The 72,089-nt window shown below is 39.2% G+C and overlaps 2 protein-coding genes across 2 annotated transcripts; one reads left to right on the forward strand and one right to left on the reverse strand.

The window, feature by feature from the left end:
* Positions 1-8,492: 8,492 nt before the first annotated feature.
* PAS2 (Protein-tyrosine phosphatase-like, PTPLA) lies at positions 8,493-39,534 on the reverse strand. The gene is made up of 9 exons (XM_089446667.1): positions 39,098-39,534; positions 38,842-38,953; positions 38,069-38,087; positions 37,865-37,953; positions 37,702-37,755; positions 9,587-9,657; positions 9,288-9,369; positions 9,073-9,169; positions 8,493-8,969 (listed from the first exon to the last, which is right to left on the reverse strand). The coding sequence occupies exons 1-9, from the start codon at positions 39,166-39,168 to the stop codon at positions 8,896-8,898; spliced, it is 669 nt and encodes a 222-aa protein (XP_089302793.1). The 5' UTR covers positions 39,169-39,534; the 3' UTR covers positions 8,493-8,895.
* Positions 39,535-56,181: 16,647 nt separating this feature from the next.
* LOC149138768 (uncharacterized) lies at positions 56,182-56,895 on the forward strand. The gene has a single exon (XM_089450486.1). It carries the CDS (start codon positions 56,182-56,184, stop codon positions 56,893-56,895), a length of 714 nt encoding a protein of 237 aa, XP_089306612.1.
* Positions 56,896-72,089: the final 15,194 nt, after the last annotated feature.

Genomic DNA, 72,089 nt, shown 5'->3' on the forward strand with positions numbered 1-72,089 from the left:
AGAGGAGAAGTCCGTTGCAGTAGTGGTGCAGTACTCCTAGGGAGTTGAACTAGAAGAAGGTTGAAAGTCTGAAGGGAAGAAAGCCAAGGTTGAAGAAGAAGTCGAGAAGGAGAAAGGAGAAGAAGGTTGACTATCGTTGACTATGGATCTTGTGTCTTGGTCTTGGAGTGGAAAATAGGTCAAGGGTCTTGGTCTTGGTATTCGTCAATTGGAATCTCTATAAGAAGAAGAATTTGTTCGGGTTTTCCTCTCAACGAGTGAGAGGTTTTGGCCTTGGCTGATAGCCTATATTTTGTGTCTATTGCCTCTTTATGGTTTATGCATTGGTATTTGTTTGATGAATAACACTAATAACCTAAGTAAAAGAAGATCCCAATCTAAAGAAGTAAAAAACACTCACAAGCAGTTACTAATAGAAGAGAAATCACATAATTATTATGCCCTAGATTTTTCAACACATTTCCATCTCGTCCTTTACTCCATTTTCCCTTGAATGCCTCTGTTATTACTGGTTGGTTTCCTAGCTTCTTGTTCTAATCTGCTTCTTTTTCTTGAACAATCTTTTTTGGCAGCCGACCATATTTCTTCCTGGTGCTCTCTGATTCATGACAGGTGCTCTCATCATCCCACACCATATTATGTGCCATATGACAAGTGATGACCTCCGCAATATCCTCTGCAACGCTAACACTTGGAGATTTCAAAGGAGTGTGAGGTTGAGCAGCTCTCGCCACCTCTTTTGTCGCATCCGTCCTTGGAGGTTCAGGAGCATGAGGGGGATCACCCTCATTGATTTTACCTTCTTCCATGTCTTTGAATTCCTCCTCGTCCTCCTGGGATGCATTGTTCACTATTTCATTGGATTCATTCATCATTTCTTCTTTGTGATTCCTCAAAGAGTTGAAGGGATTGTTTGAGGTAGATGCATCATTGTTTCTGCGAACAACTTGGGGTTTTTGGGCAGTAGCTCTTCCTTTCGGTCCTTTCCATTATGTCTGTCATTTCCCTTTAGACGTCTTGTTCTAATCCGATTTAGGAATTTTAGGGATTTTGGTGCAGTCTCAAGTAAAATGGTCGTATTCATGACAAATTCGAAACTTGAATGGGCTCTGCTTGTAATCAAGGAATTGTTGGTGCTTCCACACGCCTAGGGTTAGATTTACTTCCATTGGAAACCCTTTTTCTAGATCCACTTCCACGCAGATCTTTGCGCAAGAAAATTGGGATCCCTTAGGCTCAAATTTATCTATGTTTTTTCCAACTCCATTCCTTATTACACGGAGGCAATCATCACTCCAGCAAGACAGGGGGAGTCGAGGCAATTTGACCCACACCAGTTTGGGATATCTTCATCGGGGTTGAAATCGAGCATCCACTTATTCAAATACATACCGCAAGACCCAAAAAAGTATGGCTCTTTCGAAAGACTATTGCTTTTCTTCTTTATGTTCAAATAAAAAAACGAAGAATACATTCCCTACTACATATAGTGCAATATTACCCTTCATCATATGTCGCCATTGCTTATCAATCAACGCTTCCATGGACTTAGGCGAAGGCCACATACCTGTGAACTTGTCGATTAGTGCTCTTTCAGAATAAGAAAGGGAAGTCCTTCGATCTCCCAACGGTAACATAATGCCCTTGACCACGTCATTTCGCTTCACAAACTTCGATTGATGCGCAAAGGAGCGCGGTCGCTTCAGCAGGGAAGAGACCAATGCATGGAAGGTTGCGACCTCATCTGCTTGAAAGGGAGAGGAATGATGGGATTGGGGGAGAAGAGGGGGTGGAACCCACTCTGAGGATGCCATTGGGGAGAAGCTAAGGTTTCCGCAACCGTGTCAAAAGTCGCAAAGCAGCAAACTCAATGGCAAATTCCTTAATAATGCATATCCTTTCTAAACATGTTAGTAATGATTCAAACCTCTGTTTCTGAGAGTACGTTGCTTTCTCTCCACTACATTGGCCTAACTATTGATGTATAAATATTGTTTTAAGTTCACAATGCCCACCTTGTTTGGTATATTTTTTATTGATTGCTTAAGTGTGAACTTTAAAGAAAGAAAAAAGGCGGGGGGGGGGGTGTGTTTTAGTTCTCTTGGAAAAATGTAGGGGTGAAACATAGGGAAAAGAAAGTTACCATGTCTCTTTCTCATAGGATTTGGTTCTTTTTGGAACAAAACTTATAAAGTTCTATTAACGTATGAATGATAAATACTTGTTTTTTTATTTACAATTCTAAGACTATTACATTAATTATCTATGTGAAATGAGTTCGATTTAAAATTGGGCTTCATGGTAAATATATTTATTTTAACTTATTTTATATTTTTCAATTATTTTTCATTTTTCTTTATGCTTTTAATCAATTTAACCAAATAATAGATCCTCTAATTTTTCACTATAATCATTTGTGTTTTCATTTTTTTTGTTTGATATAGCGTGTTATATATATATATATATATATATATATATATATATATATATATATAATAGCCCCATGGGTTAGCTAAAGTGGTCTAGAGCCAGAAATGAATTTCTTTGATATTGTTGCTAGATATTGTTGATCACGAGTTCGACTCTCTTTGATTCCCTTGGAGTGAGGCTCCGTAATTAGGGCCAACAGTTTACCTGATTTACCATCCATGAAATGTGGGGAAATAGTCCAAGGTTTCACGTTAGCTCAATAAGTTTATTGGTTATGATGTAGATGCTATAAAGTTTGATAAGCATATGTAATGATACCTTAGATGATTATGATGTGGAGAGGATAAAATTTGATAAACATATATGTTGATTTGTATATACAACTATGAGTCTTTTTTTGGAAATATAATGTATATTACGTTAGAAAATTAAACAAAGTAATAAAAGGAAATGCTTTTGACTCATTATAATAATAAAAGTCGTGTTTGGAATGATGTTTGAAAAAAGTTCAGGAGTTTAAAACAATATTTTTGGAAAAGCTTTGGATTTATAATAGTGCTTCAAATTACATGAGTTGCGTCTCTCTAAAAAAAGCATTAGCTAATGTTGAAGTATGAATCATATATCCTAAAATAACAAATCCATGGAACTGTGTTTACAAGATTGGGATCCCTGAAATACACTATTACGTCTCATTTTTACAAACCAAATAAGAAATAGCATCCTCAAATAATGTTAAATCCTTAACAAATGTTTTTGAGCTAGAGCTCCATGATCGCTAAGGGTTGTAACTTTCTAATACAAAGGCTTGATAACACAAAATATGATGAACGCAATGGACCGAAGGGTGGATGAACTAAGTTCCATGACAATGGTTGGGTAGAAGACGGATAGCATCGAAGAAAGGATAGAAAATCAATTCTAAGGCCACCTCTTGCAACAAATCATTCTTTCACCAAAAGTTAGGGAGCTTTACCCACTAATTGATCACAAGACTCAATAAGCACTCGTTATCATTCTCGATGTCCTAATTCAAAGTGGAAAGGTGAAGTACAAAAAAATAGGGGACAAATATTAATATGAGAACTAGTGTTTGAGATTGTCAAGGACTTGTGACCAAGAGACCAATGCCCTACAAAGTAGATACTATAGGAGAGTTGCAATGCAAACTATTTCCACTTGCAATGTTAAGTCAACAACATTTGTTGACTTTGACATCTCATGCTAATGAATTTGAACATTTAGCAATGGGCATTAGTAGGTTCACATTCCCTAACAATAATCCAATGGTTAATAAAATTTGTATCTAACATTATCAAGGTTTTCCTTCAAAGACTAAGCTAGACAAGTTTCAAAGAGTGTAAGGAACACAATGGGTTTTAGAAGACACGTTTATTTTTAAAGAATTATGTTGATATTCAAAGAGCGTAAGGAACACAATGGGTTTTAGAAGACATGTTTATTTTATAAAGATTGGAGTTGATATGTAAGTGATCTTGGACTCATTTTAATTTTAGATTCACTTTGTGTTTAGTAATTGTCTCATATTTTGATTTGTTTTCCATCATATTTTTCACTAATTTGCAAAGTTAGGACAAGTAAAACACTATAAACCAACTCTTTTATGAGATAGTAAATCATGACTTCAATGAAAATTGTATGAAATAAATAAATGGAGGCACACTAATAATGCATTTTACTCTTTTCATTATAATTGCTTTAGAAGGGTTTTCACTACCAGTGGGAATGTCCCCCCTAATTGAAACTTATGTCTTATGGGAAGCCCTCATTAAGATCAAGTTCCATTGCCAAGCTTTCCAAAGATTATCATACTTTCTCCAATGGAAGAGGCAAGCATAAGAGTGGTGATGAGCACCTTTGAAGACTAATTAGTATCCTATTTACAAATATTAGAACATGTTTGCATAAATTTAAAATTATCAATATATCCATGAGTGGGAAGCTTTTGACAAAGCTCAATGTGTGAGGTAATCTCCTAGACACTTCCCCACAATTTGAAGATGATAACTAGTGTGAACTCATCAACACTGATTTAGTGCATACCTTGATAGAAGCACACAACAAAGGCAAGACATCAAGTGAAGTATGCAACAAAGGCAACTAATGCAAGGGGTTTACCCTAAGACCCCTTGCACGAAGCTCAAAGCACTCAACCAATCAAGCTAACTTGTTAGGCAAAGAGAGATAAAGAAAGAGAAAGAAACACGTAACAAAGGAAAATGACCTAAATAATCAACCTTGAGACCTAAATGAAGTTCACAACACTCATGACTCAAGCTAGTCCATTATATATATGTTAACCTACTATTTATTTATATAGATGACTCATTGACTAATTTTGACCTACTCATTGACTTATATTGACCTAATATATATATATATATATATATATATGTCCTTGACTTAGCTTTAATGGAATTAACATAATTTACTAAAATAGGGTACGCAAGGTATTTTAAGGGAACTTTATGCTTAAAAACAAGAGGAAACATTTTTGAACTACTGACAAACTCCAAGATTGTAGAGGTACTTGCTTGCAAGTATTGATTTATTTGTTTTTGCACTGCTTTTAAAATTCCATGGAACTATAAGATGTGGAGGTGGTACTTGCTTACAAGAATCTATTTCCCTAATATACCCTTGAACTAGAATAAGAAAAACCTCAACAAACTCAAAGTAAAATCTCACTTCAAAAATGCATCAATACCTTTGTTTGTTGAAAGACTTAAAACATATGCAAAAAATAATTACGACATAAATTGGTAGTGGTAGTTAGAAAGAGTAAGAAATGTCACCATTCTTTTCAATGAGAATATTAAATCAAATCTAAATAAATATGAAAATATGCTACTTTCCCTACGAAATTCTATTGATTGAAAACAGTGTTTTCAATGAGAATAGTAAATCAAATCTAAATAAATTTGAAGATATGCTACTTTCCCTACGAAACTTTATTGATTAAAAAATGGAAATAGAAAAATTCACAAAAAATAACAATCAAAAAACAAAGAGAACCAAATTTTCAACCTTGATTAAGAGGTCAGAGACCACCATAAATTAATCTCTATTGACTTTTGCAAGAGGAAATCTTAAAAGGAGGGAGCAAGGGGCTTCACTTTAGATTCCAAAGGATCACATTATTTATATTTACAATTGGTATCGCAAACATGCATTAAACATTGCAAAGACCATAGAGACCAAGCATGTACAAGGGTTGGTATGAGTAGCAAGATTTGGCATTAGAGAACGAGCATAAGATAAGATATTCATGTTTGTCATTAGACACATGAAAATAGACATGACATAATGAAATATCTATTAATGCATCTATGGCCTTGTATAAAAAAAATTTAAGAGCATGTGGAATATTTTCACATCTAATGGAAATTCAATGTATAAAATGACAAGTTATATTAAAGGCTCCTACACATTAATATCAACTGTGTATATTAACAATATGATGTCAAGGTGCCCACGAGGCGTAGAATAGACAGTGATGGAGTGTATTGTTAAGTCACTCGATGTGAAGGTCACTGGTTCAAAACGTCATGGACAAAAATCTAGCCATGTTAAGTGTTGGTGTGGCCCAAGCTGGGTGTAATCCCTAAGTGATTTTGACATCTTATATGCCCCTGGGTCGCGGTTTCTCAAACCATAAGTCAAGCATAATATAATCTCTGATAAACTCAAACCACATGTCAAACAAACAAAAACAACAATATGATGTCAAGGTGGTGTTTATAACACCCATAAATTAAGGCTTTAGCGTACAATTTTTGAATGATGAAAATAATAATATGCCTTTTTGTATGCCTAACATATATAGTCGAAAGTGGTAACAATGAGCATCCAACGATGACTTTCTAAATATTCAACCAAGTGGTAGCAATGAGCATTCAACAATGACTTTCTAAATATTCAAACCTATGAGTTTAGAAATTCAGCGAGGCTAATCAACGATGCTTCGCTTGGGATCCAAGAGTATCACATCATTTCATATTTACAGTATCACATCATTTCATATTTACACTTGGTACTGGCACCACGGGAAATAAAGCAAAGCCCAACAACTTTGTACAAAAGGTTGGTACAAGCATTTAGATTTGGCATCATAGAACGAGTATAAGAGATTGATGTTAAATGATAGAAATGATGAGACATGACATGAAGAAATATATTTTAGAGCATCTACTACCAAGACCAAGATAAGGATGGTTATATAATTTTTAAAGCATGAGGAATCTTTTCACATCCAGTAGACCCTACACGAGCTAAATCAAAGACCCTACACTCTGTTAAATCAAAGCCCCTACACTGTTAGTGATACCATCAAGGTATTTCAACGGCCATAAATTCAGGTCTCTGTATAATTTTTAGATCATGAAGATACTTGTGTAGCTCATTGTGTGTAAGCATAAATAGTGGAAGATGGTAGCACAGAGCATTCAAATGACTCCTTGAATATTCAAGACCTCCAAGTCCATTTTGGAGGAAGAAATTCAGTGGGCCAGTCAACCACAGAATGAGATCTAGCATCCCCATAATTACTTGGCTATTCCAACCTGCAAGAAATCTCATAAGCAACCCTGCTTTGTATTTCTGGAAGCTTGAAAAGGTAAAAAAAAAAATCATTTACATTTCTCCTACCACCATGGATTATGTTAAACTTTTCTTTCTTTAATGAGAAGCAATGGCCCTTTATTGTGAAGTAAGCTCCACTCCAAAGTGACACAAGGATTGCACCTAACATGGTTAGTTGAAATACACCACTTTCAAATTTCAAGGTCGCTGGGACTTGCACCTATCATTAATCACAATTTTGACCATTTGTCAATCTCTATGAACGTCAAGGGTATGTGTATCAGGGTTGGCTAGGCTCTAGAGCATCACCATACTAGGTACCTAAATTGAAACTATAACCTTTTCAGAAGTTGCTTTGTGAAACATGCCTCAAAGTTAGGGTTTGCACTACATATCACAGACTTCCTTCAACGTAGGTGTCAGGTCTGTGGGGTGTCTATTTTTGCCAAATTCACCCAAAACTTGCACCCAGCTTTGTTGTTTTTTTCATGCCATTCCAGCAGAGCAGATCACAGTGAGAATAGAACCCTAGTGGAAAGTGTAACACTTGGTTGTCCTCGCCAATGAACAAAGGCTCATTGGCTAAGGTATAAGTCTTTTAAAATTCTATGCCTTAATTCTCTTTTATTTTTCACATGTGAAAACACACGCCAGATAAACATAAGAATGACAAATGCAAAATCTCAATTCCACAATAAAATCACAAGTCTTAATTAGTGTAAATATTCAGTCGTCCTCACCAATGAACCCTCTTTACTCACTTACCAACCCCGCATAGAAAATGCAAACAATATAAATATGGAATCACTCCATACCTTGGCTTGCATTAAGTGTCCATGAAAAACCTCAATCATGGCTCACAAGGACCCAAATTATGATTTCCAGATTTAATGTTTTACAACAGACAACAGCAGATAATATTCTTTACTAAATTACCAAATCCTGCATAGCAAATGCAAATAACATAAACTAGGAATCACTCCATACTTCTAATGCTTGCATAAGTGTTCTTGAAAAGTCTCAATTATAGCTCAGAAAGACCCCAGTTATTATTTCTTAGAAAGCAAGATTAGAATAGAGACTTACACTAAATATGCAGTGATTTTGAGTTGTTGTCTACAAGCCAATCCCAAAAAGCAGTTCACGGGATTAACTAACAATACAAACTCTTTGATGAGTCTTTTGTTTCATTCTGCAATATTCACACATATACATGATACAGGATACTTGATGTGGTCATCAAATTTGTAACTACTTGACCTGGGTTATCTAGCGAGTCTTTTAACAATTTACTCAAATTAAAAACTAATGATAACGCAACCTCTCTAAAAACCACAGTTTGGTCTTTTGCTTAAGGATCCATATCCATGTGTTACGAGCCCAAACCATTCATTTAGTTGTTGAATTGGCATACTTAAGTGGGAGGATATAGGGCTCAAAAAAGATAAGCCAAAGATACATACTGAAATTCAAGCATTTTTATTACAACCAAAACAAACAAACAAAAAACCATCAGCGACTGGAGATTTATTTTGCTCCAATTGGCAAATTTATAAGCTGGTCATTTAATCTCCAAATTGTATCAATCAATTACTTGTCTATGTATAGTATAGACATATGCATCCACTAGAATCTGAAAACCAAAAATGAATGCCTTCTTAAGGTATGTCATTTTGGCAACCAACTTTAAGGTATGCTAAAAACAAATAAATGTCACTGAAATGAAAAAATTGAGATTTCAATAATGAATCCAATCTCATCGAAATCCCTTGGCATATCTATCACTGCATGATACACCTTCACTCTCTACGTAGCTATGATGCTGTTGATTTTCCAGCTAGCGAAACAAAAGTGTCAATCAGATCAATCAGATTTCCTAGATTTTGACAAAGCCTTCTTTCTCTGTCCCATCATATACGTATACATGTGTGGACTCCCTGATCAGAAAGAGAAAAGATATTGTTTTAATACAACAACAATCTAACATAATTCCTATTTCAAATATATTCATTAACAATTAAAACACAACAATTTACAAACCTGGAACATAGACAGCAAGAACAAGCAGTGATGCATAGAAGTAGTCAAATGCAAAGTTTAATTTGTTTGGCATCCTTATGCAATACAAGTCAGAATTCTGCAAACAAAATAAGACAAGACCATAAGAAACATTCATGGAACACTGGTTCAAAAATGAAATAATGGGAACTAGAAAAGTCTAAAAAGAAAAGACAATTTCTGAGAATTTAAGTCACCTTTATATAAGGTAAGGCAGCATATATTAGTCCAACTTCACTGGAAATGCCAGTTGGATACATTACAAAGAATGAGCTGTACCTGTACAGCATATGTATATGTCCATGTTAAGTATACAATGGAAATGATAGCTTTGTGCTCAATGAAAAATCCCCTCCACAAACATCAGTTAAGATAGCTATGGAACTTAAAAGTGAAAAATATTTGCTGAATCATATGCCATTAACATGCCAATTGAAAAAGTAGCATTATCAACAACAGCAACATCATATAAAATATCACAGAAATAAAAGCTGACCTTATCCATTGGAGCCATGATGGAGTGTAACCAAATGCCTCTTTCATACCAAAGAAGGAGTATCGGATAATCTGTGTAAAACAAATGAGTTCATTTTCAAATGCCAAGGAAAAATAAATGAACACAACACTCAAAAATGTTATAGAGAACTAGAGTTGGCCATATTTCACCTAGTCAAATTGTCAGCAATCATAAAAAAACTTCATTAGCAGCAATGGTTATCCCGTCCTTAATGTTTATGATTCCACAACCAGTGACCTTAAAATCTAACCCAATGGAACCATTTCGACAAAGATTCAATGTACCCCAAACCAAGCACAAAACATAAGGCATCCCATGACAAGATTGCAATCTTGATCAACTAAGTGACCTTGCTTGATCCCTGCTTTAGCCAGCAAAACAATTCTTTAGATGTGTCCAGAATTTATTTCTGATGACAGCAGGGCATTAACCCATCCATCCATGCATCAAGCAATGTACACAATAAAACCACAATCAATGATCACTTCTTTAAGAAAATAATCAAATTATGTATCAGTAGCCTTGCAAGTCACAATCCATTCGCATTGATATGCAACACTTTTCAACAGTAGAGCTGATGAAAAAGTAAAGTTTGCCCTCTTCATTTTTGTGCAAGGAGGAAAACACTATACCAGGAGACTTGATGACACTACAATGTAGAATTAGAGCAAACATGCAATACTTTTCAACAGTAGAGCTGATGAAAAAGTAAAGTTTGCCCTCTTCATTTTTGTGCAAGGGGGAAAACACTATACCAGGAGACTTGACGACACTACAATGTATAATTAGAGCAAACGCTATGGAAAGAAACTAGTAAGAAGCACTGCATGACTTTGATGCTATGCACCATTCATTCTAACTTGTAAACTTTTTTCACATTTTTAACTACAAAAGAATTACTGAATTGTTCATACTTTCCTTTACTTTAATTCCAAACCAATGGATCTCTGTCATTCTTCACTGCCTGAAAAAAAAGATTCCATGAAGGTATAACAGTCAATTGTCTAGCATTAACATGTTATGCATGTAACATAACAGTTAAGAGAATCCTGGCATTGGTGCTCGGCTCCCGCCCTGCAGCGAGATCCGCACTTCGCGGGTTCTGAAGACTACGGTCGTGTCTGCTCTCTGCGACACCTGTTCCCTGCGCGCTTGCCCGCAGAAGGCCTGTCTCCGATCTGCGGCCGTCCACTGAGGCATTGGGATTTTAGGCTAGGGTTGGGCTTCTGCTACGTGGCTGCCCCTGTGGCGGCCGGCCTCAGGCCTGATCCTATGGAGATGCAGGGCCAATCTATGGATCCGCCCTATGCTACTGCCTTTGACGCTTTCAACCAGCTTCTGGCTGGTTTGCCTCAGAAGAAAAGAAGCGAAGCATCAAAATTCGTTAAGAAGCTCGATGAAATTCCTGAGATCTCTTTGCCTCCAGAGACCCCCATCCAAGTAGCTTTATCTCTGGCTGATCGCGGTCTCATTGGCCAATTCACGGGACTTTGGCCCTCTCCGAAAACTACAGAGCAATGGGTCAATAGGAACTGGGCTCCTCTGATCAAGCAAAGCGTTACCTCTTACTTTCTTGGGCGAGGGTACTTCCTCTTCGAATTCACATCCAAAGAAGACAAAGATCTGATCTTCCAAAATGGGTCGTATTTCATGGGCCCTCAGGGCCTCTATCTGAACAAATGGACTCCGGATTTTGATCCGGCTGTCGATGTTCCCAAGGTTGTCCCGGTGTGGGTTCGTCTCCCAAATCTGCCAGTTCACTGCTGGAACTGGGATTCCTTGAAGCACATAGGCAACTCTCTCGGGAAATTCATAGATCGGGCAAATAACAAGGATCAGTACGACTGTGCTAGGATCTGCGTAGAGGTAGATCTAGAGGTGGGTCTCCCAGAGGCAATCAAAATCAAAGTCGACAGTTGGTCTCATGTGCAAATCTTGGATTATGAGCAACTGCCATTCAAATGCAGGAAATGTCATGTTCATGGACACTTTGCTAGAAACTGTCTGTCCAACGCAGAGCCAGAGAAAGGGAACGAAGAGGGTTGGAACCAAGTCAAGCGAGCAAAAATTAATCACAAAGGACAGAAACCGGGAGGACCCTCTGGAAAAGGTTATCTTCAGGCTAATGTCCAACGTCCCCCTCCCAAAAAGGTGCAAGAAAACAAATTTGATCCACTAAGCCAGCAGACAGAAGACACTCTGGAGATCGAGACCCAAAAACCAGTTTCTCCAAGCAAATGTACTCCCTCAGCCTCCCTCAAAGGAGCTGAAGATCCAAAAGGTATGACTATAGAAGCTGAGGAAGAAGAGTAGGAAACAGACGAGTCAGAGGAGGAAGGAGAAATAGGAGAGTCCCAAACTTCGGTAAGAAGATCTACAAGAGGCCGTAAAACAGACAAGGAAAAAAGAGAGCAGGAGACTTACAAAGACAAGCTACAGGGCAGCCAACCAACTCTGGAAAAACTGCTAGCCTCAAAGCCCAGGATGTTGAAAAATCAACCCCAAGGCTCCAAGGGAGCCCACCAGAAACATAAATAATGAAGGTAATCTCCTGGAATTGTAGAGGTATGGGGAGTAAAGTTAAGGAAGAAGCCATGAGAAGCTTAATAAGAACAGAAACTCCAGACATACTTCTCGTCCAGGAGACTAAGCTGGAAGACATAGTCTTCCTACAAGCAAGCAAGAAAATTTGGTTTAAAAGTGAAGCAAGAGCAATCTCAGCCCGGGGTGCCTCGGGAGGGATTGGTACTCTATGGAACGCCAGCAAATTTGCAGTCATATTTGAGGAAAGCAACACTCATTGGTTGCTGCTGAAAATGCAGAACCTGGATACTAAGGAAATATTTTGCCTTTTCAATGTATACTCTCCAGTCAATATCGGGGAAAAAAAGGATTGTTGGGATTCTATAAGGCACCAAGCAGACTTGATAAATCTGGAAAATATAATTATTGTTGGAGACCTCAACCTCACTCTTCATTCGTCTTAAAAAAGGGGAGGCAGCGCAGTCCGAGATCCGGCAAGAGAATGGGCGGAGGATCTTATGCAGGACTGGGACTTGCTGGATATCAAGCCTTCTTCCGGTAAGTTCACTTGGTCTAACAAAAGAATAGGTCCTGGTCATATTGCTACCAGATTAGATAGATTTTTCATTCAAAGCTCATATCTGTTACTAGGTTTAGAACCCAGAATGCACATTCTTGCCAGCAGTGTCTCGGACCATAAGCCCTTAAAGCTAGAGCTCCTAGCCCATCGAGATCTGGGTCCTATCCCCTTTCGATTTAGTCCCCTCTGGGTCAAGGAGCCAAACTTCATGCAAACAATCAAGGATTGTTGGAGTCAGCCTGTCAAAGGATCACCTTTCTTCATCTAGGAGGAAAAGCTGAGAAGGGTAAAAGGAGTTTTAAAATGTTGGGCCAAATCCCTGTCCAACCCTGTTACAGAAAGGAAAGTCATTAAAGCCTCTCTTGCCTCTCATCAAACTCACATGGAGAGCGCTACAGTCACAGAGGAGCTGTTAGAACAAGAAACTCAGCTGCAACAGAGCTTTCATAAGGCCTGCTTAGCTGAAGAAGAATACTGGAGATTGAAATCTCGAAATCTCTGGCTCAAAGCAGGGGACAGGAACACTGCTTTTTTTCACAAACAAGCCCAGGCCAGGAAGTGCTTCAACACTATTTCTGAGATCAAGGAGGATAACGACACGCACAAGGACTTTGCAGACATCAAGAAAGCAGCCTTTTCTCACTTCCAAAACTTGTACAGTGATGATAAGGATCCGTTCCAATACCCAGAGCTGTTAGACGTCATCCCTTCAGCAATCTCTCCTCGTATGAACGGGATACTTGAGGCCAAAATCACTAAAGAAGAAGTTAAAAAGGCCCTCTTTGATATGGATCCGGACAAGGCCCCGGGGCCAGATGGCTTCTCCGCCAGGTTTCTCCAAGTTTGTTGGCCGATTGTTGAAAAGGACCTTCTCAAAATGGTTCAAAAGTCTCAAAACATTCAGAAAATAGGAGGCAGCACAAACTCGGCTTTCTTAGCCCTCATACCCAAGGAAAAGGGCGCCAACAACTTCAGCACATTCCGCCTGATATCCTTATGCAACACTGGGTACAAGTTAATCACCAAAGTAATTGCAAATAGACTGAAGCCCATTCTTCCCAAAATAATTCTGGAAAACCAAGGAGGCTTCATCCAAGGAAGGCAGATCGTGGACAACTTCATACTTGTACAAGAGGCAATCCATTCAAGTCTTCTTCGAAAAGAACAAGGTATGGTGATTAAACTCGATTTAGCAAATGCCTTTGATCAAGTAAATCATAGCTTTCTTTTAAAAGTCATGAGCAAGTTTGGTTTTGGAGCAAATTTCATTAAATGGGTCCGGCATGCATCTCAGAGCCATGGATTGCTCCTCTTGTAAATGGAAGAGCCACTGATTATTTCAAAGCTTCGAGAGGGCTTAGGCAGGGGTGTCCTCTATCCCCTCTGCTATTTGTCATCCAAGCCTCTGTTCTCAGCTTCCTGTTAGACAAAAAGATGCAAGATCAAGAAATTAATGGACTGTGTATTGCAAGAGGGGTCAAAAACATAAACCACGCCTTATTTGCGGATGATACTCTGCTTTTAGGAAATGCCTCTCTTTCCTCCGCCTCTAAATTTAAAGCAGTTTTGGATGAATTCAGTGAGGCCTCAGGCAGCGCTGTAAATAAGAACAAATGCCACATCTTCAACTGGAACACTTCGCCCAGATTGCTCTCCGCTATTTCTAGATGTTTGGGTTTTGCAGCCTCCTCTTCTTGGACCTCTTTCAAATATTTGGGCCTCCCTGTTTTTCATAAGAGACTTACAAGCAAAGACTGGCTCCCTCAGCTTGAAAAATTCAAATCTAGGATCCAAGCCTGGGGCTTCTCCTGGCTCAACTCTGCTGGCAAATATGTGCTCACCAGCCTCCCTCTATTTCAATTTGCTGGACTTCTAGCTCCGGCAATCATATTAAAAAAAATGGAAGAGTTCATGTGCAGGTTCTTTTGGAAGGGCGGAAAACAGAATGAAAAAAAGATTCCCCTTATCAGCTGGGAAACCATCTCCAAGCCACTGTGGGAGGGTGGATTGAATTTCAAAAATCTCTGTCAGCAGAATGTGGCTATGGCAGCTAAGATTATCTGGAGGATCATTGCGCCCAAGCCTGGCTGGGCCCAATTGGCTCTCTGGAAAAAGTATTTCAGAGGTCCTCGTTCAAGTTGTTTAGACAATGTGATCCATTTGCCTAACTCGCCTTTCCTCAAACTGTATGTTAAAGCTGCTCCTTTAATCAAAGCGCACTCCTACTGGATCCCAGGAAACGGCAAAAAGATCAATATCTGGACTGATAAAATCATGAATATGGATCCAATCGAAGACAGAGCCTCCATTAGAGCATTGCGATGCTGGATGGATAGAGAGGGGTTGTGTTCGTTGTGGGATATCTCTCTTTGGAGCGACTCGGTTTGGGCAGGCTAGAAACGTATTGAGGTGTCGGCTCAGCTGCTCAACGAATGGACCACGTTGCTAGATCTCCTTCACGGCTTGGCGCCCACGCACATGAGAAAAAGAGACTCGAAAGGCTGGGGGCCGAATGACAGAGGCTACGCTGTCTCCATGGGATATACCAAGCTGAATGAGAGGCCTCACGTCCCCCCTGACCCAGCACCTTGGCAGGGAGTCTGGCGTTTTCCTTCATGGCCCAAGGTCGACTTTTTTGCATGGCTTCTTTGCCATGGCAGAATTCTAACGTATGACGTTTTGCAGAGGAAAGGGTTCCACGGTCCCTCCATCTGCTCGCTGTGCAAAGAAAATGCAGAAACAGCAGTCCATTTAATTCTTGATTGCAATTTCTCTAAGCAGATCTGGTTCTCTTTTATCCACAATTTGGATCCCAACTTTCTGCTGCCCTGTTCCACTGCTGATCTTTTTTCTAATTGGGCTATCAGATATCCTGGCCCACCTCCTAAAAATCAGGTAATCAAAACTGCATGGGCTATCCTTCCAAAGGTTATTTGTTGGCAGATATGGCTAGAAAGAAATAGAAGAATTTTCAGAAATACTAATCAGAATCACAAGGCCTTAGAAATCAAGATTAAATGCCATATAAAGGAGTGCTTGACTGATATAAAAGATGACTCTAATCTCAGCCAACAGGACATTGCTTGGGGATCATTCCTTGACTTGCAATTTCATCCAGCAGTCAGAAACGCCCCTCCTCTTAAAGACTGGCAAATAAGAAAATATGAAACTGACTTTCAAGACCCTCCTCTTAAAGACTGGCAAATAAGAAAATATGAAACTGACTTTCAAGACTGGCTCAAATCGCACTCAAGGCACTCTCTCTTCTTTGATGGGGCAGCAAAGGGCAATCCGGGCAAAGCTAGTGCAGGAGGTGTTGTAAATCCATTTGGGGAAAAAATTCATTCATTTGCTTGGGGGCTTGGACATTCATCCAGCATTCAAGCTGAGGCTTTGGCCCTCTTTCAAGGCCTCAAGATCCTCAAAGATTTAGATATAAGTGAAGCTAATGTTATAGGTGACTCCCAGATCATTATAAATGCAATGATTTCCAACTCCCCAGCGTTGGATCTTAAACTAGCAAGGCTGATATCCAGAATCAAGGGCTTGGAAAACGCTTTTCAGAAGCTGAATTACTACCATGTGTTGAGAACTCATAATAAAGAAGCGGACATTGAAGCCAATAAAGCTGCCCTCCTCTCTGCAGGGGTCAAGATGAAAGACGAAGAAGAATCATGGGAACCCATCCCTTAAGTTGATTACTGCCATGTATTACTGCCTGCTCTTAAATAAATTTGTTTGTATCTTCAAGTGGGGAAAAATATCTGAAATCGAAAATATAGATTCCTTATCAAGGAAGAAGTCTTCAAGTTTCAGCTGCATTCTCTTTCTTAGCAGTGAGATGCAACAGGACACAGACGTCCTCAATGTAATCAGATTTTCGGGATTCAGGCCAAGATGAATATAAATACTCCATAACCATTTCTGTCAAAAAAAAAAAACAGTCAATTGTCTCGCATGAAAATGCCAGGAAATATTTTGAATGAACCTAATAATAGCAGACTCTGTCAACGAAATTTGGCTAACAGTAAATGAGGTACAATCAATTTTCTTGTTGCCACCAGCTGATGAGAGATTTCAGCTAGAATATGTAGAGTTACCAACTGCAGGATATAGTATCAAACAGTGTTGATAATATCGGTATCGGCAAAATATCGGCGAGGGTCCAAAAAACATCTTAACAGCAATATCGGCGAAAATATCAGCAAATATCGGCAAGCATAAAAAATCGATCTTTTCAGATTTTTAAACATAGCCGATATTATCAAAACGGAAAATATCGCGATGTTTACTCGGCGATATATCGTTTTGCCGAAAATATCGCAATATCGCCGATATTATCAACACTGGTATTCACAACCTAAACAAACTGCAACATTAAAGGAATCCTAATGCAGGATATTGTATTCACAGCCTAAACAAACTGCAACATTCAAGGAACCCAACAAGAAGTAAATTGAATTCACTAATGATCAGTAATTTCTTCAAGTTTTCTTATTGCTGCAAACTTATTTTAGCCAAGTTCCAACAATATTTGATAGCAGACAAGACATTACAGTTATCTTCTCATCTAACAAAAGCATTTGCCCAGCTGAATGAAGAATGTTCATTTCATTTCAAATGGTAAGAATCCTATTAAAATACAAAATGAATTCCTGAGGGTCACAATGGTTGAACCTGGCTGGCAGATTGGTCCTTTTGAAAGCTGACTTACCAGCCATCCCCATTTTTCAATTTTCTTTCCTTCTGGCCCCTTCGAGTGTAAAGCTCCAGATCTCAAAGAACTTAGAGGATTTCTATGGGAAGGGAGCAAAACTTCCACCAAAAAATTTCATCTCATTAACTGGGCAACCGTCAGGGCTCCCTATTCTTCTGGTGGTCAGGGAATCAAAGACCCACACTTAGTCAGTCTACCAAAGGGGGCAAAAATCTTATCGCAATTAGTCACTGAGAAATCAGAACAGTGGCAAAACGTACTGCCAAGGAAGTATTTCAGGGGACCCAGGAAGAATGTTAATTTTCCAGTGTTCTCTGTTGTAACAATCACTTAATCAACTTCTTCTTTCAATAGCAATCACTTTATCCAATAATTTCAATATTCCAATGACAGTAAGCAATTGTAGATAGGACAGTAAACCAAATGCAAAATGGAAAGCAGCCAAGAACAATAGAGACATAGGAGTTTGGTCAAAAACCAGAGAAAAAACCCCACAAGGGGGAAAATCCTTTCCAAATTCTTCTTCTATTAGATTGTCATCAAATGTTCAGCAGAGAGATACATAATCCAAGTACAACAATTATGTCGAAGGGTCAAACCCTTGACCAACCAAGTCAACTATGCAATATCCAAACCAATGTGAGCAATATAGTCAAATCTGGTCAAAAGTCAAATCTGCAAATTCTGGTCAAAGTCAAAGCAGCCCTAACCAGACCTGGTCAATGGTCAAATCAGCTCCCAAATAGTTCAGTGAACTAGTCAATATGCAGCCTCCTTCCTTCAGTCAAACCTGGTCAAATCAGCCCTTAAATTGTCTTCAAATATGGTCAAAGTCAAACTTTGACCCATGTAAACCCTAGCTCAGAATTTCAGTCAATGCTGGTCAAAATGGTCTGAAAAATTTCAGTCACTATCCCAGTCGACTCGGCCTTCAAAACAGATCCAAAATCAAGTCAAAAGCTCCAAAGTCAACACTAGTCAAAAGTTAAAACAGTCCCAAACAGAAAATCGACTCTGGTCAAAATGAAAGTGCCTCTCTCTCCTTCGCACATGTGAACTCTGACCTGCAATTTCAGAGCTAATCAAACCAATCAAGAGAAGATATGGATGTGTGATGATACCTCCAAGTGCTGTGACGTGTATTTATATGTGGTTGATGAGGTCGAATTTCCTTGCCCAAGCCGACTTGCACTTTTGTGTGGATGTGGGTTTCACATTAAAAATAACAATTTTCCTTGTGCAAATTAAATTCTTCCAAGGGCTAGTAAGGTCTCCAGAGGGTGAGGAAGACTTCCCAAAGGAGGGAATTTCTCCCAGAGCTGCCAAATTTCAACACTCCCTCTTAGCTAGGGAGGAATTACCGACTCCATCATAAGTCTCATCTCAATTGTCTTGTCATCATCATCATCATTGTATCATATCATATCTCATCTTTGCTCATCTCTACTCATTTGTTGAACACTCAAATATAAACAAAAACAAAAAAATCATCATAGGGGATATAAATCTGCCACCCTATATCCAAGGACAATACGCAGGGCACTACTTACCATGAGGTAAGGATCACAGCTATTCCATTGTTCGTTGATCTTCCCACCTTGACCCTCAAGAATAGAGTAGTAGAACACTTGCATCCCATCACTTGGGAGAGATACCACTTACCATAAAAGGTAAGGATCACACACACCCAAGTTTCCTCACCCATTGGCCAAATGGGTGGCATCTCCTACAAGCCCAGCTTGAGAGTAGGACGCATACTGAGGTATACTCTTTATCAAGTCCCAGGCTTGACAGTAGGGGGATATCCATCTTGTCATGAGTGACAAGGATCACACACACCCTATAATGACAATAGGTAGGATACTACTTACCATGAGAGGTAAGGATCATAGCTATCCTATTGCCAGACAATAGGCAAGATACTACTTACCATGAGGTAAGGATCACAGCTATCCGATTGTCCAAGAGTTCCCTCAACCCTAGGAGCTCTTCGGCTCAATTCCTCTCCCTTGGAGCTCAAATAGGGGGGAAGAGCATAACTTAGTGTTCTCGATCAACAGTGACCCTTACCCGAGAGGGTCACATCCATCAATCCAAGCTACTCTCTGAAGACCAAGAACTTCCCTTTCAGCAAAGGCTTGGTAAGAATATGTGTTATCTACTCATTAGGTGAAATGTGATGGAGTCTTACATCTCTTCTCTGCACCATATCTCGGATATAGTGATATCTAATCTCAATGTGCTTGGACCTGTCGTGGAACACAGGATTCTCTGAAAGTCGGATCCCACTCTTGTCGGAATATATCACTGTCATATCCAGTACTTACTCAAATAGCTCTCCAAAGAGCTTCCTCAACCATAGTGCCTCATGGCTAGCCATGCTGGCAGCAATATACTCAGCCTCAGTCGTGCTAAGAGCAACAGACTTCTGCTTCTTGCTCATCCAAGATATCATGGCAGACCCCAAGACTAAAACAAAACCCTGATGTGCCCTTCCTATCAATAACATTTCCAACCCAATCAACATTAGTGTATCTGTGAAGTCTCTCATCTTTGGCAATATATCTCGGTCCAAGATTAATCGTTCCATGCAAGTATCTCAACACATGCTTAGCAGCGACTCAATGTGCATGTAGAGGCTCAGTCATGAATTGACTCAAAGTGTTAGCTGCAAAACATATGTTTGGTCGAGTGTTCACAAGGAACATCATGTCCCAATCAACTGTCAGTACTCAAAGGGATTTGCCAGATCGACTCCCACAACTTCACCACATAACTTCTTGAAGTTCATTTCCATCGGTGTGGCCATGGACTTGCATTCTCCCATTCCAAATCTTTCCAACAGCTTAACAACCTATTTCCCTTGAGAGGAAAATCTCAGCAGGTCTTTGTCGCACCTCTAAGCCCAAGAAGTAGTGCATCAATCCAAGGTCTTTCATCTCCAATTCAGAAGCCAACTCCCTCTTGCACCTGAGAAAATAAGAAGATCTCCACCTGTCAAGAACAATCATCAACATATAATACCAAAATCAAGGGCATACCTTGGATGACTTTGAAGTAGAGGTTTGGGTCAACACTACTCCTTGTGAATCCAAGCTTCATCAAATAGCTATAAATGTGGGCATACCAAGCCCTAGGGACCTACTTCAATCCATAGAGAGCTTTCTTCACCTTGCATACATGTGTCTTCCTATCATGCTCATCAAAACCCTACGGTTGCTCAACATATACTTCTTTCTGAAGAAAGCCATGTAGAAATGCAGTCTTCACATCCATCTAGTGAAGAGTCCATCCCTGGCTAGCAATAAGGGAAACAATAGATCGAATAGTAGTATAGCAGGCAACTAGTGCAAATATGTCATCATAGTTTTCTCCCTCTTTTTGGGAGAAACCTTGAGCCACGAATCCCGACCTATATTTCTCGATACTTCCATCCACACCACACTTAACCTTCTACAACCATTTTGAAGTCACAACAGACTTTCCTTCAGGTCTCAGAACCACTTCCCATACATCATTCTTCATGATTGATTCATACTCTTCGGCGATAGCATCCTTCCATACCTGCTCTTTCACTGCTTCTTCAAAAGTGTGTGGTTTAGCCTATCATGTTGCTCATAGCTACAACATATCTCTGGTATCGGCATGGCTTCTTACTTTCCCTGAAGGTACCTCTTGCAGTAGCGTGTTTCTTAACATCATGTAAAGTGTCACGAAGCCATAATGGCCTCTTCTTGGTAGGAGGATCACACGGAGGGGGATCCAAGGGGTCCATAAGTTCCAAGGGTCATCAGCAAGTTCAGTCTCAGGTCCAAGCATAGAAGGACCTTCTTGTGTATCCATAACATCATCCTTCCTTTCAACATTAGCAAGGGGAGGAGTGTCCCTTGCTTTCCCAAGGGCAGCATCTTCATCAAATGTCACATCCCTACTAAACTCTATATTCCTTTGACTAAGCACATATATTCTATAAGCTTTAGAATTTTCACAATATCCAACAAATGTACCTTTCTTTCTTGAAGCTTCCAACTTGTTCCTTTTGTCCTTCGGCACATGAAAGTATACGAGACAACCAAAGATCCTCAAATGTCCAACATCAAGCCTTACACCTATGAAAACTTTTTCAGGACTCCTGTCACCCAATGTTTGATGAGGAATCATGTTTTGAACATAGACTACAGTATTAGCAACTTCACCCCATAGAAACTTTGACAACTTTTGATCATGCAATATGGCTTGAGCAGCTTCCATAATGGTCTTGTTCTTCCTTTCAGCTACTCCATTTTGTTGAGGGTTGTAAGGTACAATAGTCTCCTTCTTGATTGTTGCTTTGTCACAAAATTCAATGAACTCATTTGAAGCGAATTCTCCACCATTATCAGACCTAAAGACTTTGATTCTCTTCCCTATTTCATTTTCTATCAATGCCTTGAAGTCCTTGAACATATCAAATGCCTTGTCCTTGTGCTTCAAGAAGAATATCCATGTCTTGTGAGAGTAGTCATCCACAAAGATTATATAGTACAGGCATCCAACAAGAGATGTCACTCGCATGGGTCCACGTATATCACAATGTATAAATTGTAGAATGAAACTCATCCTATTCCTGCTAGAAGGGAATGGTCCCTTCGACTTCTTTCCACTAGCACATCCCAAACATACTCCATCATGACTTGTTTGAACCTTAAGCATTCTAGAAACCATCTTCCTCACCTTAGGCAAGGCATCATAGTGAAGGTGAGCTAATCTTCGATGCCACAGTTCACACTAATGATTACTATCATGAACCAATACTCGGATTGGTCTTCCATAGGCCTTCGATTCTTGATCCCAACGTGAAGACATCCCTCAAGCAAGATTGCATAGGCCAGGTAAGGACCTTTCCATTTCGAAAAGCAACTTCATTCCTTTGTCCTCCAAGGCAAATAAAGACACTATATTCTTTTTCAATCCCGACACATATATAACATCCTGTAGATGTATAGTTTCACCATAACCCAAGTGAAATGAAACAGAAACAAAGCCCTTCACAAGATAAGCAGAATTATCCCCAAGAACGATCTTCAAATTTGTCTCCCTCTCAACCAGGTTTGAGGGGACTTCACGATAACCAATGAAGTGTTTAGAGGCCCCACTATCTACCAACTAGCTATCAAATGAATTCAGAGAAGAGGAACTAGAAAGAGCGGAAATAAGAAAATATTCAAATCGAGTGGTAGCTACATTATTATCATACCTTGTGTTCCTTGATCTCTTTTAAGGAAGGTGGCCTTCATCATGATCACCAAGAGCATCTCTTCTTCTTCCATCATTGAACTTCTTGTTATTGTAGCCACGATTGTAATTTGACCTTGGAGCACTTCTCTTTTCCAGACAATCTCGAGCATAGTGACCATGCTTGTGGCAGTTGTAGCATTCAACTTTTGTTAGATCCCTTTTAAATCTCCTATTAGACTCCTTGGATGTTGGAGCAGACTTCCTTGAATTAAATGGACCTCCTCTTCCTTTCTTCTTCTTAGCTTGAGCAACAAATGTAGAGGGTTCTCCTTCTTCATGAATCTGAATTCTCCCTCTATAAATCATCCTGGTCTCTTCTTGAGTACACTAGCCAACGAGCTCATCAAATGAAGGAAACATGTCATAGTTGCTTATGGTAGTAATGAATGTCTCCCAAATCAGAGGAAGACCTCCAAGTGCAATGAGTACCAACTCTCTATCATATGTAACTTCTCTAGCAGATAAGAATTGATCCTTGAGTTGGGATATTCTCATGAAGAATGAATGCATAGTTTCTCCCTTGTTCATCTTAATGTCCTTAAGTTGATTCTTCAACGAAAGAATGTGGCTCAAGTTGTTGACTTCATACATCCCAACCAACTTATCATATATTTTCTTAGACTTCTTCAACTTTGCAATATAAGTAATCAAATGATCTCTCAAAGAATCAATAATAATTTTCTTTGCTTTGACCTCACCTTTCTTGTACTTCGAGTTGGCAGCAGCAAAAGCATTTTTAGTAGGCTAAAGTAACTTTCCTTCCACATATTCCAAGACATCATTCTCATCTGAAGTCACATCCAACTTTGTTCTCCAAACAACATAGTTAGATGAGTCATTCAACTCCTCCTCAATCTTGAAGTAAGAGGTAGACATCTTGACCAAGTCAAATAAGCTCCTTCAAATCAAAATCCTTCAAGGGTGATTGCTCTAGTATCTTTGGGCTTGTCTTCACCTCAACTGTGATGCCATGTTAATTTTCCAATGTTCTATGTTGTAACAATCACTTAATCAGTTTCTTCTTTCAATAGTAATCACTTTATCCAATAATTTCAATCTCCGAATAACAATAAGCAATTGTGGATAGAATAGTAACCCAAATGCACAATAGAAGACAGCCAAGAACAATAGAGACATAGGAGTTTGGTCAAAAACCAGGGGAAAACCACACAAGGGGGAAAACCCTTTCCACATTCTTCTTCTATTAGATTGTCATCAAATGTTCAACAGAGAGATACATAATCCAAGTAAATAGACAATGAGTTAAAGGGTTAAACCCTTGACCAACCAAGTCAACAATCCAATATCCAAACCAATGTGAGCAATATAGTCAAATCTAGTCAAAAGTCAAATCTGCAAATTTTGGTCTAAGTCAACAACAATCAACGCAGCCTTAACTGGACTAGGTCAACAATCAAATCACCTCCCAAATAGTTCAGCCAACTAGTCAAAATATGCGACCTCCTTCCTTCAATCAAACTTGGTCAAATCAACCCTCAAATTTTGTCTTCAAATCTAGTCAAAGTCAAACTTTGACCTGCGAAAACCCTAGCTTGGAATTTTGGATAATGTTGGTCAAAATGGTCTAAAAATATTCAGTTGAGATCCCAGTCAACTCGTCAAACAAAGTCAAAAGCTCCAAAGTCAACATTGGTCAAAACAGTCCCAAACAGAAAGTCAACATTTGTCAAAATAGAAGTGGCTCTCTCCTTCACACGTGTGAACTTAGACCAACAATTTCAGAGCTAATCGAACCAATCAAGAGAAGATATGAATGTGTGATGATGCCTCCAAGTGATGTGACATGTGGTGTATTTATGTGGTTAATGAGGTCGAATTTCCTTGCCCGAGCCGACTTGTACCTTTGTGTGGATGTGGGTTTCACATCAAAAATAATATTTTTCCTCGTGCAAATTAAATTCTTCGAAGGGCTAGTAGGGTCTCCAGAGGGCGAGGAAGACTTCCCAAAGGAAGGAATTTCTCCCTGAGCTGCGAGTTTCAACAAAGAGATATCTCGATTTTCCCATCCAAGATAAAGCAGGGTCTCTAATATGGAAAGCTCTGAAAGCAACACTCCTCATCTTCAATGCAAAATTATCTTGGAAACCTGGTAATGGTAGACATGTCAACTTGTGGGCAGATAACATTATAGAACATCCACCTTTAGTTGGAAATTCCTTCGTAGCCCCTTAAAAGATCAAGGCTTAATGAATATTCACACTATTTTTGTTAGCATTGAAGGACAAAATTTTTCTCTAAGACAATGGTTGCACAGATTGGGAAAACTTCTCTTATGGATGCCTCTTCACGGGATTTAGACGGCCTATGGATTGGTTGGAAGTTTGGTCTCTATCCAAGGATGATATCCTCTCTAATTTCCATCCTCAAATCCTCATTATCAAGCTGCTCACCAAAATCTATCCACAAGCAAGACAATCGTGTTGGGGTTCACGGGATTATTCAGTTAAGCAAGGATAGGCCTAGCAATTAGAGCAGCAAAACATCCCAGTTAAGGTCATTCTCTGGAAAATAATTTGGGCTAAGAATGGCCCCCCGAAAAATAAACTTTTTTTTTGTTGGATCCTAGCTCAGGGAAGGAATCTTACAGTTGACAAGCTTGTAAGAAGAGAAATTCTTGGTCCCTCCAGATGTGAGCTCCGCCTTGCCTCTTTGGAAACTGCAAAGCATCTTTTTTGGAATGCTCTTCTACCAAACAGGTATGGGAATTCCTTTTCAAAAATATATGTCCTCGAATAACTCCTATTACATGGCGAGATATGTTTGTAAATTGGCATAAACATACTCTGGTTCCTTTGATCATAAGCCAAGTTTCAAATTTCTTAGGATGCCTACTCCGAAATTCTTGCTCTGGAGGATTTGGCTTGCTAAGAATAAATCATTTTTCAAGCAAGTCATTTACCTCCCTGATCGTGTAGCCAAAAAACTCCATTTGCTCTCAAAGAATTCTTCTTTCCCACTACCTCATGTCTAGCAAATCCTCAATTGGATGAATCAGAACAAGCATGGTGGACTACTATTGATCCAAGCACTACCATGATAAAGAAACTCACCAAAATTCCTCCAAAATCATGTTGGCGGCTTCAGCTAGGAACAGAGAAGTTCTCCAAATGGTGGACTTCAAAAGATTCTTATGTCTTGTTTTTTTAAGGAGCCTCGAAAGCCAATCCAAATGAAGCAGGTAACAGGGGAGGGCGACTATTTTTCGCCCCAGAGTAACAATCAAAGGCCAATTTGCATGGAAACTAGATATGCAAACCAATAACTCAACAAAAGCATACGCTCTCTTCAAAGGCATCTCCTTAGTCAAATCCCTTCACCCCAATTGTCTAATGGTTTTTGGAGACTCACAAGTGATATTAAGGTATATGCGTAAAGGATCTAAGGCCAAAGATCTATTATTGGAAGCCATCATCAACTGAATCCAAGCTCAGGTTCACCTTCTATGATGTAATGTAGAATGGTTCCACATGAAGCAGCAATAAAACTAGTTGGTAGACTCGTAGACCAACTTAGCTATCAACGTGAACAAATAAAGGGGTGGGGGGGTTCTTTCAAAGGAATAAATGTTACTTATCATATACCACCTTGTGGATCAACAAGTGTTACGTCACAACTACATCAATTGGATCCACCACCAAGTATTTCATGTCACATATCTGAGAAGACAGCGCGCAAAGATTGGTGATAGTTTGACAAGCCATTGTGTGACATTGATAAAGGTTGCAAACAATTTAATTTTAGTTGTTTTTCCTCCCCCACAGCAACAAGTGTTGAAAAAGTAGCGAGTAAAGGTCTTTTGGCTTGTGCATTAGCCAGTGAAGGCTTTCTCTCACCGAGTGAAGACTCCTTGCACCGAGTTTGTTTCTCTGTTCCTTAGGTATCAAGACATAACAGGTGGAACCAAAAACCCTGAGATGCCTCACCGAATGAATGTGGCCATACCACATTTCATAGGGAGTCTTGTTTTTTATAGCATTAGATGGACACCTATTCTTTATAGATACAGCACATAAAAATGCATCAACCCAAAACATCAGCTTAACATTCTTGAAAAGCATCATGGAACGTACCATATTTAAGATTGCCCTGTTCATTCTTTCAGTTGCACCATTCTGTTGGGGATTATAGGGCACAGTTGTTTGATGTTTGATCCCATGTTGGCAAAGATAGTTTTCAAATTCATTTGAAGTGTATTCTTTTCCATTATCAGTGTGAATAAAGCCAATATGAGATTGTGCATCATTTTCAATCCATGCATGAAAGTTTTTGAATGTTCAAAAGTTTCAGATTTGTTCTTCAATAAATAAACCCTATGCATCATTTTCAATCCATGCATGAAAGTTCTTTAATGTTTCATAAGTTTCAGATTTGTTCTTCAATAAATAAACCCAACACATTATTGTGTAGTCATCAATAAATGTCATAATATACTTATTACCATTTGCAGAAGGAACAGGCATTGGGCCACACAAATCAGAATGAACGAGTTCAAGTTTTCTATGTGCTCTGGAATGAGAATCATGAAAACACTGTTTGATGTGCTTTCCTAGAATACAAGCATCACATTGCTTAAGTTTCCTAGGAATAGTAGGCAAACCAGTAACACCATTTTTCTTCAACAAACGAAGGTTGTCATAGTTCAAGTGTCTAAATCTAGCATGCCATAAAAGACGTATGGAAATGTACCTTCAGCATAGTGAGAACTGTATGAGAAGTTTTGTGCACGAGCAAAGGTTCCTTGCAGCTTCAGAAGTCTTTCTTCTTCTATCCCTGTCATGACAATTGAGTGATCTGATGCTTTTCCGACCCCAACCTTGCCATCAAATATGTGAATGGAGTGTCCTTGCTAGCGGGATGTGGACCAAAAACAACAAGTCTCTCCTCAGCTCCAAGAGGTATAGAACATCATGTAGAAGAAAGTCTGGAAGACCAGACAGTTTGCCTGATGGTGACAAGCCCTGATTGCTTGAGTTTTGACTTGTTCGCAAAGTTTACTGCTCCATCAACATTATAAGTGAATTATTCAAAGAAATCTCTCCTGAAAGTCATGCGGCAAGTTGCTCCTGACCAAGCAACCAATCATCCTTCCATGAAGGAAGTGAAGCATTGAGTAAGTCTTCAATTACTCTATTGTTGCAATGTGCCACAACATAGTGAGCGGATTCAAGTGCTTTACCTTTCCCCTCGTCAGTTGTTTTAGCTTTTCCTTCATTTCTTCCCTGCTCAATTCTGTCCCAAGGCAACTTACATGTAGAAGCATCATGTCCATCTCTATTGCATCGTATGCAATGAAGATCAGACTTTTCTCCTTGGAACTGTCTGTCCCCCCTGCCTCTAAAATTCCTCCTTCCTCTTCCTCTTCGGCCACCTCTTCCTCTAGAAGAATCTTGTGCATGATTCTTCTCCTTTTGTGCAAGGCACACAGCTTCTTTAGAAGACTGAGGAGTTGTCTTCTTCCCAAAATCCTTCTCTCTCTCAACAAACTTCTTTTCAAGGGAGTCAAAGGTAATCTCCTTAAGGCTGTTGCTTTCTTGCAATGACTCAAGATAATGTGAATAGGTGGGATATATGCCTTAACATAAGCTATGAGAGGAATATCTATTTCAACACCAGTGGCTTTTATGTCATGCATAATGGATCTTACTTCTGAAAAACTTAATCGTCAATTGAACAACTTCAAGTTCAGAGTTTGAGTCATACAATTCCTTCAACTTATTTAAAGCTTCGAAGGCATTTGAAAATGGCGAAATATGTCGACTCACCTCTTCATTTACTGACGCTACAATCAAGGCATAGGCCTCATTGTTCTTGTTTTCCCAAATGGCAAGCTCCTTATCTGAAGTGGGCTTTTCAGGTACATTGTCTCATTCTCCTTCACAAATCCCTTTCCACAACTCATTGAAAATGAGGGTGTTTTTATTTTTCGGGACCATTTAGGATAGTTCTCTTTGCCAGTGAGAACTACTCCCACTATGGAAATGAGTGAATGCATTATATAATTCTAAATTGGGCCCAAAATATGTCTTCAAAAAATCATCAATATACCTCCATACATATGCTATTGTCTTTAATACCATTCACATTCAAATCCTCTCACATAATTCATATGAATTATAAACTATTGAGCTAGGCTGGAAGAAAGAAATCTCGATGTATGCACAAGAAATCTTATATATTCTGACTCCATCCCATCTACGTTACTAAAGCACTATACAACAGCGAATCAAAGGCGCTATGAACTCAAACCCTAGAATCAAGCACTCTTTGAGGATTTGGATATCGAAGTATCACTCTCGGACGGCCACAAAAGCTTCCAAGTAGGTATTCATTCACCATATCCATCCATCCCCTAGTCGCAAAGAGAATCCAATTCATACACGGCCCTCCCTCAATTCGTCGGGTCTCCCCCCGGTTTCACCCATTTAACCAGTTGCCGCCAAAAATGGGCTTATTGCTTTTCCAACCAAGCCTTCCTAGCCAGTCAGCTATATGAATGCACCTTCTTTAAAAACACCTTTAAAAACTCAATGACTCTATATGCCCTAATCTCCACACATACATATCATGAACCACCATGTAACATACATCTTTCATGAGCATCAAAAAAAATCAATTCGCATCAAACCAAATTAACTCTTTGCATATCAAAACGTACGGCCCTCAAACAGCTTTAATGCACAAAGGAAAATGTACCATGGTTAAGGGTCCATCAATATTCATGTGGGCTATCACCAATCGACTTTTATAATGCAACGACCCTTTTTTTAAATGCAACATTCAACACTTCAATGACCAGCACACCACGCACCAGGAGATATATCAACGCACGGGCTCTAGGCAGCAAGATATTATATACTACAACGCCAAGACTTACAATGCTCCCTTCGCTTCGCTTGGCTTCCCAACGACTGAGGCACCACAGTTACGCTGCACAACGGTCCGTAGTTCGATGTTGCGTGGAGGCACCATGGTTACGCTACGTGGAGGCACCACGATTATGCATGTCTTCCACGGCAAGAGCGCCATGTCATTCTCCTCTCCTCAGCACAGTCTTCAAACCACCGCTCAACAACATTCCCAATGTGCCATCAACGTACCAAACGATGCAACATCAAACTTCTAATCCAGTCTAGGCATGAAATTTGTTACGGGGAGAGGGTGTAGCAGAGGGATATTGCGGCCAAGCACAAGGCAATAAAGAGAACTTCACGAATGAACTTCACAAATTGCTTGCCAAGATAACAATGAGGATGAAATATTCGTGAGCAGAATGATGTCCCACGAACAGTGCAGGTATGAAAAAAATGACAGGAAAATCCGAAGAGGGACAACGAGCAAGGAAATTCGAAGAAATCAAATGTGAAGGTTTGAGACAGATAATTGACAAAGCAATCAGTGCATAGCGCAAGGAATCAAAGACAGTTTTCCTGTCAAGTGAGAGTGGAGTTACAAGGAGCAGAAAACTAAAAATAGGGGTTGCCTTTGATACCACGTCAGACCAAGATTAACCCCATGAATGAACTTGTTTATTGCATTAGCCATATCATGAATTTATACATGAGTGGAGAGACTCTTGGGATTCCAATTCCAAGGTCTCTTGGTTTGCGCAAATGCATAACTGACAATCCTTTCGGATTAGGTGTCAACAAGCTCCTTGTGCGCAAGGAAATAGGGGCTTCAGTGCGCAAGGAAGGAGGAGCAGGATCAAGCAAGAGGTAGGGCAAGTCAAGTACCCAGTAGGGGAATAGTTGTGTGTTAGAGGCTTCGACAAAGGAACCAGTCGACCATTAGGGATCCTTCCCAATATACCTATAACGTTGAGAAGGAAAATCGTTCATATGAACGTAATGGTAGTCCAAGGACCTCTGGATTATAATCTACTCCTTGGGTGCGACTATATTTATAGCATGGGAGCCACTGTCTCCTCACTCTTTAGAGTAATGTGTTTTCCGCATGAAGGCCGAATGGTCCAGCTCGTAGACCAGCTTTCGTTCCCCGGCTCACACATAGCTAATAGTCAAATGCCATCCCTAAATGGTCTTTTCACGCAAGGGATGTCTCATCAATCTCCGGTCCGTCCACCTGAAGAACGCGAGTAATTCGGGGGGACATGACTGAAACCCAAGGGGCATGCACCCTGGTCTGCTTTGGCAGGGAAACTCTGGGTATAGGGTAAGTTTCCGCGAAGGATATATGACTGGTCCGACACCTGTCCGTATAGGACAATGGGATTAGACCGGGATAAGATTCCTTCGTCAAGGTTAGGTGATTGGAGCCTTTGTCCAAATGGACTAAGCCAAGGAAGTGTTTCTATCTGCTGTGTGGATGGAAACTATCTTGCGAACGCGAGAACTTCTAAATGGTAACCTAGAAACTTTACTTCACTATACCTAGGGGCATGCAAACCTTTTGTGAGCAAGTGAAAAGCGACCAACATAACGCTAACTCTATGGTTCCGCTGACTTCAACTGCCTAAGTCGGGTGAGTGGTCGAGTCGACCGTTCGTCTTCGCAGGGGCCAGATGGCACCAGCAAAGTAAAGGAAAAATTTTCCTACCTAACCTTGGTAGTTGGTCGTTCCTAGCTTGCATACGAGAGGCAGCGGAGCATAGCTTCGAAAGGTGCAAGCTCCATAAAAATGGAATCTATCGATGAGACATCCTTATTATACGACTGGCACGAGCAGTTTTTATGTGAAGTTCAAGCTCGTTAAAAATTAAACCTAAGCAATGAGCAAATGTTTTCCCCAGAGTTTAAGCTCATTAAAAAATGAACCAATTTCCGGTAAATAACCATTGTGAATGCATTATCATCAACTTTTGAGCCTTGGTCGTGTTCTCATCATCACCTCCACTCTGTTTTAGCCGATCATTCACCTCCATTTGATTGTTTACCCCTTTTGAGGAACAGCTGCAAAGAGTGATCCTGTTAGCCATCCTTGTGACACTGCCGTGATTGGAAAATTCCAAACCTTACCTGGAATCAGCTGCTACCTGAAATTATCACTCGTTCCTCAAAAAACGAGTCTCCTTTAAGCTCTTTTCGTCTGACTCGTAAAATATGAAAAGATTGCCGAGCAGTTGGCCTCTCCAGCTCGTTAAAGCTACCAGGAGTGCTATCCCTCCTCTAGATTTTAATCTTTTTGGACCTGAGGGATTATTACACAAAAAGATCGAGCGCTTGTTTTGTTCGGCTCGTTAAAATTATCGAAAATTCATCCCTTTCGTATTATTTTATACTTTTTCGGACTTAAGGGATTATATGACGAAAAAGGATTATTGGAGTTTCCTTTACGTCCCTTTCAGACTCTCTAAAATTGAAAAGGACCGAGTTATCTTTGTCGTTAAACTCGTTAAAACCAATAGCGACAAACTTGTCCATACAGACCAGAACGAGATTCACTATCGCTAGGCTCGTTAAAACATAGCAACAGGTTTGCCCGAAGGGCAAATTATAGAACAAGCATATGTTATCCTCCTCAAGCTTGATAAAAATAAAGAGGTACTGGTCAGCAATGACTGGGGAAAAATTGGGAAGAAAACTTGAAGAAACTTTATTGGTAGCAAAGTCGCTCTTGAACATGACACTTTCACTCCACGTCCAAGTCGGGTTAGGTTATTCCGTTCACCGGTCATGTCACCATCGGTCCATCGCACCATCCATATTTGGGGTTAACGCTACCAATCCATGTCAGTGTCACCGGTATGTTCAAGAGAAGTCGCTCAGAGAATTCCCGTCTCATCCGCTACAATACATTCACGCTCCATTCTTTCATGACCGCCACCCTGAACCCTGTACCATCAGATCGTTTTCACCTCAAAAATCATTTACTCTATTCTGTGTCGTAGATGTGGGATTCATTAAGGCCCTCCTACGACGGGTCACTTCTTGTCGACATCAGCTCATTATCCAAGAAGTCGACTTAGGAACAACCCTTTCAGTACTTTGAAGCTTGCATGCCTCAATGGCAAGTTTCTCACTTCCGGCGACAAGTTTACATCAATGGCCTTCGACCGAAAGATTTTGCGTGGTGTTCGACACCAAGTCCCTTTTTCACATCACGCGAATTGTATTGTAGTACCTTGAGGGTCATCATCATTATCGGTGATTCCTCTCGCGCCTGTTAACAGCTTACATCATTGGCTGGTAATTAGGCAATGTCTTTCCAAGTTCGACTCCAGAACATCTTTCACATGGATCGACTTGTACTCCAAGTGAAGATTGGACGAGTTTGAAGACCCCGAAGCTAGTTTCATCCATCTGGGCTGCGATATATTCAGGAAAATAAAGACATCAAACGTACATCATTGCTGCACAGATGATCATCCGAATCAAAGGATGATGACTCTATCAGAATCATCAGTCTGCCATACAAATGGTTGTCTGTCTTATGTACATGAAAATGAATTTATAAAGCTGAGCATGGGAATGCCCGCCTCAGCTAGATCATGAAAAATATTATGAAAATAATGTATTGTATTGTATCTTATTACAAGTCACCTTCCAGCTCGAAAAAACTTCAGATCCTCATGATAAAGCATTTCACCCGACATCAAAATATTAACGACCTCATGCTTTAGGGGGCAACTGTTATAGACATTTTTGGGCACTACAACCCCAATCATACATGTCCATAAACCAAGGGCTCCTAAGTCCCTAAAAGTGTTGCTTCACACCCTAAAGGAACAAGGTCAGCTGATTACATCATCTCCCAGAAGTTCTCCACAGAAAACTGCTCAGAACTGGTCAAAGCTGGACCATATAGACTGCCCAGTGCAGAGGGTGCGATGCATCTCACCTGCTCAGTGTAAAGGGTGCGATGCATACTGGAAAGCCCTTCTGTAGGGTGCGATGGGCGAGAGTAGACAAATGGCAGAGACAATTTGCAAGGTGGATCGTCATGGAATCTTCCAGAAACTTCTCCTGTGACACTTGCCTCTCTGAATTCGCCCAGGGATGAGTAAGAGATCATCAATCTCCAAGTGGAATCAAGAACTATCAAAGAGAGGACACTAATCAAAATCCCAGAAGCTGACTCACCCCCCTGCAATCATCTATATATGGATCCCTTATCACAGAGATCCAGAGGCTGGAATTTTGTATATTGTAAGGAAGTGTTGTTGGTTTCTTGGTGGAATATCATAGTGTTGGGTGATCTAAGCTTTTCATGAGGTGAAGAAGGGCTTTCATGCTGGGAGGATGATGCTGGGTTAGATCAATGGGTTGTAATCATCTCTTCTAATCTTTATATCAATAAAGCTATTCAAGTTTTCCTCCACATTCTTGTATGTCTGATTGTATATGCATTTGTGTGGTCAATATATATCTGGTCCTATATTGTTTATGATTGTAGATCTCTGCACTTTGAAGTTATTATGCTGCTTTGACTTTACAGGTACTCTTTGAAGCGAAGTGGTCAAGGGAGAAGCGACGAAGACCTGTCGGTGAGGAGAAGGGACAAGCAAAGAACCGAGCGAAAGATCGAGGTTCGTATTCTTTGATCCTCTCCTATCTACTTCTCATAAAGGAAAACGAAAGTAACTTTAATCTGATTGTTTCTAAGATAGCTACCCGTCTTAGTGGGACTAGCAGCTCTGCATAGACACTAGATTTCCCGATAACAGATCTTGCAAAGGAGTTTGAGATGAAGGATATAAGGTTGATGCACTATTTCCTTAAGTTGGAGGTATGGCAGGGTGATGGACATATATTCTTGGGATAGGGCAAATACACACGAGATTCTCAAGAGGTTCCACATGCAGGATTGCAGGCCCATGACCACACCTCTAGTCACAAATTGGAGGATAGATGCCACGAGAGGTGAGCAAGTGGATGCCACTCTATACAGATAGCTCATAGGGTCTTTGATGTATCTTGTGAACACGCAACCATACATTTGCTTTGTAGCTAACCAGTTGCACTAGTTCATGGTTGAGTCAACCATAGTGCATTGGGTCATTGCTAAGCACGTGTTAAGGTATCTTAGTGGAACAGTAGATTATGGATTGTTGTACAGGCACATTGATGGAGTGAGTCTTCAGGGATTCACGCATGTAGATTAAGCAAGGGGTTCAACAGACAGGAAGAGCACTTCAAGTTGTGTTTTCAGTGTTGGGTCAGTAGTTGTTTCCTGGTTTAGTAGGAAGCAAAGATCAGTGGCACTGAGCTCAACTAAGATCGAGTATATGGGTGTCAGCTTGGCAACTTATGAGGCTATTTGGTTAAGGAAACTACTTGTCGAGTTGTTTGGTCAGAGGTTGGAGCCGAAAATCATAAACTGTGATAATTAGAGTTGCATCAAGCTCTCTAAAAATCCAGTGTTTCATGACCACTCCAAACACATTGAGATCAAGTACCACCATATCAGAGATTGTGTTCAAAGGGTTAAAGTCACACTTTGGTACGTACTTACAGAGGAGCAAACAATAGATATCTTGACCCCAAGGCATTGCCAAGAAGCAAATCCATCTACTTCAGAGACAAAATGGGTGTAGTACAGAACACCTGCCTCTCTAAGAGGGAGTGTTAATTGAAGTTAGAGAAGGAAGCACTTTGTTATATTTATAAGTGAACTAAATTTGGGAAAAGAGCCTGCATGTGAAGCTAAGGCGCAATCTTACTTTCTTTGAGTGTTGGCTTAGGCAAATTTTCTAATTTTCCTATTGTCAAAAATAGTAAATCGAGCTCAGCATGCATGGAAATTTTATCTCAATTTGACTTCAGTTCAGTGAGAAAATTTGACTCGAGTTCAAGAGGCCAATTCGCTTAACTTCAAGATGTCAATTAGACTTGAGTTTAGTGACGCAACTCGACTTGGGTTCAAGGAACCAATTCGCTTGAGTTGAAGAGCAGTGCGACTCTATATAGAGAAGGGCGCGGACTTGGTGAAACATATGATTATGTAGTAGCAAGAATTTGTGTGCTTTGAGCTCAGGAAAATAGTTCTAGATAAGTGCATAAGATCAAGGAGAGCCAGAGCGCATCACTTGAGGAGGCCGAGATAGCTTGTGCAAGGAGGCAGTTCAGCGTGTACAATTGGTACAACCTGTGAAGAGAGATGCCAAATTAGTCTAGAGTGTACATGATATTGCATTGAGGAACAAAGAGTTGGAAGAGAATTATCCCAGGTGCTTTGTAATTAATTACTAAGACTCTTATGAGCACATCAATAAAAACAAAAAAATAGCAGGGTTTCCCTAGTTGGGGTTTCTTGGGTATTTCTGGTGTTTTGTTATTTGTGTGCATATGTTTTCATGAATTTATTTTCCACTGCAATTTCATTCAAATACTCAGTGTTTTTTATCGATGTATTTCGCAATTCAACTTCTAGTTTTTGCATCTCAGAATATTGTTCAAATTAGTTGTTGAGTATTAGAAATCTAACATGAGTTAGAAAAGGGGGTACTACATATGATTTGATAGTGATCTAGCCTTCCTAATACTAGAAGATGATTTTTGATTCAATAATCCCTTCATGGTGGTGCACCTTATGTTGGGCTTTATGTCTTGTTATCATGGTGGGGTTTTAACTTTTACTAGGGAGAACATCTTTCATTTAAATGGTACAACATTTTATCAAAGTGCACCCCTCATTGGCACACATGTTTATGGCAATTTAATCTGTTGGTGATTATTTGGAAGGGCATTGTGGTTATATAGGAGTATTAACCTTTGTGCAAAAATGTTGAACCTTCACAGCTAGAGATTCCAAGAAGCCTTATGAATCATCATTTGCACGAAAGGCTATTCCATAGAGATTTTTAGTTGGATAAGAACAAAGAAGAAATATTCGAATGGGGGCCTTGGATTTTTAATTGTGCAGGACTATTCATAAGGTACTAGAATCCAGAGTCAAGCATGGCACCACCAAAAAAGGCAAGGAAGTTTGTTCCCAAGATGTACAACATGGTAATCCTCTTGGCTAGAGTCTGACCCTCGTATTAAGATTTCTATCAATATACACCAAGCCATTTGATCTTATCTTAGCAGCATGCACTGCTTAGGAACTTCATATGAAGAAATCCACTTGAAAATATAATAAGGACAAACGTAAGGGAGATTTGGGAGCCTTTCAGTTTGGCAGATAAAGGGTATTCACAACCTCTTCTTCTTCTTCTTTTTCCCAACCAGGTTAAGTCTGGGCTGGGGCTAGCCCCAATGTTGGATGGAAGAACGATCTCCCTGCCTATGGGATGTTGTCACCAGGATTGTGCAAGGCTCAGTTGAGCCCAGACACCCCATGGGACAATTTTTATCCCGCATAGGTGGCTGCCACCCTCAACCCCTTCCCAAGAGTATTCACAACTTTAGGAATGACTTTTTGTCTATGTTTAACTTTAGATACAATAATGTCTACATGTAAGCATTGCAATGCAGCCCCTAGATCTATAGAAACACACCTTAGTGTTCTCTCGGTGGGTGGAGGATTTTTCTGTTAAAAAATCATCAGAGCTTTACTGTCTCATATGGATTGAGTTCCCTGGCTTACTAATCCAATTCAAATCATTTTCAGATTGCTTAGCACAACCCACAGGCAAATTTGCTTCACACAAGATTGTAAGAGATATATAACCCTCTGTCAAACAATTCAAGTCAATCTCTTGAAGGACTTGAAAGAGTATCCATATTCAAGTTGGAAAGAAAAAATATCCACAGACCTGTTTGTTTTGTCACCATATCTAACACCTACTTTCACTGTCGAAGTCTAGGTCGAAATATGTAAGTTTTCGCAGCCACTTGAATTATTCATATGGTTTTGGGATGTAACTGCGCACATTATTTATTCGTTCCAACGTTTAAGTTGACAAATTCACCCATTATCTGGGATATGTATGAAAACACGTTGCATAAACTAAAGTAGAAAGAAGGCGATGAATTTGTTAGCACCCCACACTAAACTCAATATTTTGCAGGGGTGTATTTTTCTTAACAGCATAAGACATTAGGCAGAAACAACTGGTAGAAACGGAATACATACCTCGGTCAACGACCAACTAATCACTAAACTGCTAACGAGCCAATGACTCCTAACCTGCAAAGAATAAAACAAATCTTAAGAATAATAATAAAAACTCAACCAACCAATTGAAATGCTTATACAAACGCTGCCCTAAACTTTCTCTCCTCAAGTAGGTGCAGACCTCTGGGAAACTGTGTAGGATCCCCCAGGTAACAAACAGCCTTGAACCTATCTGGGGCAGTGTTGCTGAGACAGGAGATCTTACAAGCCCTGCAAGCAGCAAGAGAGACAGAAATCAAATATATATATATATTGATAGGTAGATTAGCTTTCTACGAACATTTCACCTTCTAAATTAGAGTATTTTAAATGACCGATAACTCACCTACCAGACCATGGAAAATCTTTGGAAAGCCAAAGATTTGCACGCCCATAACATACAACATACACAAAAGTTAGTGATTTGACGGTCAGTCTGAAAAAAAAGAGGAAGTGGTGAATTATACATAACTTATTTTTAAAAACAGAAGTGGTAAAATATCCATAACCTACCTTTGCTTGCTCAAATAAAAACAAAAAACCATTCAGCCATAATCTATTTTTGCTTGCTCAAATCAAACATAACCCACTGATGACCCATAAACTATTTTCAAATTAAATATTTTATCATGGGTTGTGGTCAAGCAAGCTATTTTCAAAGATATCCGGGTTCAATTTCCCTGATAACATGCTGCTGGGTTAATGCAAGCAAATCATACACATCCCACTGGTCACCCATAAACTACCTTTGCTTGTTAAAATCAAATATGTTGTCATGGGTTGTGGTCAAGTAAGCTTGTTTCACAGATATCCGGGTTCAATTCCCCTGAGAACATGCTGCTGGGTTAATGCAGTCAATTACAGTGTTAACTGCGCTTAGGTTTATTCCACTCAGAACAGGCTGCCGTGTTATTGCAGCCAATTATAGCCTTATGCTTACTGAGCTTGGGTGTTCGTCCTAGACAGTATATCTCAATGGTCTAGGCCAAAGCCAACGGCAGGTACAAGTCCGAGGCAACAACTTGCTTGACAAAGTAACAAAGAGCCATTTCAAAACCCCCAGACCCAATAAAACAGAAAGAAATCAATCATAGATTATTGATACCAAGAGTGCCTCACTTCTAAAATAGCTGCTGATTGTGCTAACTGCAACGGTTTTTCAACTGCATCGTAAACTGCAGCAGGACTAGACTCTCTCAATGTCTTTACAGCGAAATACAAAACTTGCACCCTGTACATACAAACCATGTCAGTCATCCATGTTTTGACCATATAAACCCAGTCTAGATGAAATTGATCAAACTAGGAGGGGGGCCAATTTCAAATTAAAAATGGTCAGTTCTGTAGCCTGGAATAGCAGGAAAGAGGTGCTTACCAGCCAAAGAAAACCACCCAGTTATAGACCGCGAGATACAGGCGCCTGAGATCTGAAAAGAAACCCGCCATTGCTGCTTCCAAGATTCAGACTTTAGCCCTGTTTTACCAAAGTATGGATGCAATGGTTTAAGAGGACCATGTAGTGGTGAAAATGAGATCCTTCTGTTTTGCTTTGGACTTTAAAATGATCGGCGAGAATACAGCAAAGGGGTAGATGAGAGATTTTAGTGCAGAAGAGGAACGGTGGTCCCGAGTCCAGGCTTTGCGTGAATGCTCCATTAATTCCCCCTCTCTTCTCCCTACATATTGCATCAGATAGGTCAACTACCCACCTGCTGGGTATTACAAGAAAGGCATATGCATTCATAAATATTTATGGATCTTTGTGGCATCTGTGAATGTTGTTTAACAAACCACCTGCTGCAGCATACCACGAGTAGAGATTCATTTATGTTTATGGATATCTTTACTATAACTATAGTTTACAATGGGTTTTTTTAACTGCTGCACCCACGTGCTTATGGACGGCAATTAATCTTCCAACATTGAATGTTGACGTCTGTTCCCTCCTAGATTAATTTTAAAAATACAGTTTGTGCCCTTTGAGATATAACTAAATAATTCCAATTTAACTTTTAAACCATACAACGAAAGCTGCACAGCAATGGACTCTCCTTTAATATTTTCATTCAAATAATTCCAATTTAACTTTTAAATCATACAACGAAAGCTGCACAGCAATGGACTCTCTTTTAATATTTTTTTTGAACTTTTAATTGGTAAAATATTATAAGTTTATTTTAATTTTAAATCTACACCGTGTTAGGATGGATTATATATTTCAAGATGTAAATATTTTTTAAATGTAAAACTTAAGTTAAGATAGATTTATTTGGATTATTATATCACTTTTACTAGGCAGTGATATCTAATGATAGCTAGCAAATAAACTTCTAATCGTTATCAAATCTCGAGTCTTTCTCATTCAATTGCCTTGGTGTTTGCCAAACTTCCGCTTTCAATTTCCTTTGTGTTCATTGAGCCCTTGTCCCTGCACTGCAATGTTCCTGCATGTGTCTTGAGTTCAAGCCGATTTTTGCAATTATGTTCGTGTTGTGTTGTTCGCGAGGTTGAGGGTCTTGGGTTTGGCTTTCTACATAGCAGTGACTTGGCATCGGTTTTCTAGACATCGGTGGCGTCTTCTCCCGCCAATTATAGTGTTCCTGTGGTTCAGCGCCTTTAGTTCAATTTTCTACATAACAGTGGGGTGTCAACTTTCTGCAGGGTATGTGTTTAACCTGGGCTTTATCATTTGCGATTCTGAATTCAAATAAATAGTGCTAATAATGATTTTATAATTATCATATCGCATATCATTATGAAAGTCAAAGTTTAGGAAAAATTCACCTAAAACAATTGAACTTTTTCAACAAATCATAATTCTCAAACATGTGAATGTTATAGTGGGAAATTGGGTGCCAATATTAATATGATTTTGTAATTTGAGAACATTGTGATTTGTATATGTTTTAAAATATTCGTTGCAGATTACCCTAACAATCATAACCATGGAAAATCCTAAAGGTTCGGCTTATAGATTCTATTAGATAGATTAATTATTTCATCACCGCACTGCCTCCACCTCCTATAGTGCCTCACCGCAGCACTGCCTCAGCTTATTCAGATTCAAAGGGACAGCGACCACCTCATCGCTATAGTCAGAACCGCCTTAGGCCACACTGCCTCAACTCTACTCGATTCGAAGGGGCAATTTAAAGAGGAAAACAATAATTTTTAATTTATGTAACTTATTGGAATTTTGTATAAATAAGGTTATATACAGACTAGCAATGCATGGGTCATATTCCTCGTTGTTGTTTGTCTGCTAGGCTTTGTTGGTAATTGTAGCTACATGTTGCACTCTATCTTTCAATACTAACAGGTAACTATTTACAGAGTATTTTTGCAGCATTTGATTCGTGATAAATCTATTACCATTTGTCAATGGACTCGTGAGAAGGGGAAAGTGCAGCAACATCCCTTGGACTGTAGTCATATAATTATTAGTATTAGCCCTGCTTTTGTGCTATATTTGGAGAAAAAATTGGCTTTGTTTTTGTGTTATACTTTGAGACAGACAATGGCACTGAAGGTGTATTCTTTCAAAATCATGTCAGAGCAAGTTTTAGTCTATGAGGAAGGAGTGAGCCAGGAGACTCTCATCCGAAGTTGGGTCGACATATCAGAGGTGGATGAAAGCGTGAGGTAAAGTTGAATTGGGTGCCATGTGAGGTGGTTGACAGGTCGATTGTTCGAATTCCAGAGCTACATCATTTGTGTGATGTCGCATCAATTGTCTCACATTTGTTATTAAATGTCTTTGAAGTGTAGCAACAACTTCCCCATAGTCAATTTCGGAAATTGGAATTGTGCACCCACTCATTAGGAAAAATAGATATCATTTCATTTACAATATAATATTTTTTTTGCAAACTTGGTAGGACTCTCCAATTTTCGTGTTTACATGTCCATTATTCACCCCGCCATGGAGGGAGGGTAGCACGAGATTTGAACCCAAGACTTCTAGTTCGATGAGAGTTCATTTCCATGGACACTGCCACTTGAGCTACCCCAGGTAAACCATTACATTTACATTATATCAGACAATTGGCCATAGAAATTGCCCGCTCTTTGCATCGGTTGCTTATAGTAAAGTAATTGAATTTAACTCATGAAGTGTTATAGAGAGGGATAGGAGTAGGAATTGATTTAGCCTTGGAACATCATACAAGACATTAAAATAACATTAAACTTCTTTATATAATTACAAATTTCCATGACAACTTGCTCCAAAGTGCATATACCAAACTATATATTACAAAAATACAATGACGCAATACTAGTTTTCTGTCCATTTTATACATAGCAAACTGTGAGCGTAAGATTCCAATAGTCAATCAGACTCATATTTGAATTGCAGGTCAATTATGCTTCTGACACAAAACTGCACTCGGAGCAAAGGTAGACTCGGAGGAGCTGGTCAGTTCGGTTTACTGAAAGAGTGAGTCAAGCTTTGAGTCAACTTAGCTCCTTAGATAATAGTTTCAATAAACTAGGAAATAGGTCAGGTTTACACAGTGATTATTGTTTCCTTCTTGTTGACAGTCAGGACGCCCCTGTATAGGCAATAGATTACATTTGAGAAAGAGTTATTAAACGCCATCAACACCAAGTGATTTATTGTCTCCTTGCATGTAGTGATTTTCATTTATCTATTATTGAATGTTAGTTTTGTTGTGCTAATTTCAATTACATATTTACAAACACATGCTTGTTCATTGTGTCCTATGCATAGGCTTCCTTAGGTTGTTTGGTGATTCTAAACTGGTAAATTTCATCAAGTTTAATGTGACATTCATGAGCAAAATAGTTTAAAAGAACAATGTTGAACAACAACAATAAAAAGTATAACAAACCATCAATTGAACACTTTAACACAATGTTTTGATGAAGGAGTTCATCCCTCCTGGGCTACATCTCCTTGGTCTAGCTTCCATGGCTTGGGCCTTTGTATTAGCTCAATATGGAAAAATGTTGTTTACAAAGCTCTACTGCTCCTGATACCTGCACCAATGTGTTCAGAATGTCGAAATTAGCTAGGAACACCTTTTCCTGAGCTCAATTTGGTCGAAAAATGCTCCAGTTATGGCTCAAACAATTTTTCCCTACAAATCCTCCTCCAAATCTGGAAAACTTCAGTTAATCCCACTAAAATTGGAGGTGGTTCCGGATTTGGCGAAATCCGCCAAAATCTCCACCAACTGTAAAGCACGTTTAATTAGTGCTTAAGTGCAGTTAATTAGCGTTAATCGTTGTTTAATATTAAGTGCCTTTAATTAAGGGATAAGCCTTATTAATTAGGATAAGCACAGTTTAGCACTGGATTAGTGGCTGACTATTCCATAACCGCTGGCGGTTTAGGCGGAGGTCACATGCTGCATTAAATGTCACAGTTGTGGTCTGTTAGCATTGTCCGTCGGGAAACTAACCTCCACCGTAACCGTCGGAGTAATGCACTCACATGCTTTGCTAACTGTTGGGGTCGTGGTCCATGCTGGAGCCGTCGATAACGGTAACTGTTGAGTGTTCACATGGATGCGATAATTGTCGCAGTGTTGGAGCTGTGGGCAATTGCAACAACCTTAACCACTATGTTTTGTGTTGACATGGGGAGGGCTGGCCTCCCCTAACCGCCCACTCCAAAAACAATATAGTTTAAATATACATGGAATGTGATATGGTTAAGAACCATGTGGTAGTGTAGACAATTAAGATTTGTGGACTGTGTAGCGTAGGTCGCAGGGTCGAACCCCGACACCTCCATAAAACTTTGTTCCTTTGCACCTGAGTCCTCCTCGACCATTTGGAGGTGCCACGTGGCAGCCTCCGGACTTGCCAAGTGGCATTCTCTCATTGGCCCATAATTAACCAATGAAACTACGCCAACACACCAGCCACATCACCAAGCTACAACCAATCACATTGTGACACTTGGCGAGCTCCAATTGATCCATTGACCAAAGTTGACCCTCCCTAGTCACTTTCCACGTCAGCAGTACGGACTGCTGACTGTGCAGTGACTAGGCATTTTTTTGCAAAATTTCGCATATTTAACCAAGCAAACAAAACTCAATAACTTCCTGATACAAACTTGGTTTTCAGTGAAACAAGTTGTGTTAGGATCGTTTTTCTGAGACGGACGCGATCATTCAAGTTTTGAGCCATCCTGAGAACTTTGAATTTTGAGCTAAATACTGAGCGCTTGATCATTCCTCCCCACTAAAAGCCTTTTGGACCCCAAAAGATGCTATCAATTGTTTAGCAGGTGAGGGTACAACTCCCTCACCTTCTCGATCTGCAACCATTTGGCTTTAGAAGGCTTTTGTCCCTTGAGTCCCACTCTAAGGTATTCGACATCCCCTCTTTTCGAAATCCTGGTTCTCCTGTCAAGTATGAGATCCTGTTGAAGTTCATCAAGATATTCTAAAGAGAAATCATCTATTGATGGCAGTTGAATATGCTCTCCTTGATCATCAATCAAAGGAGGCTCAAACAATCTCAAATTCTCAAGATTAACAATAGAGTATATTTGCATACAAGGAGGCAAATCAAGCTTAAATGCATTGTTACCAATCTTTTCCATAATTTTAAAAGGACCATAACGGATTAGCTTAAGCTTTTTACCTTCCCCTTGAAGTCTCTCTTTGCTATTATATAACCAAACTTCGTCTCCAATTTGAAATTTGTGATCGACTTGGTATTTGTCATGCCTTGCCTTGTAGCTGCTTTGACTCTTTTCCAATTGTTCTTGCACTGTATGATGTATCAACTAAATTTGCTCTATGAACTTTCTTGCCTTATCGATGTCACTGTGACCATCGATGGCGACATCTTTCTCAAAGATGAAGTACAATGGAGATCTTGGCAAGTACCCCAAACATGCCTCAGATGGTGATGTGTTTGTGGAAGAATGCTTTGCCCTGTTGTATGCATGTTGTATGTAATGCAATTGTTCATCCCACAACTTAGGATGTTTGCTGCAATATCCTCTAAGAAGATGAATGATTTTTTGTTGACCACCTCGATTTGTCCATCTGTTTGTGGATGAATGGTTGTACTCCTTTTCAACTTTGTGTCCATCATGTCCCACAAATTTGACCAAAAATTCCCAACAAATCGAGAATCTCAATCACTTACAATAGAAGTAGGAAGACCAAAATGAACCCAAATGTTTTGGAAGAAAAGATACTCTTGTTTGTTCAGATGTAATTTGATTTTTACATGGTGTTAGTATGCACATCTTGTTGAACCTGTCTACAACTACATATAAATAATGATGACCTTTCCTTGACAATGGAAGACCTCCTACAAAATCCATTGAGATACTCTCCCATGGACATGAAGGTACCGGAAGTGAAGTGTATAAACCAAGTTTCCTATTGCTAGGCTTACTTGTTGCACACAAAGAACATCCGCTTATGAAACGAGAAACATTATCAAACATGCATGGCCAATAACTATACCTTTGGAGATTCGCTACTGTCTTGCCTACACCAAAGTATCCAGTAATCAATGAACTATGCACCTCTTTTATGGTGTTGTTTCTTTCTCCCTGTGGAATACACAACTTGCCCAAATGATACACCAAATTGTTATGTACATGATAATCCAACTCTTCAATTTGGTTTCCTGGCTCAAACTTGCATACGCATCTTGAAAGTCACTACCATATGCATATTGTTCAATGTAACTTTCATGAAAAACAAAATTATGCTTGAGTATAACAGATGAATTTACAACAGGCTTTGAGAGCATATCAACTACCTTATTGTAGATTCCCTTTTTATACCTGATAACCAAATGAAACTGTTGTAGAAAACCCATCCATATGAAATGTCATGACTATTGCAACTTTGACTGTGACTGTAAGTACTGCAATGGTTGATGGTCGGTATGGATAATGGTCTCCTTTACCATCAAGTAGTGTTTCCATTTTTTGACACTTTTTACCAATGCGTAAAGTTCTTTGTCATAAATGGGATAGTTAGTTACAACTCCATAAAAAATTTCAGAATGAAATGAAATGGGCTTACCATGTTGCATAAGAATTGCTCCCATGGCGTAATCACTATCATCTGTTTGAATATCAAATGGCTATCTAAGATCTGGAAGAGGCAATACCGGTGCTGAACTAATCTTTTTCTTCAAATCATCAAATGCTTTGTGTTATACATCTCCCCAATGGAAGACTTTCTTGACACTTGTTAATGCATGTAATGAAGATGCAACGGAAGAAAAATTAGCAATAAACTTTCTCCAATATTGTGTTGCCCCTAAAAAGATTCTTACCTCTATATTTGTATTGGGCTTGGGCCAATTCAGAATGACCTCAACTTTAGAGGGGTCCATCTTCAGCTCACCTCCTCCAACAATGTGTCCCAAATACACTAAATAAATCTTGCCAAATTCACACTTCGACATCTTTAAAAACAATTGTTCTTTTCTCAAGACATCAAGTACTTTGTTTACATGCATGACATGTTCATCTTTGGATTTGCTAAATACGAGTATATCATCTAAGTACACAATGACAAAGTCATCTAGAAATGGTCTCAGTACATCATTCATTACTTTCGTAAAGGTAGCTGGAGCATTTGTAAGACTGAAAGGCATAACAAGCCACTCATACAATCCTTGTTTAGTTTTAAATGCGGTTTTCCAAATGTCCTCTTTAGCTATTCTAACTTGATGATAACCACTTCATAAGTATAACTTAGTGAAATACTTTGCATACTTCAACTGATCAAGCAAATCATCAATTATTGAGAGTGGATAACGATTCTTTACCATGATTTTGTTCAGTGCACGAAAATCCACACACATGCACCAAGTCCCATCCTTCTTTGGTACCAAAACAATGGGTGAACCACATGGCGAAGTAGATGGGCGTATGATACCTTTGTTCAACAATTCTTGAATTTGCTTCTTGATTTCCATGCTCTCCATAATTGGCATGCGATACATGCCAATGTTTGGAAGTGGAACATCCTGCTGCAACTGTATCTCATGTTGAATTCCTCTCTTGGGAGGTAAACCCCTTTGGTTCGTGAAACATCTTGCCATGCTTTCTTACCACATCAAACAAATTAGATTTCAGTTTGTCATCACAACCTTCAAAAGATTCATAATCAATATCATTCTTTTTCTTGATCATGAGAAACACAAAATTTTTACTTGCATTTACTAGTCTCTTCATCTGCCCTGCATTAACCAAAGAAATGTTCAGCTTTTTGCGATGGGCTCTCACAATGTACTCCACCCCATTATTGAGTAATAAGTATTTGTTTTCATGGTGATAAAATACTACTTTCCTATCATACAAATACGGACTACCCAAAATGATTCCTGAGATGTCAAGGGGAACTATATCCAATTCAACTTCATCAATGAAATTTTCAGTAATGGCGAACTTGAACAAACACTTCCTTTTAACCTGTAAGTTTGCATTGTTAACTATCTAACCCAATGGATATGGCTTATGATGAGGTATAGTTTTTTGACCAAGTCTTCTGAGATTAAGTTTGATTATGAACCACTATCAAATAATGCATCAATATTTGTATGATTTGAAATTACCCTTACATGAAACAATTATATTCTTGATTCTTCATTTGGAGTGTTGTTTTGACTGTTTAAGGAACTAGTGCTTGCAACAACTTCTTTCCCTTTTGTGACCATGGCTGAAATCTTAGTCTCATCACCAGAATCTGATCCAAGGTCATGTTGTGTGCTAGTGGTCGTCTTTTGTTTTCCCTTATTGTTTTGTTTCTTAGGTCTTAGTTCGGGATGTAATTTCCAACAATGGGCTTCATCATGCCCAGCTTTGGAATAATGTTGGCATATGGTTTTCTCCCATTCTTTCTTCACACTTGAATTCTTCTTTCCTTTCCATTTCCCCCCCCTTCTCTTTATCCTTACCCTTGATTGGCTTCTTCTTACTACCCTCTCCCTAAATTTTATTTCCCCTTGCTTCAAGGTGTGTGGCTTGCACACATACCTCATCCAAATTGCTTGGATTGAACATAAGGATAGTATGTTTCAAATAGGAATGTAAACCCCCTATATATTTTAATTGTGTATCTTGGGAATTCAAATTTAGTCCTAACAACAAAGCCCTCTTTCTAAACTCCTGGGTATAGTCTTAGATTGTTTGGCCTTTAAGCTGCCTAAAATTTTGCCAACTCATAATGGCTTCTTACATATAGGCTAAAGGGTAAAATTGTCTTTTAATTGCAGAAACAAATTCAACCCAATAAATGGATATCTTACCATGAATTCACATTTCCTCTTAAGTCTTTGCTTCCCACTAGACTAATGTTGCTCCTTCTAGCCTCAATGAAGCCAACTGGATCTTTATGTCATCTTCTTGAAGGTTTTGAATTCTACAGTATACCTCCAATTGTCGAATCCAATTGTCTAACTTTTCTACATTCACTTCACCATTGTACATGGGAAGTTCAAACTTATTGTCCAATTTAAGTCAGGGAGTTTTTCCTTTTGGGGTTTTTGAATGAGTATGGGCAGTTTCGTTGGTGGTAGTGGTAGATGATCTTGTATGTGATGATGAAGATGATGAGGAAGATGATTAGGATGGTGGATATGGAGGTGGATTTCCTCCACTACCCTTTGAGGTGGCTTTCCTCCACTACCCTTTGAATCCTTCTTCTCATCTTTTTTATCCTCTGAGCTTCCTTCTCCATGTGGAGGCTTAGAACTCTCTCCAACCATTCTAGTGTTCCTCTCTTCATAGAGGACTTTAACCATCTAAGTTAAAGTATATAAAGCTTTCTTGAATTCTTCCTCTTCTGAAGAAGGACCTTCAAGCTCTCTTTCTCCAGACATAATGGTTGTGGATTCAGGCTCAAAAACTGGCATTGTTTGTACCTCTTCAATCTCAGTTGAAGAGAAAACTTGAGGGTTTCAAGTGCAGCTGGAATTGGAACTTTGGGTGATGGAGATTGTGGCCTTATGGCTCTGCTTCTTTTGGGCATTACCTCAGGAGTTGCAACCAACAGTTTCCCTTCTCCTCTCTGCAACTTTAACCTTGTAAGCATCACAATTTTGCAACCATTAAAACCCTACTTGCACAAAACTCAAGCAATCAAGCAAATAAACCTTTGCTTTGATACCAACTTGATATGTTATTGAATGTTAGTTTTGTTATGCTAATTTCAATTACAAATTTATAAACACGTGCGTGTTCATTGCTTCCTATGGGTTTCCTTAGGTTGTTTGGTGATTGTAAACCGGTAAATTTCATCAAGTTTAATATGACATTCATGAGCCAAATAGATTAAAAGAATAATGCTGAACAACAACAATAAAAAGTACAACAAATCATCAATTGAACACTTTAACACATTGTTTTGATGAAGTAGTTCACCCCTCATGGGCTACATCTCCTTGGTCTAGCTTCCATGGCTCGGGCCTCTATATTAGCTCAATATGGAAAAAATGTTGTTTACAAAGCTCCACTGCTCCTGATGCCTGCACCAATGTGTTAAGAGTGTCGAAATTAGGTAGGAACACCTTTTGTTGAGCTCAATTTGGTCGAAAAATGTTCCAGTTATGGCTCAAACAGTTTTTCCCTACAAATCCTCCTCCAAATCTGGAAAACTTCAATTAATCATGCTAAAATTGGGGGCGGTTCAAATTTGGCGGAATCCGCCAAAATCTCCGCCAACTGTAAAGCACGTTTAAATAACGCCTAAGTGCAGTTAATTAGCGCTAATCATCCTTTAATATTAAGAACCTTTAATTAAGGGATAAGTCTGATTAATTAGGCTAAGCACAATTTAGCACTGGATTAGTGGTTGAGTGTTTTGTAACCACTGGCGGTTTAGGCAGAGGTCACATGCTGCATTAACCATCGCAATCATCGTCTATTAGAATTGTCCACCGGGCAACTAACCTCCACTGCAATCGTCAGAGTAATGCGTTCACATGGTTTGCTAACCGTTGGGGTCGTGGTCCATGTTGGAGCTGCTGGTAACATTAACTGTTGCGTGTTCACATGGATGTAGTAATTGTCGCAGCGTTGGAGTTGTCGGAGGTTGCGGTAACCTTAACCGCTATGTTTTGTGTTCACATAGGGAGGGTTGGCCTACAGGTTCCCGCCGCACACCCCCCCCCCCCCTTTACCGCCCACTCCAAAAACAATACAGCTTAAATATATATGGAATGTGATATGGTTAAGAACCATGTGGTAGTGTAGACGGTTAAGAGTTGTGGATTGTGTAGCGGAGGTCGCATGGTCGAACCCCGACGCCTCCATAAAACTTTGTTCCTTTGCACCCGAGTCTACCTAGGCCATTGGGAGGTGCCACGTGGCGGCCTCCAGACTTGCCATGTGGCATTCTCTCATTGGCCCAGAATTAACCAATGAAACTACGCCAACACACTAGCAACATCACCAAGCTACAACCAATCATAATGTGACACTTGGCGAGCTTTGATTGATCTGTTGACCAAAGTTGACCCTGCCTAGTCACTTGCCATGTCTAGTCACTTGCCATGTCAACAGTACAGACTATTGACTGTGCAGTGACTAGGCATTTTTTTTGGCAAAATTTTGCTTGTTTAGCAAAGCAAATAGAACTCAATAACTTCCTCATACGAACTCGGTTTTTAGTGAAACGAGTTGCGTTAGGATCGTTTTTCCGAGATGATGCGGTCATTCAAGTTTTAAGCCATTCTAAGAACTTTGAATTTTGAGCTAAACATTGAGCACCTAATCATTCATATCATATAAAATTTGTTAAAAAATATTATTATAATATTTATTTATATATAGACTATATGTCTTGCTACATAGACATATTTATTCATAGTTTTAAAATTTATAAAATTAATTATTGTTTTTAGACAATTAAAGGAAATTAAATACATTATCTTATCTATACATTATTATAATTTTCAAAATTATAAGAATAATATTTTTTTATTAATTTCAAAACTTTTGAGAGTTTGGAAATAGGAAAAAAGATCATTTATTCATTTTATGATTTTTTTGAAATATTTAAAAAATATTCGTATAAACAATTTATTTGTGTTTTTTCTTAAATATTTGAAGAAAGAATCTCTTCGAAATTAACAATTAATTTGTCCATATTATAATTTTTCATGTACTCCTCTATATATATAAATAATTTTTAGATTTAAATTTAATTTTTCAAAACTCTATATCATTAAAAATCCATATTTTATTGAGAGAAAAAAATCAAATTTCTTAATACTAATATCTAATTTATATACAACAATTAACATTTATAAACCATAAGAAACAAGAATATCAGTGTAAAATTATAGAATAAAAAAGTCGACAAGTTGCAAAAATTAATAACATATTAAAAAATCATAAAATAATATAAGTAGACAAGTTAAAAAATCATACTCAATAGCCATGACAAAGGATTAGTTGAACATTAGCAACCCAGAAAACCATGACAAAAATTAACATCCACAGATAAAACCTTAAGAGCTAGGTGGTATCACCATGAGGTCCATGCAAGTAAGTCATAATTGCATGAAAGGTGACTTTTTTAGTGTAGATGCACCTGCTATCATATTAAATTGATTGTTGTTGGCTAATAAAAAGATGCCAGCTTGAGTGCTAAAACCATGTTCAGGATGGAAACAGACAAGTACTCCAATAAGATTGTGACTACACATTAGCATCAGTTCTAGATTTTATGAACACCAACCTTATTTGCTAAAGGTTTTTGTGTGGCTAAAGCCTTAAATAGCATGGTGTCGAGATTCCAAAACCTGGTGGCAATATTAATTGGAATTTGACATTTTGAATTTAATAACGTGTGGAATGCAACACTATGATGCCTCTTTTTTTCGTTTCGGGCTCTGTGAAACTTTTTCCATGTAATAAAAGCACTAAATATATATTGAAAAGTCGTAAGACTAGCATTTGCACCAGATGTTGCAAAGGAAACGCCGTAAGGCAATACATAACATATAACACTATGTAAGGCAATAGATAGCATATAATACTAATTAGCTAAGTAAGACAATAGATAGAATATAACACTAATTAACACTTCTTTGACAATTGCTGAAAGACAAAAAAAAAGATCAACAAAAAGCAAGGACCATGCTATATGCAATACATGCTTCTTAGGCTTACAAATCATGAGTCATATGTCATATAACACTAATTAATGCTTCTTTGACAACTGTTGAAAGACAGAAGAAGAGATCAAGAAAAGGAAAAGACCATGCTATAATGAAAACAAATTAATGCTACTTTGACAAGTGTTGAAAGAGAAAAAAAAAAGATCAAGAAAAGGCAAAGGACCATGCTATAATGAAAACAAATTAATGCTTCTTTGACAAGTGTTGAAAGAGAAAAAAAGATCAAGAAAAGGCAAAGGACCATGCTATAATGAAAACAAATTAATGCTTCTTTGAAAAGTGTTGAAAGAGAAAAAAAAAGATCAAGAAAAGGCAAAGACCATGCTATAATGAAATCTTACTGCAATCCATGCTTGCTTAGCCTTACAAATCACGAGTCCTATGTCATATAACACTAATTTAATGCTTCTTTGTCACCTGTTGAAAGACAAAAAACAAAGATCAAGAAAAGGCAAGGACCATGCCATAATGAAAACAAAATAATGGTTCTTTGACAAGTGTTGAAAGAGGAAAAAAAGATCAAGAAAAGGCAAAGACCATGCTATAATGAAATCTTACTGCAATACATGCTTCCTTAGCCTTAGAAATCATGAGTCCTTAAGAAGGAAAAAAAATTTATCAAAATTCTTTAACATATTATTTCTATTTTTGAAAATTAGTTAGAGAAGCATTTCGAGATCACCATAGTTTTTCTATTAATGGGTCAAGAAGGTTGGTAGCTTGACATCTATTTTGACAAACTGAATCTTCCCATGGTTTCTGGGAATAAGCTAATGCCCAGTTTCATTATGAAGCTCAAGAGAATTATTTCTTATCTTAGAAATGTTCATTTTCTTCTTAACACTAGTAAAGATAGATAAATAATTATAGTTTTCAATATTAGAGTTGATCAACTCCGTATAACCATGGTGTTTTGGGAATAAGCTAATGCCTAGTTTCATTATGAAGCTCAAGAGAATTATTTCTTATCTTAGAAATGTTCATTTTCTTCTTAACACTAGTAAAGATAGATAAATAATTATAGTTTTCAAGATTAGAGTTGATCAACTCCGTATAATATCTTAGTTTCCCTTTTCCCCTTCTCTCTTTATCACTCCATAAATCCTAAATTCGGGAATCCAAGTCCCATTTGTAAATTGAAATTGACTTTCTATAAGTCCAACCATGAAACTTATATAATGCTCCTACATGGTTATTTTATGTTTATAAATATTTGATTTTTAATTGTATATTTACTAATTAAATTAATTAAATTTTTAATATTTATTAATTATACCTTTTATATAAATATATGGTTACCAATATGAATTTTTATTTTTTTGTTTCTTTTAATGAGATATGTTTGTAATTTTATTAATAAAAATGAGATTATAATATAACAATATGAATTGAATCCATATATTAGTTATTATTAATATATTTTAATTAAATGAATATTATGTTTTATGATTATTTCACTTAATACTTTATTTTATGGAGGGAAAAATGAAACTAAGTTATTATAAGGAGCTCTTAAGTTAAATATTGAAAACAATAAAAAAATTATGTGCCTTGGATTATGTTAGGAAGAAAACAAACATTTCTAATATAAAAGTTAATTGTAATGAGCTTCGTAGTGAAACCATTTGTTTCCCAACTAACAAAACACCATGGGAAGAAAGAGTGTCACTTTTGTCATATAAAGAGGGTTGAAGATGAAAATCACTTTCTCAAAACAACATGGGAAGAAAGAGTCTATGCTTGTGCCATACTAAGACGGGCGAAGATGAAAAGAATTTTTTCTTAGACTTATAAACTTACATATCCATTCTAATTTTCAAAATTTTTATCATATTACCAACATTCTTGACTTATTAATATGTCTCGCTGAGAAAAAGTGAATACAATTCTTGGCCCTAATGTAAATACAATACTATCAAACTCCATTAACGTCTATTAGCAACTCTTCTTTTTTATAGATTGAATAATAAATGCTACACTAAAAATAATATAATACATGTACTTATGAGCTTCATAAATACACTAATCTACCAACCAGTACATTTTTTTCCATTTTTATAACATTTTATCTATTTACCAATAAAATGATCAATTGACATTTCTTACATTTCTACTTATACATTTTATTAATAGATTTTATTTTTGTTAAAGTTTGAGACATATCAAGTACATTAGATACATGGTTAACATGGTCAATTTAGGACAAAATCAACTCTATTCACCTTTATTGGATATCCCAAAGTGCCTACTTTGTCATAATAATTAGTCATGGCTTATTGACCATACGTCCAATAGACTTCTATTGAGATCAAATTATGACCAAAACATGATTCATAGTATTTTAACAATTTTAACAAATGATTTAAAGATTTCTTAATTTCTTGCTCTTTGTATAAAATTATAGCATTTTAATGTAATTGATTATTCTTATGAGTTATTGGATAAGAAAATTGAGTAGTTAGAGAAAATTGAGAATTAATTTCTCAACGAGTGTCTCAATAATATTTGCAAGACTCCTAGCTCATATTTAGTGAACCACAAAGGACATATATTAGTGCCATATCAACAAAGTAATAAATGAATCTGAAAACTCCACATATCATAATAAATTGAGAATAGTTTCTAGTCTTGGTCATCTAAATATATGAATTAAATAGAAATCGAGAATAATCGGTTATCTAATTTCCTTTCAAAGAAAGAAAGAGAAGAAAGGCCTCAATTACATATATAGTAATACTTAAATAACATTCATTCCTTAGATGTAGGCAATTTTTCCAAAATTTATGGATTTCTCTCATGTCATTTCTAATTTTAACTAATTTTTCACTAGGAATTAGAGGGAAAACTAATAGTATTATGTGCACATTCTCATCTAATTTAATTTACACAATTTTTAAGTATTTTTTTTTTAAATTTATTACTTTACTCCCTCATGTATTGGGAGAGCGGACAATGATTTTAGACTTATAAACTTACATATCCATTCTAATTTTCAAAATATTTATCATATTACCAGCATTCTTGACTTATTAATAAGTCTCGCTGAAAAAAAAGTGAATACAATTCTTGGCCCTAATGTAAATACAACACTATCAAACTCCATTAACCTCTATTAGCAACTCTTCTTTTTTATAGATTGATTAATAAATGCTACACTAAAAATAATATAATACATGTACTTATGAGCTTCATAAATACACTAATCTACCAATCAGTACATTTTTTCCATTTTTATAACATTTTATCTATTTACCAATAGAATGATCAATTGGCATTTCTTACATTTGTACTTATACATTTCATGTATTAATAGATTTTATTTTTTGTTAAAGTTTGAGACATATCAAGTACATTAGATACATGGTTAACATGGTCAATTTAGGACAAAATCAACTCTATTCACCTTTATTGGATATGCCAAAGTGCCTACTTTGTCATAATAATTAGTCATGGCTTATTGACCATACGTCCAATCTTCTATTGAGATCAAATTATGACCAAAACATGATTCATAGTATTTTAACAATTTTAACAAATGATTACCATCGCCCAAAAAGGGAACTAACCCATCTGCGAAAGGAAAAGAGCCTATGGTAGCAGCCACCCCCCTAAACTCCCCCGTCTCATCTCCAACAAATTTGCTTGACAGTGACTTAGACTATCTTCTAAGCAAGAAATCACTCGAGCTGGAACCCTTAACCATTCATAAACCAAGGAAACCATCGCCCCCTCTTATAAGCCCAGACTCTGCAAGAAATATAACGGTGAGAAGAAAAAACAACAGAGGCAGTAGACATTTTAGGGGGAGGGCTGATGGCGCAGACAGAGGAGTAAGAAATCTTTCCCTTGTTGATGTACCCATCTTTGATATGTCAGAGAATCGGCCTCTTAGAGCAAGCGTGGTTGAAGAAACCCCTCAATGACTTTCATCATATCTATGAACATAAGAGGTATGGGAGCAGACCAAAAAATTTTGGCGCTAAAGAATCTGTTCTACTCAGCTCAGCGAAAAATCATCTTCATTCAAGAAACCATACATAGCAATCAGGTACCCATCTCCTATTTTAGGAAAATGTTTCCCACCTGGCACCTGGTTGCTTCAGAATCCAAAGGTCTTTCGGGGGGCTGGCGGTTTTATGGGACCCTGTCTGGATTAGAGCAAAAGCTTATAAATGTTTTGCGGGCATTCTCATCTCGGCCTCTATCAGAGGAAAAGACTATCCCATTAATATCTTGAATATATACACCCCTTATAAGAACAAGATCCCATTCTGGGAAAGATTATTTACATCAGAAATTTTTGATATTGAATCATTGATGATTGCAGGCGATCTAAATGTAACTCTAAATTCGGAGGAACGATGGGGGAAAAGCAGGAAAAGAGACCTGCTGGCAGACCGTATCAGATATGAACTTTTGCACAGGAATCTTGTAGACATAAATCCTTCCAAAATGATGCCAACATGGGACAATGGAAGGATAGAAGAGGCATATATTGCAAAAAGAATTGATCGATTCATTGTACATGTCAGCATTATTGATAGAATGGGCATGCCTTACTCATCAATTGGAAATGTATTCATATCTGACCATAGGCCGATATATCTCAGCTGGAGGGAAAAGGGTTTTAGGAAAGGGTACCCTTTCAAATTTAACAGATCATGGTTAGAAGATTCAGATTTTAATGAAATCATAACAAGAACCTGGAAGGATTTATCAGCAAAAGATAAGATCTCCCCTTTTTTGACCTTTAGAGACAAACTGTCCTCTATGATAAAGGTTGTTAAAGAATGGCAGTTTAAGAAAAGACAACTGGACAAATTGGCCCTTCGGGAAATACAGATGGAATTGGATAGTATCTCAGGAGTTTTGGCTACTAATACAATACCATTTAATGTGAGATGTCGCATAAAAGAGCTTGAAAGGAAAAAACAAAAAATATTGAAGCAGGAAGAAGCTTCATGGAGACTTAAGAGCAGGGCGATTTGGCTCAAGGAAGGTGACAAGAACACAAAATTTTTCCAGGCGTGAGAGAAATTCCATATGGAAAATAAGTGATGGTCAGGGGGGCTTCTTATTCTCTCAACAAGACATCTCAAAGGAAGCTGTGAGATACTTTGAAAACCAATATAAAAGAATGGATGTTTGCAGGTTTCAGGATATTCTATGGGGCATTGATCTGTTCCCACAAATGTTTGATGATGAAAAAAATGAATGTCTGTTCCAGCCCATAACAGAGGAAGAACTTCTAGGAGTTATGAAGTCTTTCAAGAAGGATAAATGCCCCGGCCCGGATGGCTGGACAATAGAATTCTTTATCCACTTCTTTGATATCATCAAACAAGATTTGCTGAGGATGGTCGAAGCAGCGAGAATCTCAGGCAGCATACATCAGGTAACATCCTCCACTCAAATAGCACTTATCCCAAAAAAAATGGAGGCTGAATCCTTTCAAGATTTTAAGCCGATATCCCTTTGCAATATAACTTTCAAAATCATTACAAAAATTATTGCTGAAAGGATCAAAGCTACCTTAGCTAGTTTTTTAACAAAGGATCAACATGCATTTTTAAAGGGAAGGAATATATTGGATGCTGTTGCCAATACACAAGAAAGCCTGTTCACTATGCTCTCAAAAAAATCTGAAGCTGCCATATTGAAGATTGATCTACAAAAAGCATATGATTGCTTAGATTGGGGGTTCATTAGATGCTTATTAGCTAAGATCGACCTGAAATCTAATATAATAAATTGGATCATGGCATGTGTGGAGAAAGTAAACTATGTTGTCATCATAAATGGGATTCCTTCTCCTTTTTTTCTAGCAGAAAGAGGGTTGCGTCAAGGCTGTCCCCTTTCTCCTCTTTTGTTTATCCTGGCAATGAATTCATTAAGCCTTCATATTAACAGAGCAATCAGTGAAAATAGTTGCCGGCCCATGAAGATTTGCAGAAACAACTACATCTCGCATAACTTATTTGTAGATGATGTGCTCATATTTGCAATGCTATGCAGAGTCACTTGGATACGTCTTCATGACATTCTAAAAAGATTCCAAAATGCTACTGGTCTTCAAATAAACAAATCAAAATCCATCCTCTTCCATAATTATGTCAACATGGAAACAGTAGAATGGATTTCTGTGTTGTTTGGGATAGAGATGCGGTCCATCAAGGATGGATTAAAATATCTGGGATTTCAGCTAAAAGCAAAGGGTTACACTAAAGTGGATTGGCAATGGATAATAGACAGGTACTACAAAAAGATATCTGCTTGGGAATATAAGAGCCTATCATTGGCAAGAAGAATTGTTCTAACACAAGCAGTATTAACGCAACTTGCTGTATTTTGGGCACACTTATTCTTTCTCCCTGCAAGTATCATCCAGAAAATGAACAAGATAACTGCAAACTTTATATGGGGCGGCAAATCAGAATAGAGAAAATATCATCTTACTAGAATGGAAAAGATCTCTATGCCGAAGAATTCTGGTGGATGGGGACTATTGGACTTTTGGGAAGGCACTATTGTGCAAATCACTGTGGAGAGGGATATATGGAGAAGGCCCCTAGAGCATCACAATAAAGAAGAAATATATGGGCGGCAAAGATATGGCACACTGGTACAGATTAGGGAGGATTGGAGCCACGTATGGGCCAGCTATATGGCTAAGCTTTCGCAAGATTGAGCAACATTTTCTAAAGAATTTGATATGGAGCTTACAATCCAGCAGCAGGATTCTCATTGGAATAGACCCTTTCATGTGCGGTCGAGAGAAGATAACCATTCCTGAAAGACTCCTAAATTTCTTCCATAGGAAAGGCTTTTTCACTTGGGATAAACTCATAGCAGTATGGCAGGGCCCTATCCCTCTTTGGAAAGAGACTGACAGTCTAGGGATGTCAGAGTCTTTGGCAAGGCAATGGAACATTATCAGGGATGGCTTGAGATGCTATGGATTACATCGTTCTTTGCTAGAAGATGTTCTTATTTGGAAAGTGCCAAAAGCAAGTGCTCAGGTTTGCGTAAAAGACATTTACACAAATTTGATAGGATTAAAGACCGCACATTCTAGCCCAATTTTTCCATCAATTTTTTGGAAAACAGGATGCCCTCCCAAATTAACATATTTCTCATGGTTGGTCTTCCATAATAAAAACCTGTCTTGGGAAAATCTGATAAAAAAAAAAAAAAAAAAAAAAAAAAGCTAGCATGGGCCGGGTTTGTGCTTAATGTGTGAATCAGCCGAGGAAACCAACTATCACATGTTCTTCCAATGCCAAACAACTCTGCAATTATGGCGGGACCTGCCAGTTTTATTTGGTTTCCCTCTTGTGACTCATGCTTCGATGCATGAAGCTTTCGAATGGTGGAGTGGGCAGAAAGATACATGGAGATCAATAATTATCATAGTCCTCTAGTGTGCATGCAAAAATTAATTACATATTAAAAAATCATAAAATAATATAAGTAGACAAGTTAAAAAATCATACTCAATAGCCATGACAAAGGATTAGTTGAACATTAGCAACCCAGAAAGCCATGACCAAAATTAACATCCACAGATAAAACCTTAAGAGCTAGGTGGTATCACCATGAGGTTCGTGCAGGTAAATCATAATTGCATGAAGGTTGACTTTTTCTAAGTGCAGATGCACCTCCTATCATATTAAATTCATTATTTTTGGCTAATAAAAAGATGCTAGCATGAGTGCCAAAACCATGTCTAAGATGGAAACGGACAAGTAACCCAATAAGATTGTGACTACACATTAGCATCAGTTCTAGATTTTATGAACACCAACCTTATTTGCTAAAGGTTTTTGTGCGGCTAAAGCCTTAAATAGCATGGTGTCGAGATTCCAAAACCTGGTGGCAATATTAATTGGAATTTGACATTTTGAATTTAATAATGTGTGGAATGCAACACTATGATGCCTCTTTTTTTCATTTCAGGCTCTGTGAAACTTTTTCCATGTAATAAAAGCACTAAATATATATTGAAAAGTCATAAAATAATATAGGTCAACAGGTTAGAAAAAATCATAGCTAACAACCATCAAAACAATTAACATATGTATTAAAAGACGCAAAGGTTCTAGTGCGACTAAAGTCTTAAATAGCATGGTGACGAGATTCCAAAACCTGGTGGCAATATTATTTGGAGTTTGACATTTTGAGTTTAATAATGTGTGGAGAGCAACACTATGATTCCTCTTTTTTACCTTTGGGTTGTGAAACTTTTGGCATGTAATAAAGCACTAAACATATATTGAAAAGTCATAAAATAATATAAGTCAACAGGTTAGAAAAAATCATAGCTAATAACCATTACAAAAATTAACATATGTATTAAAAAAACACAAAGGTTTTGGTGCAACTAAAGTCTTAAATAACATGATATTGTGATTCCAAAACCGGTGGCAATATTATTTGGAGTTTGACGTTTCGAATTTAATAATGTGTGGAGCACAACACTATGATTCCTCTTGAGCTGCTGCGAGATGAGAGGGTTTGAGGCGGGAGCGATTAGGGTTTGATACTGCTCTGCAACCGGCAGACCTTTACAGACTGCATCGTTCTGCCATTAACCTCCAACCATAAGACAACTACAGCACGATAAGGAACAACTACCAAGCGATGGAACCCCCTCAGGGGGAGGACATGGTGCCTCCCCCCGCTGATACGGAAAACGCCCTGCGACAAACAGAAAATGTCAGGAAGGACCATCAAGAAGATATAGCAACAGAACATGAAAATGCGCCAAGGAATAACAACAAAACTGAAGAACCAAGAGTGACGTCAACCACCTGCAAGCCTGTAGCAGTTGACAGACCTAAAATCGAGCTCCCAAGTCAGCGGATCAACACTCAGATCCAGTTTATGAAGGATCATGCTTTGATAGGAAAGTTCATAGGCTTTTGGCCAACAGAGAAAGCACTGCATGGCTGGAGAGCAGCCAAATGGAAACCAAAAGGGCACATAACTATGCAGTTAGGGCCTAAGGGATTCTTTACTGCCATTTTCAATTGTTTGGAGGACCGAAACAGGGTACTGGATGACGGACCATATTTTTTCAACGCAGCAGGACTATACTTGCGAGAATGGATTGAGCGTTTTAACCCGGACAAAGAAGATCTGAGCTGGGCCCCAATGTGGTTGCGCCTTTATTCTCTCCCTCTGGAGTACTGGGACGAAGACTCTCTGCAAGACATTGGGAATGGCTTAGGCGAATACATCAAAGTGGCAGAGGAGACAAAACTAAAGCAATACACCTCCTATGCGTGGATCTGTGTATACATGCACCTCAGCAAAGCTCTCTTGGATGCGGTAAGCCTTTACCACGATGATTATGAATGGTTACAAACAATAGATTACAAGCATGTACCGTTCCACTGTAGAAAATGCCACGCCCTGGGCCATTTATTCCGAGACTGTCCCTCCAATTTGAAATCCACGACCACCCCCACAATGGACAAACCTGACTCGGATGGGTTCACAAAAGTTTCCAATTGCAAAAAGACCGACAAAAAGCCCTCTTCCTCAGTCAAAAAACCTGTCATCAACACCTCCTTGCCATCAACAAGTAACAACTTTGAAACTCTGCTCCAGGCGGAGGTTCATATCTTAAATAACCAGGAGCAACCTGAAGCCATTCATAAGACTACCCCCCATTCTACTCCCTCAAGCTCAAAGAAAGCCCTCATTTCCAAGCAACCCGCAGATCTCAAATCACCCTCTCCAAGTAACTCGCCAAAAAGGAATGTTCAAGGAATGGAGATAGATAGCACACAGATGCAGCTCACGATTGTAGATGATACAGAGGCAGAGCAGGAAGCAGTTCAGCACATGGAAGAGGAACCAGAGAGCTTCGACATTGGAGACCTAGATATACTGGGACTTGAACAGGCATGTAAGAAAAAGGAATATGATAAGATCCCCGAGCGATAACGAGGGAACTTAGAGGTAATTCTCTCAAGAGCACAGAAGCAAAGATCGTTAGGTATCCAAACTGGAAGTCAGTGGGATGGAAGAAATATCTTCAAAGACAATAAGAAACGAGGAAGGAAAACAGATCTTCAGAGAACCATCCACATAGGGGAGATGCTGGTGGAATCTGGAAGATACTCCAAGCTTACCAAATATTATAATCCCCTTCCCAATCGTGAATCATGAAGCTCATCTCATGGAACATTAGAGGGCTCAACAGCCCGGGAAAGGGTCGACTAATAAGGAACATGTTACAACAGGAAAAGCCTCAAGTTCTCTTCCTGTAGGAGACCAAGTGTAATTCCACAACGTTGGACCAGATCCTCGCCAAAGCATGGCCAGGAAGCAAAGAAGTGGCTGTGGAAGCCATAGGAGCCTCAGGAGGGCTAGCCATAGTTTGGGATGATAGAGCTATAACACTTACTAACATACATGCTAGTAAGCACTTTATTCAAGCCATGTTCCATATAACAGGGACAAACGTTCATGGACACTTAACCAATGTCTACTTTCCCCAAGAGGCAACAAACAAGGTAGACACACTGAACACCTTAACTCAGAAAGATCCCACCCACTTTGGATCACAGGAGGGGACTTCAACATGATAACAAAATTGAAGGAAAAAAGAGGAGGACGGGTCAAGCTGGACTGTGAAAGCACTCACTTCAAAAACTACATCCATAACAACAGGCTCATAGATATGGAATTCAATAATGGCGTATACACATGGAACAACAAACGTGCAGATGCCCACCAAATAGCATCTCGGTTAGACAGATTCCTGCTCTCTGACAACGCAATACATCTTGGAGGGGACCTCTCGGCCTCTATCTTGCCACTCTCTGGCTCAGACCACTGGCCTATTAGACTTCACTGGCAAAGACTGGGAGACAATGTTCACAGGCCCTTTCGCTTTGAAGCTTTCTGGCTGAATGACCCAGACTTTCACAACCTAATTACAGAGACATGGAAGAATTTCAATCCACCGGAAGGCACAAAAATGTATAAGCTCCAACAAAAGCTAAAAAATCTCAAGAAAAACATAAAACAGTGGAATCACTTTACCTTCGGCAATATCTTTCAAGCGCAAGACGCTCTTGAACAAGAAATGCAAAAATTACAGCAGAGAATCATAGCTGAAGGCAGATCTGAAGCCCTAGCAGAACAGGAACGCCAACTACAAACACAAATCTCAGAAAGAGAAAAGCAGGCAGAGATACTTTGGAAACAAAAGTCGAGGATCAGATGGCTTAAAGAGGGTGAGCGTAATACAAAGTTCTTCCATACAATATCAAAGTATTTTGCAGAACAACTTGTACTAAATCCACTTCAAGGGGAACATCTAGAAAAGCTTGAGGATATAGAACAGGAACTCCTCCCCACTTTCAAGGTGCTTCAGGAACCGCAGATTGATCGGTTCAGCTAAGAGAAAATCAAAGAATATTCCTAAGATCATAACTGAGGAACACAATCAAATCCTCCTCAGCAAACATTATAAAAGTGGAGACAGCTATGTGACAAAAAGTAGGGAAAGCTCTTGGACCAGACGGCTTTTACAATTCAAAACTTCTTGGATCTAATCAAGGAGGAAGTTGGCAAGTAGTCGAGGAATCCGTGTAAGCAGATGGAAAGCTTCCTCCAGCAAAGGCACTCATTTTGGAGGCGCACCACTAGGGAGAGCGCGGCGCAGAGCACCAAGCTCGATTTCCTCAAAAATTCCTTCACATTGCCAAAATCACTCAAGTCTTCTAGTGATGCAACAAGTCAAGATCTTTTCCCTTACTATATGAAGGAGTTTTTCTTAAAAATTTATGGTGGTTGTTCTGAAGAAACTCAAACCCTATTTCCTTACAATTTCCCAAAAAACCATTGCCTAGGGTTTGCATTTGTCATTTTGCTACCAAGTTCATTCAACCACTCCTCACCTTTTCACTCCCCCGTTTATTTTCCCAGTCTCATCCACCCATTCCCTTCTCCCATATTCCTAAAAATCATTTACCCCTGTCCCCAAATCTTAATTACAAATCCCCAAACCCTAATTGTTGTCCCTAAGCTTCCATATTATTCCCTAATCCCCTATTTCCCACAAAACCCTGTCATAATAGTCCCCAAAACCCCTCATATCCTCTCCCTCCACAGTCCCTCACATATTCTTACCCTTGGTGGTAGAAAACTACAATCACCATAAATCTCTTCATACTCATCAAGAAAACTCACACATTAGCAAGCATGGAATCTGATCCTTCATATGACCGAGATGAAGAGACACACAATGACTCTCCTACGGAAATGCATGCACCAAGGAGACCTCACAAGGGTGGCAAACATATACGAGAGGAGCCTACTTCACTTACTGAGCTGCAAGCCTGCCCTCTTGCTATCACATGCTTCCAACACCAATCCTGTTATCAGTTCTGTGAGATGGTTGCTAGAGTCCAGTATCATCACGAGTTAGCCCAGTTGTTTGTGCTTCATCTACATAATGGCCAAACCACTCTAGCTGATTGTAGAAATTTTGAATACTAAACACATATTCAAAGAGATTATCCTGATCATGCACTATTGCGGAATACATGCACAATACATAAGTTCCTCTACGTTGATCAACAATTTAGCAGCATCAAAACAATGAAACATCAATAGCATGCACACATTAACACAATATGTAACCTAGGGAAAGCTTACAGCTGAAAACCCCACACTATCTGTATATTAATGATTGAGAACATGTAACATTACATAGTACAATACTCCTCACAAGTATCCAGCACTATCTCCACCTGTTACACACAAACCAACTCAGACCCGAACAAGTCACAGGTTCAAATCTTCTCCACTGCTTTGCCTGCCTCTATTGCATAAACCTGCTAAGAATCACTCACACTGGAAATCACGTGAGCACAGGCTATTCTACTGGGCAAAATCAACGCAATACTCATTGGCATACTCAGTACATTGCTTGTGCAAATCCTCATGCACAATTATAGTCACAACTGATAGCAATCTCAACCTCTAACACCTGTCCCTATTGAACTATACATGCACTGACATGCAACTGAGTTAACTGATGTATTCTTTAGTTGCTTCGTGAGTTAATAATTAGTTTAACAACTCATCATTAGTCTATTTGCAGTTAGACTAATTACAACTAGTTTAACCAAGTCAAATTGAACACAACTCCATCAACTCCACAATCAACTCCACCAAACTCAACTACATGAGTTCTAACTGAAGTCTTGCATGCAACAACTCAACTGACCCACAAAGAAAGTGTATTTCCTTCTGACAGCTGCATGTGCCACATCTGTAGCTCAAACTGAAGTGCTCCAAGAGGATAAGATAAAGTTTATAGCCTAAATATTATTATGAGACAATAATATTTGACTTTTCTATTTTTGACTAGCAGTCTAAAAATAGACTCTGATCACTCCTACTGTGATCCAAAAATAGAAGTCCATCTATTTTTCCCAACATGACCAATCATCCATAAACAACATTCTGCAACTCATAGACCATGATCCATATGTCTAAAAATAGACTTTGCGCCATAATTTGCCTGCGGGCCCACTTAGTGAAGGCGACTCCTTTCCACTAAGCTCCATCATCTTGTTGCATTCTCAACACTCCCTCTCAACAAGATATGGATTATCAGCAACCCCTATCCTGCCTCGGTGGTATTCGAATTTGCTCCTGGTGAGCGCCTTCGTCAAGATATCAGAGTCCTGATCCTTTGTTGGAATGTATGAAACTAACGTGATTCTCCCCTGCACACAATCTATGATATGATGGTACCTGATGTCAATATGCTTAGATCTATCATGAAATACAGGATTAGCCGAGAGTTTAATGCAACTCTGGTTATCACAGTAAATCATAGGAGGATCCAAGTGAGAACCGAACAAACTGACCAGAATCTTCCTCATCCATATAGCCTCGCATGCAGCCAAACTTGCTGCCATATACTCGCTCTCTACTGAACTGAGTGCCACAGATCTCTGCTTCTTGCTGTACCAAGAAACTGTTGTCGACCTGATACTGAATACCCCTCCTGATGTGCTCTTTCTGTCCGTTGGGCTCCCTGCCCAATCTGCATCTGTGAAGCCACATAGCTTCACCTCATCCTCCTATCTGTACCAAAAACCATATCTCGATGTGCCTCTAAGATAACGTAATATATGCTTGCCTGCCTTCCAGAAGAGCTTGGTAGGCTTAACCATAGCTTGTGAAAGCTGGTTAACTGCATAGCATATATCGGGTCGTGTATTGACCAGATACATAAGCGACCCCACCAACTGTTGATAAACAATGGCATCCACTTCTTTTGCCGAAGTGGCATCCTCCTTCCTCCAACCTCCAGGAAGAGGAGTATCAACAGGCTTGTAGCCATGCATGTTGAACTTCTCCAGTATCTCCCGAGCATACTTACCTTGAGAAACAAACAGTCCACCACTGCGCTGCCAAATTTCCAATCCCAGGAAATAATGAAGGAGGCCCAAGTCCTTCATCTCAAACTCCTTAGCAAGATCATCCTTGCATGAAAGTATCAATAGCTCATCACCCGTTAGAATCAAATCATCAACATAAAGTACAATGATAAGCAACTTACCCTCCACCACAATCTGGTATAGGTTAGGATCCGCCTCACTCTTGGAGAATCCAAGTCCGGTGAAATAGCTGTCTATTCGTGTGTACCAAGCACGTGGTGCTTATTTCAACCCATACAACGCTCTCTTGAGCCTGCACACATGCGACTCGCTGCTGAAGATCTCAAAACCTTCGGGCTGCTCAATGTACACCTCCTCCTCAATGACTCCGTTGAGGAACGCAGTCTTCACATCCATCTGATGAATGTGCCACCCCATCTGCGCTGAGAGAGAAAGAATCGTCCGTATGGAAGAATACCTTGCGACAGGTGCAAAGGTCTCCTCATAATCGATCCCCTCTATCTGTGAAAAGCCTCGGGCAACAAATCTTGCCTTGTACTTCTCCACACTCCCGTCAGCTGCCTGCTTAACTTTGTAGATCCATCTTGAACCCACCACTGATTTCCCTTCCGGTCTAGGAACAATCTCCCATGCACTGTTTCTGACAATCGAATCATACTCTTCCACCATGGCGTCTACCCATGCGGGATCCTCCACAGCTTCCTCGAAAGAGGATGGCTCAGTCACAACACATTTGCTCATAAGAGCCATGTATCCAGTGTACCGATCAGGTGACTGTCTGTGCCTGCATTGGGCTGTAGGTGGTCCTACAACTTTCTCTGCATCTTGAGCCAGTCGCTCAGCTTCTGTCAAGCGCTTTCACCCTTTGATGGTTGGCGCTGCATGAGTGGTCTCTTCCACTCCATGAACCTCGTCCTGTGGCTGATCCACATCCTGAAGCTCATCTTAGGAACTAGTAGCTCCTCATCTGCATGCAAGTGTAGCTCCCTCTCAAGCGAACACTTCATGGCTTTCTCCTCCTGAAATTTTATATCCCATCGCACAACAGTTTTACCACTGTCTGGCAAATACACACGATAGTTGTGAGGCGTATTAGTGTACCCCACAAATATCCCAACCTTTGCGGTCGGCTCCAGCTTCTTCCTGGCATCCTTCGTCACATGCATGTAAACGTTAGCACCAAAAATCCTCAAATGAGAAAGATCAGGCTTCTTACCAGAATAAGCCTCCTCGAGTGTACTCATGCCAAGTATCCTGTGAGGACAACGGTTCTGCACATAAACTGTTGTATTGCATGCTTCCGCCCACAAGTGAAGGGGTAGGCCCTGATCATGCAACATCGCCCGTGCAACACCCATGATCGTTCCGTTCTTCTGCTCAGCAACCCCGTTCTGCTGTGGGTTATGGGGAGCTATGAGCTCTCTTCGAATCCCTTCTGCCTTGCAGAAATCCTTGAACTCGTCAGAGATGTATTCACCACCATTATCGCTCATAAGAGCCTTCAGCTTCTTCCCCGACTCCTTCTCGACTAGTGCTTTGAATTCACAGAACTTTGAATATGTCTCGCTCTTCTTCTGCATGAAGAAGATCCAGCACTTACGAGAGAAATCATCAACAAAAATCACATAATACCTGTGTTTTGCTGTCGAAGCTACTGAGAAAGGTCCACACATGCCTGTGTGAATTCTCTCAAGGATCGTCGTGGCGCGACTATCCTTCTCGTGAAAGGTGGCTTTCACAAACTTTCCCAAAGTACACCCCTTGCACTAATCTGACTGCACAAGAGTGCCTTTAGGAAGCCCTGTAGTGATCTGCTGCAATATCTTCAAGCCTCCATGGTGAAGGTGACCCAATCTCCTGTGCCACAGCTCGCCATCATCCCGGCTCACCAATCCTTATGCCTTGCATGCCATTGCTGCACAACCATCTACATGCAACTGATAAAGGTTCCTCACTCGAACCCCTATCTTCCGGGTTTCTCCAGTTGTCTTGCTGCGCAAGAAAGCCTTTCCCTCGCTTAAAACAACATCATATCCATTGTCTTCTAACATCACCACATAGATAAGATTCTTCTTAAATCCTGGAACATGCATCACTTCCTTCAATACCAAGGGTTTACCAGACTCCCTCTCAAAGGAAATGGTACCGATACCGGTCGCACTGTATCTACCATCATCGCCCATCTCGATGTGCACTCCAAGATCTTTGTCCTCCAGATCAGAAAACAAATCTCGATCTCCTGTCATGTGAAAAGACGCACCACTGTACAAGAACCAAACTGATCCCATCACACTTGAAACCAAGCATGCGATCAATGAAAAATCAAGCTCAAACTGCGAGGCTAGAGCCTCCCCTGCTGCAGATCCAACAGCTTGCTTGTTCTTCTTCTTCTGTGGACAATTAGTGGCATAGTGTCCATGCTGGTGACAGTGAAAACACTTCACCTTGGACATGTCCTGCTTCTTGCCTTTCGCACCAGACTGAGAAGCTTTCTTGCTCTTCCCTTTCTTTGCTTTGGCAGCCAAAGCGCAATTTTCTTCATCAGTTCCCTTTGATGAAGATTCGTCCCTGGTACTCCGCCTGATCTCCTCCTGCACAAGATCTGACCACAGTCTCTCCCATCCTGGCAATTTCTCCCGACCATTGACAGAGTCCTGATAGGAATGCCAACTCTTCGGAAGACCAAGGAGAGCCAAGCTCACCAAGTCCTCATCATCAATAGTAACCCCCACACTTCCCAGCTCATCTCGACACTGAGTGAACTTCGTGAGATACTTGGGCATACTGTCACCCTTCTCGCATTTGATGTTTCTAAGTTTATCTTTGAGCGCCAGCTTCCTCTGATCACTCTTGCTTTGGAATAGATCTGTCAAAGCTTTCCACATCAAGTATGGAGAAGCCTTACCATGAAGGCTGGACACAATGTGACCCTTCACGCCCTCCAACAGAATCCTTCGACATTTTGCTGTCTTCTTTTGCCAAGCCTCAGTTGCGGCAGCATCAGTTGGCTTTGGGACCTCAACCTCTATGAACTCCTTCAGCCCATTATCATCCAACACCGCCTCCATCCTGTCCTTCCATGCAATATAGTTTGAGCTGCCCTCAAGAGAATACTCCAATCGCAATCCGTTGAAAGACATTGCAACATTGACACCAAGAAAACACTGCTGCAAATTCGAATTCCACCAGCTCCCAACTCAACCGACTCGGATCTAAGATTCGTGAGAACAAAGTATTTCTCGTACAGAGATTGACTGTATGGGCTTTTAACGGATATCTCACCTTCCCAAGGAAGGATGAATCCAGAGGCTACCTGGCCCAATTACAGACTCTGCCTGAAGAAATAGAATGTAAACACTTCCTGAATAGTAGATATGATGATCAACAACTCTGATACCATGTAGAAATTTTGAATACTAAACACATATTCAACAGAGATTATCTTGATCATTCACTATTGCGGAATACATGCACAATACATAAGCTCCTCTACGTTGATCAACAATTTAGCAGCATCAAAAACAATGAAACATCAATAGCATGCACACATTAACACAGTATGTAACCCGGGGAAAGCTTACAGCTGAAAACCCCACACTATCTGTATATTAATGATTGAGAACATGTAACATTACATAGTACAATACTCCTCACAAGTATCCAGCACTATCTCCACCTGTTACACACAAACCAGCTCAGACCCGAACAAGTCACAGGTTCAAATCTTCTCCACTGCTTTGCCTGCCTCTATTGCATAAACCTGCTGAGAATCACTCACACTGGAAATCACGTGAGCACAGGCTATTCTACTGGGCAAAATCAACACAATACTCATTGGCATACTCAATACATTGCTTGTGCAAATCCTCATGCACAACTATAGTCACAACTGATAGCAATCTCAACCTCTAACACCTGTCCCTGTTGAACTGTACATGCACTGACATGCAACTGAGTTAACTGATGTATTATTTAGTTGCTTTATGAGTTAATAATTAGTTTAACAACTCATCATTAGTCTATTTGCAGTTAGACTAATTACAACTAGTTTAACCAAGTCAAATTGAACACAACTCCATCAACTCCACAATCAACTCCACCAAATTCAACTACATGAGTTCTAACTGAAGTCTTGCATGCAACAACTCAACTGACCCACAAAGAAAGCGTATTTCCTTCTAACAGCTGCATGTACCACATCTGTAGCTCAAACTGAAGTGCTCCAAGAGGATAAGATAAAGTTTATAGTCTAAATATTATTATGAGACAACAATATTTGACTTTTCTATTTTTGACTAGCAGTCTAAAAATAGACTCTGATCACTCCTGCTGTGATCACTCCTTCTATGATCCAAAAATAGAAGTCCATCTATTTTTCCTAACATGACCAATCATCCATAAACAACATTCTGCAGCTCATAGACCATGATCCATATGTCTAAAAATAGACATAGTCTAAAAATAGACTTTGCGCCATAATTTTCCTGCGGGCCCACTTAGTGAAGGTGACTCCTTTCCACTAAGCTCCATCATCTTGTTGCATTCTCAACACTGGTGTGACATCTACCTTGACACCAGAGTCTATTTCTCTAGCAACTGGCATTCCTAATGTCGGAGAGCAGTGGAATAAAAGGCATCAGATTGACAGGGAACACTATGAACCATACATCAAGCCCGGTTATTTGAGACAACTCCGCAGATTTTTTCCCTTTCGGTACCTGAAAGACTCATATGCTCCCTTAATGAAACTCATAATGAAGTATTTCAGCTGTGAGGGACGGTTTTCTCGCCTATATGCTTATCATATCAGATTGTTGATGCACTTTACCAGGGTGAGAATGATGAATCTCCCCTACTTCATGTGCCAAAATATTGAGAAGATGACCACCCTAGTACAACAGAAGACTCCTCAGTAGCAGTTTAACAATATATACCATTTTGCACTCATCAAAATTGTGGTCATGCATCAGCTTGGTTTGCAGGGCATCTCATGGGAGGATTTCATTTCTCATGAGTTCTTCACAGCTCCTCAGGTACCTCCAGAGACTTTTCATGAGACAGGTGGACCTTCTCATCAGCAGGAGGGTCATGAGACACAGACCGCTAGTGTGCCGGTATTTGTCACATATCAAAAGGGCACTAGACGGTTGTTTGCAGCAGCAAAGCGAGTATTATCTCCACTCGGGGTGGAAGGGGTCTTGCTTCCTTCATCAGCACAACAGGTTCAGGACAAGGGCAAGAGGCCATTACATGATGAGGGGCCTTCAGGTGAGCAGGAGATCGATTTCATTCTCATTCAGGACGATGACACAGATTTGGGCCCACAAAGCTCAAAGCTCAAGGAAGTCATCCAAGAGCAACAGGCGAACATCAATGCTTTATCCCTCAACTTGGAAAGAGCCGAGTGGATAATAAAGTACCTGGAGCAAAGAAACAAGCAACTAGAGGATCAACAAACCATAATGGAGCTAAGAAACATACAAGAAAACCGGCAAGCTACCAAACGGAGGAAAGTCAAGTTCACAACACTTGAGCAAGAAATTAATGCTAATCGTGAGTCTTGGTTTGAGAGGACTAATATCCACTTGGAGAGGATACTGGAGAAAGGCATCAATGAGAAAAATATGTTGAGAAACATGGCATATCATTATTTGTCAAGGAATATGGTGTGCCAAGCTAGAATCAGGAGCTTGAAGGCCAAGTTGAAGAAGAGATCAAGGAGGCAAAAAGCGCAAGATAAACTTCAGATCTTGGCTGAGGCTTCCTTGGCCCAACACAACACTTGATGGA

This window comes from Pinus tabuliformis, chromosome X (genome assembly GCF_031772625.1).
Source record: "Pinus tabuliformis cultivar Carrire ecotype Pingquan chromosome X, CPIR1, whole genome shotgun sequence".
In the NCBI taxonomy this organism is placed as follows: domain Eukaryota; kingdom Viridiplantae; phylum Streptophyta; class Pinopsida; order Pinales; family Pinaceae; genus Pinus; species Pinus tabuliformis.

Coding starts and splice junctions, on each gene's coding strand:
- PAS2 (XM_089446667.1), bottom strand. CDS start 39,168: ATGGCGGGTTTCTTTTCAGATCTCAGGCGCCTGTATCTCGCGGTCTAT. Junction 9,658..37,701: donor TTAGTTGGTCGTTGACCGAG/GTATGTATTCCG, acceptor TGTTTTACACAG/ATTATCCGATACTCCTTCTT. Junction 8,970..9,072: donor TCTTGCTGTCTATGTTCCAG/GTTTGTAAATTG, acceptor CTTTCTGATCAG/GGAGTCCACACATGTATACG.
- LOC149138768 (XM_089450486.1), top strand. CDS start 56,182: ATGATTGCAGGCGATCTAAATGTAACTCTAAATTCGGAGGAACGATGG.